A 72,089-nucleotide genomic window follows, 5' to 3' on the forward strand; every position below is an offset into this window, starting at 1 on the left:
GCGGGTAAGTGGCAAAGCCACTCACTTAAACGCCCATGGGAAGTAAAAGGGACAGATAAAAGCCCATGCCCGATTAAGTAAGTTTTGATTATGGAAGGGTCATATTGGGCAATGTTACAATTTACAATTTAAGTCTTAAGAGTAACTGGGAAATAGAATATACATAGATTAAATTTTATTATGACTTGTAATTGATATTATACAGTATCCTGAACTAAAATTAAACTGGAAAATAAAACTGAAAAAAGAAAAGAATAAAGCTATAAAATTACTTTTAAATTATTTGTAAAATACTTTTAATTAATAATACTTTACAAATATCTAGAAAATAAATTAGCAGTGCGTCACTATTAAATTTACTACATTTTATCTTTAATTTAGTATTAAATTAAATTGTATCTTGTATTAAAAATAAAATAGAACAAGACTAAAACCAAAAGTAAAATAGAAAATGTACACATTTAATACTTAACATATTTTAAATATTACCTTATACAGTATCCTGAACTAAACTTAAAAAAGAAAAAAATAAAACTGAAAAGAAAATAGAACTGTAAAACTAGTTTTAAATTATTTGTAAAAAAAAAATACTTTTAATATCTTGAGGATCAATTAGCAGTGTATCACTATTTAAATTTACTACTTATCTTTAATTTTGTATTGAAAATTAAATTGTATCTTGTATTAAAAACAAAATAGGAAAAGGACTAAAACCAAAAGGTGATTAAAAATGTACATATTTATATTAGACATTAATGGAGAGGGAGTATAGACTAGCTATAGAGTAAAAAGGTTTAATCAAAAAGAATAAAATAAATTATGTCCATTAACAAAAAAGATAAAATTAAGACTTACATAAAAAGTATAAAATTAAAACCATCTGAACGTAATGTAATAAATAAGCTAAATATTGAGGACGTCGATTTCTAAAAAAAAAGGAATGTCATAGGAATGTCCAAAGATGATACGCTAAAAAAGGAATGTCATAGGAATGTCCAAAGATGATACGAATTAATAATTAATGTTCCAGAAGGAAGTTAGTTTTTAATTTGAGAAGTTTGTTAATAGAGTTTTGTTATTGTTTATGTGGACAAATTGTGTTAAGCTGATATTTAGATGCAATATATCTGAAATAGTTTTATTTAACCAATAGGATCTGTAGCTGCAGTATCTTTTATTCTTATAGGATGGAAGCCAACTAAGAGCATCATATGCTAAGTTGTCTTCTTGGTTCCTAATTATGTGTGCAAAAAGTTGAATTCGCCTCTTCTTTAGTGTAACTGAAACAGGAGCATGTCTCGAGAGTCTCCATAAACAGTTGTTTGTAATAATTCTGGGATAAATATACCCATTTATAAGCCTTAGACATCTATTTATAAAGATCTGAAGTTTCTTAGTTTGTGTTTTATTTATGTCCCAAGTGTCACCACCATATAATAAAATGGGTATAATTATAGAATTAAACATTTGAAGTCTACTCTTTACAGATATTTCTCTGGCGTTCCATAGTTTAAAATATTTATAAAAAACGAATTTGGCATGCTTTAACCTCATTTCAACCTCATTTTTTATGTGGCCCTTATTATCTAGATTTACTACCAGATATTTGAATTCATGTACTAATTTTAATCCTAACAAATCAAAGGAACGATTTGGGTCGACATCTGCCGACGGGGAAGGCATAACAACGGTTTTATTTAAATTAATAGTTAATCCAGTTTTCTCACTATATGTCTTTAGTATATTCAAAATGTCGCAAGATTCTTCTAATGATTTGGTAGTGATAACAATATCGTCAGCATAAGAGATTATGCGATGTTTCAGGGAAAGATCATCCCTAGAGGATAGATTGAGTAAATTAAAAGCCCCTAAAGTGTCAGCGATGATTTTATTCATAATTATATTAAATAGGATTGGTGACAAGACACATCCTTGTTTAACGCCTTTACGTATTCTGAAGGAAGTAGATTGAACGTTATCGATTTTAAAAGAAGAAAAAAGAGAACAGTAACGATTTCTAAGGATTTTTATAATATTTATGTCAATCCCACTATCAGCCAGAATTTCCCATAATACTTCGTGTTTAATACTGTCGAAAGCTTTTCGGAAATCTACAAAGATAAACAGAAGTGGTAGTTTATACCTATAACTTTTTTGTTTAATGCAAGAATTGGTTGCAAGATATTCCGCCCCGGTCTGTATGCACAGATATTGTTGGATAGTAGATGTCTAATGGAATAAAGAATTCTATTTTTTATTAACACCATAAAAACTTTATATGCTATAGAGGTAAGTGCAATAGCTCTATAGTCATCAAAGACGAGTGGGTTTGGAGTTTTCGGGTAGTTACATATAAATGACAGGTTCCAATCTTTTGGAGTAAAGCCGGAAGTCCAGATTTTATTAAAAATGATTAATAGAAAGGTAGAGATATAATCAGGCGAAACTTTTAAATGTTCCGCTCTGATTCCATCTGGTCCGGCGGCTATATTAATTCTTAGTTTCATAATAGCCCTTTTTATCTCCGACGTGGTAAAATTTGACCTTGAGGAGAGAAGGTTATCATCCAGAGGCGGTACAGGGAGTTCGGAGTTAAACATTAAAGAGTAATGGTCAAGCCATAAATTTATTTGATCGTCTGGGTCACGAATAATATTGTTATTAACTTTCAGTTTGGGCAAAGGTTTGAAATTGGAGGGTTTTGAAAAATTTTTGATTTTTTATAGGCATCATAGAGTCTATTGCACCTCATATCAGCATCGATTTCCTTAGCTATATCAACGATAAATTTGCGCCTATCACTTCTTAGGAGTCTCTGGATAGTTTTCCATAACTCCTTGTCTTGATAACTCCTAGTCCTTAGTTCTAGAATTTTAGATTGTGTGATAGGGGACATCCATTCTTTAAGAGAAGGGCCACTGACTTTTGTATATTCTTTACATGTAGAAATTTTTATTAACAAGTAAAATTATCACATGTATAGTAAATCAAAAACTTTAAATATATATATATATCTAGTAAATCAATTTAAGGTAAATCAATTGATGGTTTGAGGCTTCGTATGTAGAAATAAAATAATATATTATTTAGTGAATGTTTTTGTATAAGTAAATAGTCATAGTTTAAAGCTTCAATTAACTTTGTAATGATATTAAATTATATTATGCAACATTCCGTAACTTTTTTTCAGTGTAATTATATTTTTATTAATAAATTATATATTTTACCTTTGATTAAGATTTGTAAATCATAATTATTTATATATTAATAAAAAATATAAATGATTTATAAAGTAACTTGTAAAACTAGTAACATCCAAAAAATGTAACTAGTTACCTTCTTATGATTGCAATAATTAAATTTCAAAAGTAACTTTTAACAACACTAGTACCCTGTTAATAACTTATTTTAGATTCTTGTATTTCATATGCTTATTAAATTATTATATTTATAACTATTATAATAGATACATAAAGTAAAAATCATTAAATATTATATACATAGGTATAGAATAGTTAAAATCTTTTAGAATTTATTTATTTTTAGTGAAATTATTGAAATTTTGATATTATTTACAAGTTTTATATTTTAATAGTTGAATACAATTTAAAGTATTTTAAATTTATATATTTTATAAATAATTAAATTTTATTTTATATATTAAAAATTAATAAGAAATTTTTTTAAATAATAAAAATACTTTTTTATTGACTTAAAATATTAATTTTTAAACATGGCGAATATATCATGTTAAAAATTATATGGTTTGTATTTATATTAACCCTTCACTACATAGGTGGAAAAAACTCCCGCGGTTACATAGGTGGGGTCTATTTTACCTTAAATTTTAAATAGCTATATCTCAGAAAATAATAAAATTTAAGACCTAAAATTTTACACACATATTGTAAAAATATTAGAGATAATAAATACAAAATTTCTAGATTTCCATTTACTTCTAAATAAAGTTATGGTATTTTTACTAAAGCTGCTCAAAAAAAAAATCTTTTTTTGGAACTTTCCTTAATCATATGATATGACCAAAAATAAATGAAAGGAAGCAAATTTGATTATATATTTTATTAATTCAATATTTTATAGTAATAATTAAATACATTTTATAATAAAACATTAGATATTAAATTTGATATTAAAGTTCATGCATCTTTTTTAAAAACATTCACGACATGTTACATACATATGATCTTTGCATATAAATTTTGAACAAATAAATGAGGATTTCTTGTCCCTAACCCTTAGACAAGAGGAGCACCTTCCTTTTTGTTTGGTTGTTATAGGTTTTAATTCTTCTATATTAAGCATATTCCCAATATTATCCCTTAGCAGTTTATAAACATGTGGGTTTTTGTACTAATATTATAAACTTTGATCTATTTATCTCCTTTAAATTATTGGACTTATAAATTATTAAAGAATTTATGCAAGATATATTCAACAAATTATAAAAAATTGCCATAGGCCATCTATTTGTTATTCTGGATATTTAGTGAAGGGTAGAAAGCATCATGCTTATACTTTTTTGGTACATATGATACTAATGTCATATTATCTTAGCAGGCAAATAAACTTGAACAAATATCTTTCTTTTTAAAATTATATGATGTTGGAAACTGCTTTTTATTTTTTCGTAAAGTTCCTACTATTGTTAATGAATGATAATTTAATAAATGTATAGCAAATTCATAACTGGTAAAGCAGTTATCTGTGGTGACATTCCTATTACTCTTAGAAATGGGCTGAATTAACCTTTAAACCACATCAAAAGGCTTATTTCTCAATTTATATGGTCCTTCAGGCTGATTGCCAGCATATAATTCTATTTTCAAAGTATAAAATGTCACTAGAATAATTCAAATTAAAAATCATATGTTAAATTTATGATTTTTTACTCCACCAAAAAAATAAATGATATAAAATTTTCAAATTTAAAGTCATATATATCAATCAAAAAATAGATATAATTATATTTTTTTCAATTATATTTATTAACCTGACATACATAAATATAATTAGTAACAAAAAAAAATTGGATTTTAAAAAAAAATTACGTCATTACATAGGTGGGGTATATTTTACCCCAAGCTCAACAAATAGCATATATCTCAAAAACTATCAAATCAATAATCATGAAATTTGTAATTTGTATTCCTTGTTACAAAATATTAAACTACTGAAAAAACCAGGTTGGAATATCTTCTAGGTTTTGTATTACAATTATTATAAAAGTTGTGGGATCGTATTTACCCCACCTTTGTAGTGAAGGGTTAAATATAATTTTTAAAAAAACTTATTTGTAAAATTTTGAACGAACATGAATGCATTCCTTTTTATGAAGGTGAAGATTGAACTTGAACACAATTGTTGTATATGTTTTTAAGTATTTTTTCATATGCAGGTTTTGTTATTACCACTCAGTAGGGTGTTATTGTTTTAAAAAATAGATGGTATCAGTAAACGTTGTCAGATTTTTCAACTAAATTGAGTAACTATAAAAAATGAGAAAAAAGGGAAAATTTTTATATAATTAGCATCAATAATGCGCATTTTAAAGTAATGTTTATAGCAGTCATGATAACAAATAAATATGTTAGAATCCTATAACATCTATAAAAAATTTTGATACTTATTTTAAAAAAATTTATTTTTGCAAAACCATCAATTAATTAAATAAGAATATTCATAATAAAAGTCAGCACAAGCAGCTCTAACCAGTCAAAGGAGATTTTTGGGCCAGCATAGAATTATCTTTAAAAGGACTTTAAATTAGTGGTGTTAAACAGCTTGTTTTGAGCCGATTTTTCAAAACAACTTATTCAATATTTTAGCAGAAAAATATTGCTTAAGCCTCGAGATTTTGATAATATATGTCTAAACCTTTGTTCTTTCTATGAGCAAATTCTTCAGGCTTGCATATTTCTGGATGAAATATTGAGTTAGCCGTTTTAAAAAATCGGCTCAAAACGAGTCGTTTAACAACACTACCTTAAATATATATTTTGTGCAAGTTGTCAACCAACATAATAATATTGTTTATAAAATAATTATGTCTAATTATCCACTTTATAAACGTTTTCAAAACTCCAGATCCTGGTCCAAAAATATTTTTGCCAAACCAGGCTGAACATTGCACTAATTCATATTTACTTCATTTTACCCTCGTATATTTTCTATAATATTTTATATTTTAAAATCATTTGCATAATATTTGTTTTATAAAACAACCAAATGAGCTTGAAAAGATATAAATAGTTATATATGTTACTTATATTTAATGAAGCAAAACTATCAATAATATGTTTTGTAGATATTGGATCTGATTGTTTTTTATTTTTGGATTTATTAGTAGTGTTCAGTGTTAAGCCCTTTAAAATTACATTAATTAAACCAAATTACATATTTTATCATACTTGTTTAACCTCTTCAATTTTTTTAATTTCATCAGGATGAAGTCCAGGAGGGTACTTTGAGTATTGTATATATTCTTTTTTACCTTTACATTCATATCTAATTTAAATATAATACATATAAATTAACTATTATGACTTTCAAAATAAGTATATATAATAAATTATATTACAATGGTACTACTTCTTGAGGAATGTATCCTTTTTTTACTTTAACTTCTTTTCGCCATGACCCGTCAGGCCTTTGCGTAGCTGGTAAAATAATATCACCTTCCCTAAACTATTATAAAGCCTTTAAATGTATAAACAACCTGAACCATCTATTAGCGTTCCTGGGTACTGCATCAATCGCATCAATAGAGGAATCCGTACCCTCCAAAGTACATTACTAAACAACACCTTAATGACATTACAATATGAGATTATTTATAAAAGAAAAATGCTTTTAATGAAAGTCCAAAGTACATTTTAACTAAACAAACCTTAATGACATTACAATTTGAGATTATTTATAAAAGAAAAACTCGTTTTAATGAAAGTATTTGTCACTTGGCAAAATTTTTTTTAAATTATAATAAATATACCACAGATAATCTCAAATAGGACCCCTAAACATTTTTGCTCAAAATTTTAGCTGGGTCACATATTCATGCTTAGTAACAGAATAGGGATATTCTAGCTTTAAAGATTAGGTTAAAATTAAATACTCTCTATAAAATTTCGGTATAACAGTTACTTTATTTTTTTTGAATATATATTTTCAATAATTTATTTGTTTCCTTGGCATAATTTTTATTTTTATTCATCAAATAATTGTGCTGATTTTATGTCGAAACACTTATTCGCAAAATTTTAATCCCGAATGAATTTTATAGCAAAACTTTTAATACACATTAGCTAATACTTTTCCGGAAATTGCGATTATTTTATACCTATCGTGAAAACTTTAAAGGGAATATATTACAGTGAAACTTTTACCGCGAATCAATACAGGGTTGCATGTGTTTTATTTGGTGATATAATAAAAACAAAAACTATTAAGTGGTATAATAATAAGTTTGAGGTGTTTAAAAAACAGAAATACCACATTTATTTATTAGGAAAAAAATTTAACAATTAATAAAAAATTTTCATAAACTTTTCAATTACAAAAAAATAATTTTTTAAATTTAAAATGTTTAATATTAATAATATTTTATCTAATAATACCAATAATAGTTTTAGAAATTCTTTTATATAATAATAATTCCTTTTTATCTAATTATTCCTTTTTCACATCATTTTCGCAATCTGCTATAATTCTACTATAATAAACCCTATAAACTCACCGGCAATTCAAAACCCAAAAAGAAAATATAATTGCTGGAATAAAGAGAAAATTGACATAGTAAACAAATTTTTGTCCCAGCCGGAAATGGAAAGAATGAAAATAAAGGACATTGCCAAACATATTGATATGTTAATAGCCTCGGTTAACAAATTAAGGCAATAAACTTTTCCAGAGTTTGGGGGGACATTGAAGCAATATCAAATTCAAAAAAGGGGTGCAAAAAAAAGACACATCCGAAATCGAAAGAAGGGTTATAAATATTTTAATGGATAACAACACCTCGACTATCAAAGATATCATAGAAAATTTGCCTCCAGGTTTCCCAAAAAATGAGGGGACCATCCGAAAATATATTAAAAAAATAGGATGGTCTAAAAAAAGGGCTGGAATCAGCGTTTACATGACAGGATTTTCACTGGATTCAAACCCCCTTAAAACCTTTGCCTACCCCCCTAATAATAATCCGCCGCCTTGGCAGCAGTGTCTCTATATTATTATTTTCTTTATAATTATATTGATACTCTTTTCAGAGAATTTATAAGGATAACTTAAATTAATCTATCTCTTCTACCAACTATCGATATTTTGTGAATATAAAGAACTTATTTTTTAGATAATAAATTCAATTATAACCTCCATTATTTATAATGATTTAATTATTATGGCATTATGAGCTTGCTGATTTGGGAAACAATATGTACGATTGTTTGCAATATATAGATTTGGTCAATAATTATATTATAATAATTCTATAATAAAAGTATTAATTTTTACAGCAATAAATTGTGTCCTATTTAATCTCAAAAATTAATAGATAATCCCCAAAAAAAATTATCCTTCTACCCTCATTAAAGCATCCTGCCCACTACCCCCACAAAAAAAATAGGATGCAAACTGTTCCTAATAGTAGCGTAGCTACGGAGGTGGTTTTCGGGTTTGGACCCCTCCTAGAGCAAAATTTTTTTTGAGATTATACGTTCAAAAGACTTAAAAGTGATTTTATATTAATAATATTTTTCTGGTTTTGATGTTTGTGGAAGGATATTATATTACTATTGAAATTATTCTGGATAGTTTTATTATAAAGTCATTGAAAATAATCTACTAAATTATTATAACATATTATTGATGCATTTAAAAAATATATTTATTATATATTATCGAAGATATGGTTATGATTTGTAAGGGCCGAAGGCCTGTTAAAGGGGGTCTGGGGGCGAAGCCCCCCATTTTTTATATGTATGGACCCCCTCTAAATAAAATTCCTAGCTAAGCCACTGGTTCCTACCCCTCCCGCTCATGTAGACGCTGGCTGGAATAGAGCCCGATCGACGAAATACATCAGGAGCAATTCGCATTCGCCAGGCTTATTGCCTTTAAAGGCTAAACATTCCTATGGAAAAAATGTTCTTCCTGGATGAAACAGGCATAAACCTACATGTTGTACCTGTGTATGCTTGGGCCCCCCTACAACGTCACACCAACTGTGATAGTTCAACCTTCCAAAGATACGAATGTTAGCATTTTATGTACAATAGGAATTGGTGGCCTTATAACCTATCGAATTATTAAAGAGCCAATTAATGGGTATCTTTTCCTTGATTATCTGAGAGAATTAGTAACAATTCTTCCAAATGATGCAATTATCATTATGAATAATGCCGCAATACACAAGTCTCATCTTATTGATAGCTATAAAAATCGAATTGAATATCTTCCGCCATATTCACCTCAATTAAATCCTATTGAAAACTTTTTCGGGGTCATGAAAAACAAATATAGGTCTATACCAAGGCCGAACAATAGAGATCAAATCATAAATAATGTTACTTCGATATTAAATCAGTACATTCCGGATTTTACAAACTTTTATAATCATATGCATGATTTTTTGGAACTTGGTTTTCGGGGACAACCAATCAATTAAAGGTAATATAAATTTATATAATATTTTAAATATATTTTTATCTTTTCTCTATTTATATTAAAATAAAGATGCCAATTTCGGAACACTCAAAACTAAACAAGAATGCAATTTTAAAATATAATATTAATTAAATCATTATGCATATTATTATTATTGTGTTTGTATTTGTAATTATAGATTATTATAATATATACAAAATAAAATATTCTTTGGTTGATAATTTTTATATTTCGTTCTTCTGAGCGATTTTCTATAGAAAAAAAAGAATGACATTTACATTTATCTGCAATATAAGTTAATTACTTTAAAGGTGGGTGGTGGCTGATTTTAAGTTTAAATTCTTTAGTGTAAGTCTTTATGATCAATATTGAGATTTAAGGTTTATAGAATCTGAAATAAAGATCATTAAATACATAGTATTATTTTTTGTTGATGATTTATACAATATTACCACTTATACTTCCAAATCTTCCAAAAAATTAATTTTCCAATTACGATATCCTAGAAACATTTCATAGGTAAATTCTTATGTTACTTTTTTTTTAAAAATTATTGTAAAAATTTGAAAAAATATTCACTTAAACTATTTTTTTCCTAATACATAAATGAGGTATTTATGTTTTTTAAAAACTTCATAATTAATTATTATGCCACTTAATAGTTTTTGTTTTTATTATATCACCAAATAAAACACATGCAACCCTATAATAAAGAAAATCGAAACCCAAATCACGAAGACAATATAGCGAAACTTTTCGCATAAAGATATTGTAACGAATTTAATATCATGAGGTCAATATCCGATTATAGAGTGTTGATACTAACTAAAAGCTTCAATATATTTGCATAATTATTTCTTCCAAAGATTTTTAGTGTTTTTATTATATCAATTTTTTAAACTTAATAAATTCTGATATGATTTATATCGTAAGTATAGCCATCACTGTTTAACCAGCATGTATTATTTGTGTGGCTATTTAATCTAAGATTATTACTCCTGCTGCTGAGAGCATTTGATTGCATATCTAGTGGTTTATATATCATTAAAAATGGAAGATAATCTTTCAGAAATTAATTAATATCTTACAATAATTTTCTCGATTATTTATCTAGCTTCATATTCTTATCTAAGAGGAAGCTCTAACCATCAGATAGTTTTATGATTTCGATTTGTCGTTTATATTCTCTTCTTCAAGAATTGTTGCTTTGGTAAGGCATATAAATTTTTCCTTATTAGTCCAATGTAAAAAACATTGTCTAAAAAATAGTAATAGAGAGTTGTATTAGTTTCATGACCATTTGTCAATGTACTCAAAGTTTACAAATTTCAATTAAAAAGTATAATATCATAAAAAAATTGAGTTAAGCCCCCTAAGATTGTAAGGGCTAGTGACGCTACTGGTCTAGTCTCTTAAGAGTATGGTCTGTATATCAGGAAACGTCGTTAAAACGCCTAAAAATTTATACCATGCATTAGAAAAGTTAAAAATGATAATATTATTATTATATAAAATGCAACTCGTGGTTTTAAGAGTGTCTATAAGGCATTTTTTTATTAATTTAATTTCTTTATACTCCATCAGCCAGACATATTGTTTGCATATAATATGCCTGGCTTATAATATTCGATAAATTAAAATTTAATTCATATAATTGTTTTAAAATACAATCATGCGCGTACGAAAATTGGTGTAGAGGGGGGCGGATTAAAATTTTTTTAAATAAAATCATTGTTATTTAAAAATACAGAGCATAATTTTTTTTAGGACTAATAATTATTTCTAATACAGAATTTTAAATTAATGTGAATTATAAAAAATAAATATATAAACCGGCATATAGAAAACTATAAAATAAATGTGAATTAAAAAAATATTAAACGGATATAACCGGCGGCATATGAAAAACTATAATATAAATGTGAATTATAAAATGTTAAGTAAATATAACCAGCATATAAATCAGAAATCACTATAAAATAAATGACCCAAAATAGAAATTTAAATTTGAGCCTTTAAAATTTATATATAAAGTATTAAATCTTGGAAATATAAATTATTACACAAGTTTCTTAGGAATAATTGTATTTTGTATGCAATAACTTAAAAAGTATTCATGAAAAAATATAATTAAAATATTAATTCGCTCATAAAATAATTAAGAAGCATATTATAAATTTATATGTAAAATCCAATCTTCATTGAGATTGGGTTTATTGTTCAATTATCTCATCTGTGCTTGGCGTCAAATGCCTACGAATATTCAAAAGGGCCAAACCATTCAATAAATTGTCAGAAGTTGTACTCCTTAGGTATGTTTTTATTCTTCTTAAAGAAGGGAATGTTCTCTCATTAGTTGTAGTACTAATGTGAAGTGTTGCTAATATATATAATTTATTATACATTGGGAAAATAATCTTAAAGATGTTTGAAATGATGCAAAGCATCCATGGCATTTTTTGGGACTATATCAATCATAGTTAATTTTTATATACTATAGTTGGTATTCAGCTAATAAGGCATCATAAGATACTTTAACATTTTCATGAAAAAATCTGATAAATATTTTATTTTTTTTCTATTACTATCTGAAAAAGGTTGGTAAGGCTTTAGTGGAAGAAATATCTGCAGACTGCTAAGTGCTGCCTGATGAATTAAAACCCGTTCTATTTGGGTTATAAATGTATCTAAGAAAGGGATAAAGACATTTATTTTATAATACTCTTCTACTGACCCTATATTAATGTTAGATCGATAAGCTTGCCTCGCTGTAAGCCGAGAAATAATCTCATATAGCTCTGCTTTTGACTCAAAAATAACATATAAAATATGAAATTCTTCAATAACATTAGCCCTAATTTTCCTGAGTTCTAATAATATGCTCTCCGCTATTCTCATCGTTTCAATCAAGTCAATGTTATGTTTTTAAAAATACATGATATATATTCTAATGAGAAAAAAAAGTTAGTATTGAAACCAATGATATGCTTGCTTCTGAGGATATATCTCCTTCAGGTGTGATTTTTCAGTAAGAGCATAATAATCAACTCTTCTAACTCTATAAAAGCTGTTTTGATGGCAAAGACTCCATCTCGTTGGACAAACTTTTTGCAATGTCTTTCTCCTTGTTGGACAAGGAGTTTCAGAAACAATTCTGTTTACAGAATCTCCTAATGCTTGAAATTTTACAAGACCACGAAAAAATTACCTTCATTATAATTATTATTGAAATTCAAGCTTCCTGAATCCAAATGACCATGTAATTCTGGGCCCTGCAATCCACAATATAGTATAGCCTCAATAGTTAGCTTGATCTCTATTTTCTTTTGCTATTTAAATCCTATTTTTGTCAATATGTGATAAAATGGGAATCTTATCCCCACAATTAATTTGAAGAAATAATGGGTTCATCGCGTTTATGATAAATTTGTTTTATTGTCAAAGATTTATCCAGCATCTTTGTACTTGTTGACTTAACTAACAGGACTCATAACTTGCAATAAGCTCCATTGTCTCGGTAGAGAATTCTAGCCACAACCATCTAGTAAAATAGCTGTTTTGAAATTTTAACTTTCAATTAGCATATAAAGTTTGTGAGAAATTTGAGGGGTAGAATATAAATCTATTATTAAATAAAATATTAATCTTAGGTATCTTTATAACCCTTAAGAAGCTTATGTTTTACTTCTAGGATAATTATGAAATGATATAAAATTATTTGTACTTTTTTGCTTTTTTGTAAGATGACTAGGATTTTCATGATCATAAATATGTTTAAAAAATTTCTTATGTCCATAATTATTATTTGACCCAAGAAAAACTTGAAATCGAAATTAATTGATAAAATAAATTAGTAAATAAATGTGATAAATAAATGTAATTAAATATATTTAAAACGAAAGAGAATGGATTAAATATTTTAAAATACAACTTAATATAAACAATAATATGAAAAATTTATCTGGCATCTGCATTTTTTGGCTTTGGGGGGGGGGGGGGGATTTGTCCCCCCTGCCCTCCCCGCTGCGTACGCCAATGAATACAATTAGTAATGCTTCAGCAGAAAGACATTGTAAATTAATGATTCCTATTAAATTTTCTTGTATTTCTTCATAAAAAATGTAATGAATAATTAAGATCAGAGGTTTTTACAAATTGTTTATTAATTTGTATAAATTAAGTAAATAATATTTTTCTAAAAATTTTGTTGTATTTTCACTTAGATTTAATCGTTAATTATGAATTAAAATTTAACAAAATAATTTTTTTAAATATGGGGCTAAAATTCAGGTGCCATATTTAAGGGCCAAATTTTTTTTTAAGGGGGGGGGGTATGGCTACTGTCTTGTGTCACTATCACCATGATACAGCAAAAGGATAATATGTTTTTAAAAGTAAAGACAATATGTAATGTAGACTATTTTATTTTAAAACATACTAACTGATGAAAAGAAGTAAAATTTCATTGTATTATAGAATTTAAAAGATGAATAATTTTATTAATTCTATACGCTTAATGGATATTTAATAATCTGTTTGTATAAATTTATCTATCATTCTATCACGTGGTATTCTGCCATTTTGGGCTATCTTGTTCCATTCTTTGAATTATTGCTCGAAATTGCTCTCTAAATGTCCAGTGTTGTAGAAACGTTAAATGAATTATTAGACGAATGGCTAGAAAAATCTAGAGCTCTTAATTATTCTCCAATTTCTATATTAGAAAAGTTAGTTAATCATTTTCTCTGTGTATCTTTATTCTATTTAGATTATGCGATTTAGTTGAAGAGCAAACTGAAATATTTTACAAAATTGACCCTGATCCGTTTGATGAGCGCCATCCATGTAAATATACTTATAGTTATTTTAAAAATAATTTTATTTAGCAAGAATTGATCCTGATGGAGGTTTAGGGATGGTGCTTAAAGCCATTCTTAAACATGATGATTTTATGAACACATTAGTTGATAATTACATGAATACAAGAAACTATTCGATTAAAGATGACAGTCATATAATATCTACCTCATGTCGACTTTTTCTTGATATATTACCAGGAATGGAAACCTCATTTGTACTATCTGAAGCAGTATATTTTGATTGCTAAAAAGTTTATCAAACTAATTTGTTATTTTTTTAAGGAAGGGCTACTATCACGATTATACAAATGGGCAGAAGAAGCTCCAGAACCATTGAGTTCTTATTCAGTTGGTATAATTGCATCAGCTATGGAAATTCCTGAATTAGCAGGGGAATCCAAAGAGAATAATGCACATCTTGTAATATTGATATTTATACTATAAATCACATGTTTTATATTAAGGTACCAATAATGATTAAAAGACTTAAAACATTATGTAATGAGTTTAAATCTAATCAAAATGAGATGCAGCTACCACCTTTAAAATGTGAGGCTATGCCTCAAAGAGCATTTTCAGAAATATTTAATTCCACATCCAATTTAGAAAATAGTCCAGAAAATTTGGAAACTACATTACAACCTAAAAAGCGTAAAAATAATTTGGGAATAGAAACACAAAAATCTCTAAAATCAAAACGTCTAAAGATGAAAAGAGATGACACTAGTTTTATTGTAATTTAAATCAATATTAATAGATTTATATCTTTATCACTTTTCTTATTAATTCGAAATTATTTCACAAATATCTGGATGCTTAAACAATATATGGATATTTTAATTATTATAAGATTTAGTTGCATATTATAAATTTTAAATGAATTGTTTGAGAAAGTTTATATTTTTTTAAATATGTTACTTACAGGACACCAATAGCAATTCAAATTGGGCAGAAATGCAACCTCATATTATAGGATCTTATAAAATGAGCCCACTGACCTCTCAAATGAAACAGAGACTAATACTCAAATATTTAACAGCTCTTGGTGGTTATCAAGAGGTCAGTTCCACAATAATTTTTTTATTTATAACTATATTTTATTAGTTTGACTAGGGGGTACCAATACCTCTTTTTGGAAACCAATCCATTTCTATATTCCTGATATTAAATTGATATCAGCTGATTACCGATCCAATATCATATCTAATTTTGTTTCTGTAAAGATACCAATAGTTTTAATTTTTGATATACTTTTTATTAGTATGACATCTATAATTTAACTATACTATAACATATGTTTAAATATATTTTCATGATAAGTTATAGTTTATATTCAATTCAATTCCAGTTCTAGAAGTATATAAAGTATTTTATTAATAAATCACTTATTTATAAAAATAAATAATAACATTAATCTATTTACATAATAAGTAATAAACAAATATATTATGAAATTTGAAATAAATATTTTCATTAATGTTTAAGATTAATATATTAAGATTCCTTTTTAGAAATACCAAAATTCCCAATTTATCAGAGGTCAGCCTGCAGTGATGCGGACTGTCAATATTACCAGCTTCACTAAAAACAGGTTTTTAAGAGATACTTGTGGTAGTTGCTATATATTAACGAGCAAGTTTAGATAGAGTTGCATATTTATGGCAATTCACAGCCCAATATTTCAAAGGATCAGCAGAGGTATTACAATGTTTTGAATACTGGTTCATTGAGATAGTTTTCAATCTCAAGGGAAAGGGAAATTTTTAATGGTAATGTTATTGTAGCTTTAACAGCATCAGCATAAGCTCTCTACAAACAATATACCAGTTGAATCTATTGCTGATGTTGATGGAATTTCTTCTATATATTTTGATTATCTTTTCTAAATTTTTTAAATTAAAAAAAAATATTTACTAAATAGATTTAATTCATTACCTAGGGTGGATGAATTAATTTTCTCACAGGCATTACTGTCAACACATTCTAGAAGTAGTTTTTGTCTATAATTTGTTTGAATTGAAAAAAAGATTGTTTTAAATTAGGAATTCAAAATTGTTGCTATGAAGTATATTTTATCATTATAAATATAGGAAAAACATTTAATAAGATCTTTATGCATAGCATCCTTCATAGTTTGGACACCTTTATTGTACTCACCATGACTAGCAAGCTCTTTTTTAAGTAATTCTACAAATGGAATTACTATGCTAATTGACACATTTTCTCCACTATAATCTTTAGTGATATGTTGAATTGGTAATAGGGCCAGATTTATTTTTGTTCAGAATGTTTATTAATTAATTATCATTATTAATAAAATAAACATAAAAATGGATATCGATTTTATTTATATAAATAAATATCTAAAATTTTTTAAAAAATTTATAACATCTTATTTTTGTTAAAAACGCCATTTTTTCGGTTCTGAAAATTTTATAATATTGGCCGATAACCGATATTTAAAAATGGGTAAAATATTGTCCCTAGGAGCTAAAGACCCACATATGTACCATTCATATGCCCAAGCCAAATATTTAAAATTATTCATCCTATCTTCCAAACTGGCCTAGATTTTTTTTTAAAAAATTGATCATTTTATAACTGGGCCAATTCTGATCCAGATTTTTAGTTTTTAAAATGTGATTATTCTAAATAATTTTAGCTATATTCTATAAATGGCTTTGAAGTCAAAATGGGAAATATGCAAAGCAAATGAATGCTGAATGATTCATCGCATCATTTTTTAAACTCTTAAATTTAAATTAGCAGTATAGCTAGGAGTTTTTTTATATAACATTTTATGACTTGGGGATAACCATGGCATCACCATTAACCAAATAAAATCAATACAATATCATCTTAACAATTCGTTATAGAATATGATTTATTCAAAAAAATTGGAAATTTAAATGAGTGTATATGATAAGTATCTATAAATCTCAAACTTAACTATATTTAAAAATATTGAAAATCACTTTGCACATGAATTTTATAATTTTAATTAGATATATTCAATATACAAAAAAAATACATAATCAAACACAATATAGCATGTACCTGCAATTTTCGAGTTTGATGCCTTGAACCTCTTATTCCATTACATAGATCTAGCTACACCAAACACTCAACACCCAGAATCGGAATTGATTGATGCATGCTTAACTTTCAAAGCTTTGCATTACTTAGCAAGCCTATTTGTTCACAAAAAATTTGCCTTAGCTTTTATAAACTCTGGGGGCCTTCAAAAATTGTTGGAAATAAGGCGACCTTCAATGGCTGCCACTGGAGTTAGCTTATGTTTGTATTATTTGGCTTATTATGAAGAGGCTATGGAGAGGGTAATTTTTAAACACCTTTATGTAATTGTTTTATTCAAATTTTTGAATTTAATGCTTTTCTAACTAATTTATTTTATTCTGAACTCGAAATTAACTGTAATGTTGATATATTATTTAGAATAACAATAATAATTTTGTTGCCCCTTTATACAAATTTATATTTGATCCTTTTAAAATAAAATATAGATATGCCAATTACCTTATGCTGTTCTGGAAAAGTTGATAGAGTAAATATATTATACAATAAAATGATGATTCATTTGTTTAGTATTATATTTTATTAAAGGAATTCCATTTTTTTCTATATGTCCAAAGTTGGTTTAGTTTTCATAAGCAATAATGAATTAATATTATAAATTTTTTGTTGGGCATTACCTACTACTGCTTATGAGAAGTAAATTAGATTTGAATGTTTTAACTAATATTTTTGAAAAATGATGTAGAAATTTTTGTGGGGTCTGTCAGCACAATTTTATTTCTATATATCTATATATATCTATATACATCTATCTACATTTCTATTTATTATTATTATTTTGACATTAATTAATTCTTAAACTTTATTTAAAAAATTTAATGAGAATTTTAACTTACAAGCTATCAAATTTCCCATTTTTGATGATGGGTGAATTAGAAATTTGATATTTATTTAATGTAGTATGAATAAGAAATGCCTCTTTATTTTGATCAGGTGATCTTATAATTTCCGCTATTTTGATAAAGTATGTTAGTTTACTGAAGTGTTGATTTTACTGGGGAGGGGGGGTATAATTATTTTGAATATATTTTAAATCATTATTTTTAAGATATCAATTTCATAATATCAAAAAATCTTCTTTACACACACAATAAAAAATATTTTTGAACTATATTATCTTTTAAGCATTTGTGTACGTGTTATTTATTAATTTTTAAATCTAGCTACGTGAAGGTTTTATATATATTATTTTCGATTTTCTATTGATTACACCCTCACTTAGCAAGTTTGAAATTTTTATAAATTTAATGAAGCTACCAAAGATTCGAGATATGTAATAAATAACCATTTTCAAGTAACATTAATTTTTAACACCCTAGGTCCTATAAACCCCACGAGAGTACTGAAGGATTAAAGACAAATTTTAAATAAATTTTATTAAAAATTTATATATATAGATATATATTATGGTTATTGGTTTGTTCTCATCAATCTGGTAGAACTCACGCAGTTCTGTTTTTCTCTGTATCATTCCCTTTCAAAATCATATTGGATATCTTCGATTGTCAAGATGGACTCAGGAAGTTGTATAATAACGTAAATAAAGGCTACATATAACCTTTGATTATTTACACTTACTTTCTTTTCTCTTTATATTACTTTTGAATGTGACATTCTATCTTATTTTATATGTAACATATTTGGGAACCCTCGTTTCGAAACTATTTATCCACTCTTTAAAATTTTTTGGATCATCATTAGCTAAGCACTCTGGATATTTTTGATGACGACAACAATGCATTTGTCAGCGATGACGATGTATTCGTTAAAAGGCAATCTTGCAGGTATAGTATAATGGCGCTTAAAAGATATCTCGAAGCTCAGCTTATCCTTATCACAACTAGGGGCTTGATCTGTAATAATATTAAAAAGTCACAAAGTACAGATCTAGATAGTTTTATGGTCGACAATGATGGCCCTCAAAGGGACAAATTGCACCTTTCATATAATCCTCAAGTGGTTCACAAAGAGCTAGGTGAAAGCAATGTCATTACTCAAAGTCTTAGTAGGCCTCGCGTTCATTGGGATACTAAAGTAAATTTAAATCTTAATGTATATATTAATCAATTTTTTTATTATAATATTTTGTCAATTAATATCATAGACCTGCAGTAGTACTAATTGCTGGATTTAAAAAAATTTATTTGGCCTGTGTGGTGATCTCTATATGCTTAGTGGTAAGACTTACGGACTTTTAGTTAAAAAAACAACGTACACAAATTTTCTTGTAATTTATTTCTTTCAATTTCAGTACAAAAAAAATATATTTTTTATAAACGCGAAGAATGAATACAATAATTAGTTTTTCTTTTCTTTTTTTACATAAACATTTTCAAAAAAATCAATAATACCAAATCAATAATATTTTTTTCTTTACACTTTTCATCAATAACCTAATTTCAACACAAAAATCAATTATTTTACATCATATCACAACATGTACCCCCTTCTAAGGATAAAATCCAGGGTACATGCAAATAAAAATTTCCGCACTACAAAAAAAACTATTATTCCGCTAAAATTTATTTATATAAAAAAAATATTCACACAACACAAAAAAAATCATGGGACCAGAGCGTTTATGAGGAACTCCTCTATAGAGTCGCTCATTTCCACCTCTGTTCCTCTATCGTTAAAATTATTATTTTTTTGACCCGTCATTTTAGAATTCCTAGTTCCATCCTGAATTTCCCTTTTACCCAAATTCTTCATCACCCCACATGGAACAGTTTCGGCTGCTGGAAGGAATTTATACATCAGACGCCGTTTCGCAAAATCTTCTGCTTCCCTAGCTATTAATCGTTAATCGTCTATTATCCTCCGCTTTTGCCCCCCAGCCCAACGATTGAGCCCATTGTTCAACAGATACGATGTGCTCACCCCGCTTGTGCACTCCCTAGCTTTATGTCAAAATTATTTTTAATTCATGGAGTCATTTTATATTAAGGCCCATAGAACTATTATTCAGGTGAATTCTTTGGATATAGCGAACCTATTGGCTGACCAATGGCTTAATTTATGGATTGATCAACAAACAGGAGAAGGAGCAACACAAACATTCTCGTATGGTCCTATTTCCTCACAAGGAAAGGTGGCGTTACATGCAAATTACGCGTCTGGGCCGGCTACTATTCCAATGCGGCAACTGGGGATGAGAGGAACCAACATAAACTGCTTCAATTGTGGTGGAGGGGGACATAAAGCTAGGGAGTGCGCAAGCGTGGTGAGCACATCGTACACGTTGAACAATGGGCTCAATCGTTGGGCTAGGGGGCAATAGAGGAGGTTAATAGACGATTCACGATTAATAGCTAGGGAAGCAGAAGATTTTGCGGAACGGCGTCTGATGTATAAATTCCTTCCAGCAGCCAAAACTGTTCCATGTGGGGTGATGAAGAATTTGGGTAAAAGGGAAATTCAGGATGAAACTAGGAATTCTAAAATGACGGGTCAAAAAAATAATAATTTTAACGATAGAGGAACTGAGGTGGAAATGAGCGACTCTATAGAGGAGTTCCTCATAAACGCTCCGGTCCCATGATTTTTTTTTGTGTTGTGTGAATATTTTTTTTATATTAATAATTATTTTCAACAAAAACTTCTTACCTTTCAAAACAATTTACAAAACTAGATAAAACGATAACACAACAATTTCTTCTTTATTTTTTTTACTACCAACAAACATAATAAAATAATATTATTATTATTTTTTCCTTTACATCTCTTTCTTTAACTTTAAAAATATTTTACATATTACCCTACCAGTTTTTTTTTCTTTTTTTTAACCTCTCCTTTTTTTTAAAAAAAATTTCTCTTTTACACCATACGCCGCCTAAATGCGTTCCCCCTTTTATTACAATTTTTCTTTTTTTTAACTCTCAGAAATTCTATTTTAACTTTTTATAACTTTTATTTTACCAACTTCTCTAATTAATTACCTCCTTTAACATTACCCTCAATTATTTATTCCCTTTTTTCCACAAAATTTCTCCTGAATTTGAATTAATTAAATAATTCACTAATAATAACAGAATGAGTTAATGCAATACACATTCTTTATTCACTCCAAAATTTCAAAACATAATAAGTTAGATACAATACATAGCTAATTCTTTATGATTGCCCTATGGCCACTTAACCCCATATATTTAACCTTATTTCCGACTTTTATACTTTCTACCAACTCTCAATTTATACATATTTACATTAACGGTCAACAAATTAAGATTGGCTGCCCTTAAAGAGTCCCCAATTCTCCAAAATGTCCTTCTACTTTTATTAAATTTTTCCTAATTGATCCTATATACATTTTACACATTTTTTTTTATATATATATTACTACTCTTTATACCCTTGCTCTTAACTGATTTCTATGTCTCGTGACCTCACTATGGTCTTCCAATCTAACTTTCAGTATTTTATTTCCCACATTCCCTATAACTATTCCCTTTTCCCATTTTTTATTCATTCCATACATCCGAACCCATACCAATTGATTAACAACAAATTTCAAAACAACATTATCTCCAATTTCTACATCCATATCTATTGGTCTCAAACTATCCAAAAAGAAATTAATTTTTCTCCTTATCATTTTCTCTGCTGGTGTTTTGCCATCTTTTCCAATCGCACTGTTGTAATATAATTGAGCTATCCACAATTCTCCTTTACTACACTTATAAAAGCTGATCCTCCTTCGGAAACCATAATACTGGGAATACCAAATCTCGAAAACAATTTCTTGCAATGTCTTATTATTATTCCCGCTGTTAAACCATGTACTTCTCAAACTCAATCCATTTCGAAAATGCATCTACACTCAGAATAAACTTTTTTCTTCCCATTCAAAAAAATCCAAATGCACTCTTATCGATGGTCCTTTAACTTTTGGCCAATTACTATCTTTTTCCTTCGAGGGCATATCGGACCAAGTATTGCAAACCTCACAACTTTTACTCAAATCATTAATTTCTTCAATCATTCCGGGCCACCATACATATTCTCTTCCCCATTGCTTCATTTTTTCTATTCCTTGATGCCCCGCATGTAACATATTTAAAACTATTTCCCTTAATCGTCGTGGTACTATAACTCTATTTCCCCTCATTATACAATCATCAATTATTACCAATTCAGTTTCTATATTTTTATATTTATTTCCCTTATCATTCCACACTCTTTCTGTTATAAATAATTTTATCAAACTTAATTCCCTATCTTTCAGAGTATATTCCTGTATTTCTTTCCAAGTCGTAGGACTACCTTACCATGATTCGGCCGACCCCCTTAGATTTTTTTAAAATTTAGTAAGCAAAGAAAGGTTAGTGTAGTTAAGAAATAGCCAAAATTTTAGCCTCGTAACATTTATATTTTTGGAGATATTAGGGTTCAAAGTGGCAAAAATGACGTATTTTTACCATTATCTGCCTTCATTCAATTAAGCATATCTTAAAAACTATCTAATTGTAAATAACAAATTTAATATCAAAATTACGTACAAAGATTCTAGATAAAAAAAAAATTTTTTTTTTTCAATTTCCGGCCATTTTATTAAATATATAAGGACTATAAACGATTTTTTAGAAATAATACGACCTTCAATTTTTAAAAAAATTTTAGTAGTCAACACTGAACTCTTCCTTTATATTTATAAAAAAAATTGGTCTGGGACGAGGCCATCTTCATTCTCAAAATCGATAAAAATGTTTAGAAAAGTGTATAAATATTGTCCGGAAAGGGGGCGTCTTTGTATAAAATTATATATTAATCAGTTTTTAATGATTTTTCTTGGACTATTTGATATAATTTAAGAGTATTCATCTTGTAAGTGAAAATAACAATAAATGGGGCTTTCATTCAATTATAGAAATTGCCTATCGATAAAAGAAATTCAATTTATTACTTTATTATAAAATTTTTTGTTAATATAACATATATTAATATTATAAAATATATTCAACCAAATTTATACTTCTTGAATATATGAATCTGAATCTTGTGTATTTCATATATGGCGCCCTAAATATTAAAAATAATTGATATAATATAAATTTAAAAATCTAATATATAACTCACTTTTAAAAGATTCTAATTTTTCGGTAGCGCATTTACTTTCTTGTGATGACAATGTGTAACTACGGCCAGTAGCAGTTAACGGTGAAACTAATGTTAAGATATGACATTTTGGCAAGTAAAGAGTGTCGTCTATACTTGGAAATGTAAAGGAATTAGAAGGTCCGGATGGGTGTAAAAACTTTATATATATTTCTTCCTCCTTTTGATTTTTCCCTAAAACTAAGGCTAACCACCAATTAGAATCATAAACATGTTATATACCCTGATATTTCTCCAAAAATGATACTTTCATCATTATATGATAAATATTCTATATTACTTTCTATTGAATTGGAATATATTTTACTTTTAAATTGATGTAGACCTGTAGGAATCACCGTGTGAATTTTCTGTGTTCCAGGTATAGGTCTCGTTTTTGAAAACCTTTCCCTGAGTAATATTTCTTCTTGATCATAATTTTCTTGGGTCATATATTGAAAATATATGCCATTAATATTTTCTTTAGCGAACTCGTACAATTCATATGATGTGGTTATTTGCTTTGAGTAAGGTCTTTGTAAACTAGCTCTAGCGGCTAATCTTTTAACAGTGCCACCAATCCCATCACAAACACTTTTCCCATGTGCTGTAGCAGAAAAATACCATTCCGCCTGTATCCCGAAATCTATCTCATGATGGCAAATATTAATAAAATTTTTACGATTTTTATACTGTGCAGCAGATCCATCGGAAAAATAAAAAATTTTACTTGGCATACAAATTTTATTAATTAAAAAATTTACCAATGTTTTTTGGAAATAATGTACTGCTATTGTATTGTGTTGCAAAGATTCGGATATCATTACATAATTTAGGCAACAAATATTGGCTAGATCCAATGATCGTTAATTTAAAATTTTGGTGGTAGCTGCAAACACAAACATTATGTGTACCACTACCTCCTACGAGTATATTATTTTTTGGGCGAATGCTTGCAAATTTCGAAAAACCGATTTTAACATCAGGCCTCATTTCTTTAAAAAATATATAAATTTCTTTCAAATTATCTAAAATTAATCTCTTTTGTATTGTATTCTTTTTTCCGTCTTCGGTCAAAATTGAAAGGCAATCTTTCTTGCCTGGCATGATTCTGCTTATTTCGTCCGTACAATAAAATTCTTGTACAATTTTAACTGTACATTCGTCTATAGTATTTCCAGGCTTGGGGTTAGGGGTTGATAAAAATCCCTTTTCCGCTATCAATAATTTAGCTTGTCTTGCCATGTATTTTGTTGTATTAAATTCATTCATTATTTTGGACACTGTCCAATTCTTTGGTAATATCGTCAAAATTTTATATTTATCAGTTTTAGAATTCTATATGATAAAACAAATTAATATATAAAAATATCACCGAATATCTAATAATTACAGGTGTACCGATTAGGGGGTTAATCCGATACGATATTGCAGATATTATATTGATATCGGCCAAATAACCGATATCACTAATCTGATTTTGCTCGCTCTACATATTATATATTTTATCATAACTTTAAACAAATAATTATAAATTTAAATTAACTTAGTATTTCAGGACTATTTATTCATGTAAAATTCTATATAAAATTTAGTAAAAATATGGTATAATCATTTTTTGTTCCAAAAACCCTATTTAGATGTAGAAAGTAGTATCCCATCTACTATTATGATCAATGTAACTGGTTAATTTTTGAAAAAATTATTTTTAGTTTTAAAACCAAAAATATCTTTATAAGACATTAATAATTATTATTCATTTAGTTTTTTATAAAATTTATCACTTCAATTATATAAGAATATTCTTTACTCAAAAAATCTATTTTCTTAAATATCAAAAAATCAAAAAAAATATATCGAAAAAAATAAAAAAATCGACCTATCCGATTCAAAATATCGGTAAATTCTTACTAATAATTTTTTTACCTTTGATATTATAAGAATAATTAGAATTTATTATAAGAATAATTAGAATTTATTATAAGAATAATTAGAATTTATTATAAGAATAATTAGAATTTATTATAAGAATAATTAGAATTTATTATAAGAATAATTAGAATTTATTATAGTTTTTTAAAGGAAATTAATTAAAAAATGAATTAATATAGTGAGCATGTGTTATTGAATGATTAATCAATTTTAAATTTTTCTTTATTTTATTGATTGAAACACTCATTTATTCTTATTTACAAGTAAAGCTATGCCGATTTTAGAAAATCCGATCCAATATTTATATTGTTTGGGTTATTGATGATAATACTTTTATTTTGTATATAATTTTATAATAATAATAAATTAATATTTGTAATATATTACTATCTTTTCCACGTCAATGGAAGAATTATAATTCTTCATATATTATTTTTTTTTGGTAAAAACAAAACAATAAATACAATATACATAATATGGAGACACAAAAAGAATATAATATCTTGACTCTAAAAAAATTTTTTTTTTTTTGCGACAATCACATTATTTTAAAAAATTGATCGATATTTGGTCGATCATATTTTATTAATATTCGTTAAATATATGTTATATGGGCAAATATATAATAATTATAAATTTATATTTATGAAATAAATTGTATTATTTATAATATTTTTCATCATCCAAAACAAACAAAGAAATCAATTTTTTATAAAACAAAAATATATTATTATAATATATAATAATACAATAAAAAAAAGAACGGAGATGGTGTGACGCAGGGAAACAAAAATGAAAAAGGGACGTAAGTGTTGTCTAGGATAGCTCTTTGGCTAGAAGACTACCATTGAAACTGATATAATTAGCTTTGAGAATCGCTATGGATAGTCGTTGACGAAGAAAAAAACCCTCTCGAGTGATCCTAAGTTGTTGAAAAATGCTAAGGCGAGTTTGCCGAAGGTGCCAAGAGTGGTTGATATGATTGGGATGAAGCAATGATCGTTCATTATTTCTGTGTATTTAGAAGTTTTAAGTTGTTCCTTCTGGTCAAGGTTGTTGATGGCGTGGTTGGATGGGGCCAAGGGGTCAATACAGGAATAGTCCCATACCAAAAGTTGGCCTCTCCTCCATGGGATTTGAGAGATCCCGTCAGGACGTTTACCGTCAGATCTAAAAAGACCCTGTGGTTCTAGAGTGGAAGGAATTTAGGCGGATTTCAGAGCATGTTGGATGATTGTGTTACATTGCTTGTGTCTGATGAATCGTCCATTGCATGAGCGACAATGTAAACTATGTCTATCCTTCGAGTCAACTGGCGAGTTGCACCTTGAGCAGATGTGAGGGTGAGTGATGGAACAATTTAGACGAATGCCGATGGCGTGGGTAAATTCATCGTTGGATATTTGAAGCTGAAGATTGGTAGATGGGATGGCCTCAAGAAACTCGTGTCCAGTACCATTAAGCAGGGAAGAGAATAGGGTTCGGTCGGTAGATTGCATGCTAGATAAGAGAGTTTCAACGCAGCGAGCAACCACTGGTGCATCCCAGTCTTTCTGTCTATGGGTTGTGGGGGGGGGATGAGAATCAGCATTGATCCTAGTTTTCCAAATATCCATAGCCACGATTAAGGAAAGGTCTTCTTTAGAATTATGGGCGGTGGTTATTGGCTTTGTCAAGAGACTACTCGATATGAAAGTTGTTATTGCTAAGTCATGTGGAGATCTGATGCCAAGACCACCAAATTTGGTTGGAAGAGTTGCTTGGGCCCAAGTGGTTTCGTTGAATCTGATATTTACTATTTTTTCGGTTTTTATTCCTTTTTCGTAAGTTTGGAGAGGAATAGGATATTTAAAAATTGGTGTTGACCGAAGTGCGTAAAGAATCCTTGGTATAAAAAAGAAATTTTTTTAGCAAAAAAAAGGACTTGTGTGATGGAAGAAGTGTAAAGATGTCCTCCAGTTTAAGGAGTATGTCAAGTGTGGAATGAAGAAAGGTGCTTATTGCCTCGTGTCCTCCTACAGGCGATCCTAGATGTGTTAATTCAACGCTTGATGTGAATTTGAAATCGTGAGTGTTGGGAGCATTAGAATTTAAATGTGAGAATTCAGATTTGCTCTGGTTAAGCGAAAGTCCAATGGTTGTGCCCATTTCTTTAATTATGTTGACTGCTTTGGCAATTTCACTACAGGGACCACTCAAGATTCCATCATCATTATACCAAGCGTGGAGCGATAGAGTACATGAAGAGTTTATTGATTTTATCATGTCATTGATTCCAAGACTAAAGAGAAGGGATCCGAGAGGGTCACCCTGTTGGATTCCCTCAACAGAAAATATCTTTTCTTTGTTGAATTGTAAGATTGTTGGTGATTGGTAGCAAGAGAAAAGAAATTTGGTGTAAGCGGGGAAATGGAAGCAAGTTGAATGTAGGAACGTGTTGCGCGAAAGATTTTTGTAAGCGTTAGGGAAATCAATTTTTACTAGGGATTCGTTTTTTGGGTTATTTTCAAGGGAATTCTTGTTAAGTGCACAGCAGCTTCACACCCACCTGGTATCCCTACACCAAGTTGGTAGGGGCTTAGAATGTGTGCGGCATCGTGTTTGATTCTAGATGCGATTAATTTAGCGCCCAATCTACGGTAAGTTGAACCAATGGCGATGGGCCGAATGTCCTTGTTTGGTTTTTGGAGTGCGATGAGTCTGGCACCGAAGAGTAAGGGGGTAATAAAGCTGGGTACGTCTCCATTTAGGATTTTGTTGACTAAGTTTGTGATTTTAGTGAGAATTGAAACCTGTGTACAGATCACAGGAGAGGTAATGTCCTGTAAAAAAATTGGTCTAATCCCATCTAGACCATGAGCCGAATCCTGATGAAAAGATAGGATTGCTTTCCTTACTTCTTCCTGTGTAAAGTCTGCTGCACAATGGGAGTAGGGTTGGGGCAATATTGGCATAAATGTTGTTGTGGGATGCTTTAATCGAAGCTTAATTAAGGTATCTAAATTGGATTCCGCCAGAGTGTCATTGGTTGAAATGAGTTTGAGGGCCCCTTTGATATTAAGACTGTCAATTTTCTTCGAAATCAATGAGGCTTTTTGTTGAAGTGGGGTTATTTTTTTTTGTTTTTGGGATGTCTGGAGATTTGGGACTCATGAAGATGAGTGTTGATGTTTAAACAGGCATCTTTTATTTGTTGAGTTATGGATTTTTGGAGTGATATGTCAGGTATTTTGAAAGTATTGTACCCGAAGTTTAGAAATTTTAACCATTCTTCTTCTTTGTTAAAATTTTGCAAAAGAGAAGATATGCAGTTGCTGAGAGATTTAGCTACTTGTATTCTCGCTCCTTTGGGTATTCTCGTTATGATACTTGGTTTTGTGGAGTTAAGAAAAATATCTGAGAATGAGGCACCAATTTCTTGGTTTAGGGGGGGGGGGTCTATGAGAGGGAGGGGAAGCGAGTAAGTGATCTGAGAAAGAGGCGTGAGTTTTGAATGCGGACACTTGTTAGAGATTGGTCCATGAACAAAAATTTTCCATCATTTGTTAAATGTATTGCTTTCAGGCAGGATGGGCAGATTTTGCGTTCATGGGGGATGGCCATAGGTATAAAAAAAAATGCTGCCAATAATAAAGCAAAAGCGCCTGTGAGAGGTCTGTTGATTGATGAGCAAAAATAGCGAAGGAATGATGAATATGTATGTCAGAAAAATCGAGCAACGAGCGAGAAAGATGCTCAATATGAGAGGTTTCAAATAAAAAAAGGATTAATTATTAAAATAATATATTTAGAAAAACAATTAATTTTTTTTAAAGTTCAAGTTTTTAGTATTAATTTTTATATTATTATTTTCTATAATTTCTATACTTGAATGAAAGCCCCATAAGTGAAGAAAATATTATAATTTATATTTACAAGATGAATAATCCTTAAAATTATATCAAATTGTTCAAGAAAAACCATTAAAAACTGATTTAAATATAAATTTATGCAAAGACGCCCCCTTTCGGGAAAATATTTATACACTTTTCTAAACATTTTTATCGATCTTTAGAATGAAGATGGCCTCGTCCCAGACCAATTTTTTTTATAAATATAAAGGAAGAGTTCAGTGTTGTCTACTAAATTTTTTAAAAAAATTGAAGGTCGTATTATTTCTAAAAAATCGTTTTAAGTCCTTATATATTTAATAAAATGGCCGGAAATTGAAAAAAAAATTTTTTTTTATCTAAAAGTAGAATCTTTGTACGTAATTTTGATATTAAATTTGTTATTTACAATTAGATAGTTTTTAAGATATGCTTAATTGAATGAAGGCAGATAATGGTAAAAATACGTCATTTTTGCCACTTTGAACCCTAATATCTCCAAAAATATAAATGTTACGAGGCTAAAATTTTGGCTATTTCTTAACTACACTAACCTTTCTTTGCTTACTAAATTTTAAAAAAATCGAATGGGGTCGGCCGAAAATCTCATTTTTTTTGCTCATTTGACATGGAATGACCCATTAATGCTTTTTCATCCATCTTATCCTCCATTATACAATTACTTTCTTCTCCCATACCTAATCTCGATAATACATCTGGTAAATGATTTTCTTTACCCTGTCGATATTTCAATTCTATATCAAAGCTACCTACTAACAATAGCCACCTCTGAAGCCTCAGCGACATCATCAGCTCCTTGTTATTTTTCTTAAACAAATGTATCAATGGTTTATGATCAGTATACATTACAAATCTCCTTCCAATCAAATATTCCCTACATTTCGTCAAACCAAAAATAACCGCCAACGCTTCTTGCTCTATTACCGAATATCTTGTTTCTACTTCTCTAAATACTCTCGAGAAAAATATTACCGGTCTTTCCATACCCTCTATCAAATGCAATAAAGCTCCTCCCACTCCTTTACTAGAAGCATCCACAGCCACAATCACTTCCAATTCACTATTAAAACCCACTAACACAGGTTCTTTACTAATTTGTAATTTCAACCATTCAAACGCTAATTCTTGTTCCTTTTGCCATTCAAAAGATACATTTTTCCGTAATAACTCATATACTCATATAAGGGAGCTGCTATCCTTGCAAAATCTTCAATAAATCTATGGTAATAATTTACCATTCCCATAAACGATTGAATTTCTGCCTTATTCATCGGCTTTCTCATATTCACAATACTTATCAAATTTTTCTCCAACGGTTTTACCTCTATTCCATTTATTTTATGTCTCAAATATATAACTTCGGTAACTCCCATAACACTTTTTTCGCTACTCGCACGCAATCCTTTAACTTTTATTCGTTCAAAAACCTCTTCCAACCTTCGATTATGTTGTTCTACCGTTATTCCTGTAATCAATACATCATCCATATAATAAAAAAACACTTCTAACCCTTGAAAAACCGCGGCCATTGTTCTTTAAAAAATCGGGGCCGAAACACTTAATCCAAATGGCAATCTACAAAACATAAGCAATCCTTTAAACGTCGTTATGGTTAACAATTTCCTCGTAGATTCTTTCATAGGTAACTGCAAATATGCACATGAAAAATCTATTTTTGAAAAATACTTCGCCCCTTTCAAATTCGCTAAAATTTCTTCAATTCTCGGTAACGGATACTTTACTTCCACAACCCACGGATTTAAAGTTACTCTAAAATCCGCACAAATTCTTAACTTGCCATTAGCCTTCCTTATTGGAACTAATGGAGTTGCCCATTCGCTATATCCAATGGGACAAATTTTATCTAATTCCCTTTCCATTTCTGCTCTCCACTCAAAAGGCACTCTACGAACAGCACAATATTGTGGAATATATCCTTTCAAACGTATATCTACTTCATAATCTATTAAACGTCTTAATTTTTCATCAAAAATTTCTTTATATTTATTTACCAAATCTCTAACCGACTCCTTTAAAATTCCTAAATCAAGACTTACATCAATTTCTTCTATTATTACCATCAATTTTTTTTCTCACCAATTTCACCTGAAAATTTTGTGATACAGGCAATTTTTCCCTCTCTAAATTCGAATCTTTATAAATTTCATCACTTCTTACATAACTATTCTCTAGTCCCGATTTCTCTAAAATCATCTTTTCGTTTATCTCAAAATTAAAATTCTCATCATTTCTTTCCGTAATATTATCCATTTCCACATCAACAGAAATATTACCAATATCCAAATCAATATTTTCCTCAATTCCTGAATCATCTATTATACCTATTTCATTTTTATTATTCACACAATTAGCTTCCTCCTGACCCAATTTTTCATTTATAATTATTTTATTTTCCTGAATCTCCTCAAAATTATTTACCAAATTTTTATTTTTATCCCACCTTGATATTTTATTCTCTAAATTTTCTTTTTTTGTATTATCACCAATTTCCTGATTATCAATCTTTATATTTTCAACTTTAATTTTCTCCAAAATCAAATTTTTTTAAAATTCATTTTCCATTTTTTTGATATCCATTTCTTTTACCGAAATCTCTGGTATTCTAATATTTTCATTATTTTTATTTTTCCCTTGAAACATATTCCAAAAATTATTTTCTAATCCAAACTTTGATATCTAAGACCATCCCATAATAGCACCAATTTTTTCTTTTAATACCCACAAATCCAAATATATTATTTCTTCATTTACCAAAACCGGTAAATTAACCCTTCCCACTACCATAACTTCAGATCCATTTAATTGTTTTATTCTCATTTTATCCTTAATTATAAATTTATCCGGCAATAATTCGTGAAATTCCTCGTATCCCAGAACCGAAATTGTTGCCCCGGTATCTAATAACATCCAAATTTCTTTATTTCCTATATTGATTTTAACCCTTGGACTGATCATAATTCCTACTATCTTTCAAATTAAAGATAGGTAAATTACATATTTGATTCCCTTGTGTTACATTTACTAACATATTTTTATAAACCCCATAATTTTCATTTTCAATCACTCCATTCTCCATTTTTATTTTATTATCATTTATTGAACTTGTAAACATTACTTTATTTATCTGATCCTCTGTATTTTTTGATGTAACTCCTCCTAATGTCTTTATTTTGCTATCATACAGTCATTCTACTGTACAATCCCTTGCATAATGCCCAATATTACGACATTTATAACAAGTTATATCTCTATTATTTCTTTTAAATGTATTTTTCTGTTCACTTTCTACGTATTCCACTGCTGGAAACGCTTTGGAAATACCTTGTTCATTTTTATAACATTTATCTTTAGTATGTCCCAAATTACCACAATTTTCACAAGAAATTACATTTTTTTGTTTCCCATTTACTAATTTATACGCCGGAACGTAACATTCTTCCGCATTATGTCCTTTATTTCCACATCTTTTACATATTTCGGTAATATTTCTGGATTTACTCTGGCATTCCATTCTCTACTTAAATGCCCATATTTTCCACAATTATAACATTCTTTTTGACTTTTATTATTATTAACATTAAATTCATGCCCTTGTGTAATTTTACTTTCTAATTCTTAAATTTTTTAAGCATTTCTTTCCTTTCCTCTTCTTTATTTTCCTTTTCTAAAATTTCTTTTTCAATTTTCTTTTTTTTAATATTTTCAATTTCTATTTCCTTTAATACTCTATTTTTTATCAAATTTATTATTCCAATTTCATTATTTCCAAATTTCGATTTTCCATTTTCACTTTTCTTTCTTCTTTTTCAGATTCTTTAACGAAATCTGGTCTATTAAAATTACCAGGGTTGGCAAGTCGGTCAATTGACCAGTCAAATTCAGTCAATTGACCGGTCAATTGACCGGAGGAGTATTTGACCTGTCAAATACGGTCAAATACTCTAAAAAATTTAAAGGAAAAATAAATTAAAAATATGTTTAAAAAAGGGAAAAAAGATGTAAATACATGTGATCAGAATGTTTGCTTATTTTTCGGGTCCACAATATCAAGAGGAGAACTCACTAGTAGTGTAATTAATGAAGTATGTGATATAATTCAAGAATTAGCTATTTTACAAGGTAGTGATGACCAAAATATTTTAAGTGATATAATTAATTTCAGAAGCAAAAACAGCATGTTTAATATAGCAAAATATGTGGAAAGTAGTAATTTCCAGAAACAATCAATTCCGACCTCAAGTTAATAGATTAAACTTTGTCTACCCTGCCCATTAAGAGACTAACAATTCCTAGTTCTACTTCTTCTTTAGAAAGAAATAGGTCGATTTGGGTTAATATTCTTATGAAAATAGAAATCGATTTAAGATCTAAGATATCAGGAAAATTGTTTAATAAATATTAAAGAAAATGATAATATTGAATATGAATCAGAACAAGACTCTGATACAGATAGCTACACGTTAGTTATTGAATGAATTTAAAAAATTAATATTATAGATTCATTTTACTATTATATTCAAAATAAAGTTAATATTAACTTTAAAAAAATATATTTGAATTTGACCACATTTGACCGTATTTGGCCGGTCAAATATCGGTCAATTGACCGAAACGTATTTGACCGGTCAAATGCACAACCCTGAAAATTACTTTCAAATTTTCTCTTTTCAGAATCGCTAAAAATATCCGTTTTCAATATTCTTTTTTTTTTCATCATCATTTTCCATTACATATATTTCCTTAAAAAAATTTTCCATTTTTTTTTGAAATTTTTCTATTTTTTCTTCTTCTATTTGTTTTAAACACCTTATCCTATTTGATTCTTTATTTACACTTTTTCTATACCATAAATAACCCGCAACCCATACAATTATTATTACAATTGTACTCGAATATATTTCTCCTTGTGCAAAATCTTTAAACTCAAAATAATTTTTAGTTGTAATTATTTTTCTATTCCACATTTTTTTTAAAATTTTTTTAAACTATTTTAACACTATTTATTTTCTCAATTTCAATTTTTATATTATAGCAAGCTTATTAATAATTTTATTAAAATTTTTTTACTATTTTAAAAGAAAAACAATAAATTATAACTATAATTATTAATATTATCAATAAACAATTCATAGAATTTATCTTAAAAAAATAATTTTACCTTTCTTTCCAATTTTTCCTTTTTTTTAAAAAATACTTTTTGGCCTTTTATGTATAAAATGGTAGTCAATGGTTTTTTTCGCTTAACCTATTTACAAAGTAGGTATCTTAAAATAGTCACGGCATCACTGTGGTGATCTCTATATGCTTAGTGGTAAGACTTACGGACTTTTAGTTAAGAAAAACAACGTACACAAATTTTCTTGTAAAAATGTTTTATTTCTTTCAATTTCAGTACAAAAAAAATATATTTTTTATAAACGCGAAGAATGAATACAATAATTAATTTTTCTTTTCTTTTTTTACATAAACTTTTTCAAAAATATCAATAATACCAAATCAATATATATTTTTCTCTACACTTTTCATCAATAACCTAATTTCAACACAAAAATCAATACATTTTTACATCATATCACAACAGCCTGTCCCAGATTAAAAATATTTTTTGGTCTGACCCAGAATTTTTAAAAAATGGAATTTTCGGCCTGGCCCAGATGTATAAAATTTTTCCGATAAAATGGTTTTGAAACGATATGGGAATTAACAGATGTGAATGAATGTGATATAATTTAATTATACATATTTATTTTATATAATATCTCGATTTAAAATATTCGGACCAGCCCTGCTTTATAAAATTTTCATCCAGGCCCGAGTATTTAAAAACATTCTTTTTAGGCCCAGTCTGGGTTTATTATTTTAAAAGGGCCATATTTTAAAACATGGGTCTGCAGGTCTCTGATTAGGATGCAAATATAAAAGCTAGGTTAGCTATGCTTTAACAGATGTTGTGTGTAGATTTAAATATTATTTTATTGGCCATTTATATATTAGATTAGCCTATTTAAAATATTGTCCAGTCAATATTAAAATAGATAATTCCAAAGCTTTTTTGTAGCAGACGGATGGCATTCTGTCTTCTAACTACAATGCAATTTCGATAAAATTATTTAAATTTAATTATACAGCCACTTAAACTCACCCCCGAGGTTATAGTATCAGCTATTAAAATTATATCCGAAACATACCATAATCTCAGTGAGTGGAACTGCATCCAGGAGCTGCTTAAATTGGGCGTGATTCCTTTGCTACTTAAACTTATTTTATTGGTAGGGGAATGGGCGTTTCATGGCAGGTACAATTACTTTCATATCTTTTATATTAGATTATATTATTTCATTCTTGTTAGAATATTTATTTGTCTTAAAAGCACCCAGAGACCTACATAGCCGGCCCGGGTATTTTAATATTTTAAATATACCCAGGCCAGATCTCAAAATATTTTTTCAAAAATATTGCGACAAGCCTAAAAAATTTTTTTAAAAAATCTGGCCGGGCCTAAAAATATAAAATCTGGGTTGGGCTGAAAAATAATCATGAAAAAAATTTGAGCCAGGCCAAAATTTAAAAAAAGTGCCAGACAAGGCTATGCCTATATTACTTCTGTAGGTCTCTGAAAGCACCCATACCCAGCCTTAATTTATGATAATCGATATTTTCATTTCTGTCACTTCTCAAATATATTTTTATATTATTATTATAGGAGTGAAATAGTTAGAAATGCTTTGGATATTTTAAAATACGCCACACTTCTTAATCCGATCACTCAGTCCCAGCTCTGCAAAACTCAGACTTTCCCATCTTGTAACACAAACATTTCTATAACTGCCCACCCCAGTGATAATCAAGACGCTACAACTGGTAAACAATATATTATATATATATATACTATGCTAAAATATTAGAAGCATGCAGGCTAGTCCTGATATATCTGCCGGATCTTTTATTATAGGTCCTTAAACATTTTTAAAGGCGTGTTTATCAGAACCCTACAATTCGGCCTAAAGCTCAGCTGAACCTGAGAATTTTTAAAAAAGTAGGACAAGCTTGGGCCTAAAAACGATTAAGAATTTCGAGCCAGACGAATAGGACTCTAATGTTAATTTTAGATTTTGTCTAGGTCTTTAGACATTCTTTTAAGTCTTAGGTAATATTGATCATCCAGAAAATCTCTTATTTATAGTCAGTAAAGGTCACTGATCCCATATTGTACAACATGGAAAGGAAACACTTTTCAAATTAAACTATCAGTTGGATGCAGTTTGATAATTAGTGTTACACTATCCAGTTCATTCAGAATTTAATTAACCTGGTTAAGTTTTTTTTAAATCAGTTTTCGCGTTTGACCTTCTTTTTCCTACCCTTGGCTTTACCTATGATAAATAAATTGTGAATAATATAATTAATTATTTTTTTGTCCCCAAAAGGTATATCTGTTCTTTTAGCATGTGCCGAAGCCTGCTTTGTCAACGACTCTGAGGTGCAGAAAAGTGCACTTAACGTTATTGGTAATTGTCTCGACGCCAAAATCTTTTCTAACCCCAACACTTCTAGCACCATTTTAATAGACGACATGGGTAAAGCGGATAAGGTTTTCAAATAAACATACATTTTATTTATAATGATTATTTTTTTTTGGGGGGGGGGGGGTGGAATACATGTTCATCATGCCTAATTTTATAAACTTCACACATCTAATGATATTTATTATAATATGAACAAAAGTTTATTTGAAAGCCCTGTCATTAATAAAAGCTTGCAAAGTAACAAATGCTACGAGAAAAATGGCTGGTTTTATGTATAGAATATTAGTTCTGGACTTTAGTTTATTTTATGGTCGGTTTTATTATTATTTATTGATTTTTTGAATTATTTTTTATGGTCCCCTAATTTATTTGATTTGGTATGTCTTTGGATAATTAATTATTATATTATAATGATATTTATACACATGTTTAAATTAGCCTTTTAATATTAACTTTTGACATGCCTCATTCAAGATAGTATTTTACAACGTGAATACTTATATTAATTTGAATTATTATTTTTTTATATAATGTCCAAAGGTGTTTTTCTAAAAAAGCTCGCACTTTTGTAAATGATAATATATTTACTATCCTTTGAGAAAAAATATGTATTAGTAGGGCAATCAGAATTGGAAGATGGACATTCAAAACAATGACGTTGTAAGTGAAATGAAGCGTTATCTCTGCTGCATCTTAATTTAATTAAAACACACATGAAAATAGTTTTCTATATCATCTAAATGTTTTTTTCTTGAGTTTTACTTAAATAATAATAACAACCAACCATAAAAAAATATATTAATACTATTATTTTTTGCTCAAAATTTTGAACAAAAAAACTTTTATAATCACAAAATTGAAGATTTTTTTTAAAAAAAATTGTGATTTCGATTATGAAAGATTTTTTATGAATCACATAATATTTTTTTTACCCAGATTTCGAACAAAATCACATTCTCAAAAAAATATTTTTATTTAAAAAACAATAATCTTTTATTTTTAAGAGTAATTCAAACTTTGCTAATTATACTTTTATTTTGCTATAGTCATTTGTATCCCACAAACGTAGATCAATAAAAAGCGCTGAGGATGTTTTCAACAAGATATGGAGATGTATTCGTAACAACAACGGTTTAATGGTTTGATTTCAATATTTTTTAAAAAAATATTTATATCTCGACAGAAAAAATAATAATTTACAAAATATATATTTATTTTTTGTTTTTTATCAATTAAAAATTTTTTTTTTAATTGTTCCATAATATTTTTATAAATGAATGAAAAAAGGTTTTGTTAAATTTGCTCACCATCCGAACACCTATCACGGACGCCGACGAAATTCGTTATCTAGCCTGCAAAGTTTAAAAAAATAAATAAATACATAATAGAACCCTCTTTTCGAAGTTCTGAATCTAGCCTGCCCAGAGTCTGGCAGGAGGGGTTGGTCTTGGACCTCTTCTAAGAACAGGTTGGTTCCTGACATTTTTACGAAACTTTAGAGAACCCACCAAGAGGTCTAATGCAGGACTTATTTTATGATATAAATTGGTTTAATGTTTATTATTTAATATCATTTACCCCCCCCCCTTCCTCGATTCATTTAGGCTCTTTGTGGCTTACTGAAAAGCGATACGGTTCTTCAGATCATGTCCAAGTTACCCCTTTTTAATAATGGACAATTTCAACAATTGATGAAGGAACCCATTCTTCAAGACAACCTTTCAATTCATCTTCAATTTTGTCAATATGCAAAGCAACTCATACAAACCATCAAGGGACAAAAGTATATTTCAAATAATATATGCATACCTAAAAAAAATGCGGATAATCAGGTTCATGTTTAAATCCTTGGTGATTATTATAAATAAAATTTATAAATTACCATAAATTATAACATACTCTAAAAAATAAAAAAATATTTGGGAACACAGACCAAATAGGAACAAATTTACCGACAAATTATTGAACCTGGGTTATTTTTGGATATGAGAAGATTTGTATCTTATCGGTCCTAATTAGATTGTATTTGTAAAACTTCATATTTATCATTTTAACACTGCTGTTGGGATGAAAACTTGTTAAAAAATTTAACCATGTTTATTTACAATTAACAAATTTATATCTAAAAAAAATACAGATCACCCTCAATAATGGCCCATCTATCTTTGGATCAAATGTACAGGGCCAACGTAGTCGCCCAAACCAAGATCAGGTTCAGTAAGAAAGAACTACTTCATCTCATTTACAATTACCTCATGGAACAAGGTTTTAAATCGGCCTCATCCGCTCTTTTCCAAGAAGCAAGGGATGTCTTGTTCTCCAGCAAAGAATCCTGTAAAACTCATTTATATGTATTTGTTTTATGATAGATTTTTAAATGGGATATTAGGAATAGAAAATATATACAATGTTTAAGCTTTCTTTTACTTTTTTAAAAAAAGTTAATCTCTCCTTATAACATTACAAGAAAATACTATATTTTTTTTAACCTTAAAATTTAAGATAACGACGACATATACACTTACAGTGGTAATTCTATCAATAGCACATTGACTCTATTAAACACTCCCATCGCCAATTCCTTCAAACACGATCATCAATCTACTTCCATATTCACGATTCGGGGGTTACCTTGTAAACACAGAGCTTTTCAAAATTATCCTGCCCTTAAACCTAGCTATAACGCATCTTCTCACAGTGAAAATAATGGTATGAATACTACAGAATCGCCTATTATTTCATCTACCAACTCTCTTCTGCTGGCTTCGCATTATAAGAAGAGTAAAAATGACAAAGTGTTTCAGAGTAATACCAATTTCAGAGATAAACATAATAATTTTGGGGAAATTTGTATCACTCCCATCAAAGGTGTCGGAAGCAAGCCTAATTCAATACAGAGTGGTGGTAGTAGAAAGGACATTAAATGCAAAAGCAAGTGTAAGAATAAAAAAAATAGCAGTGATAATAACGGTATTGATCATCGATTCCAAGAATTTAAAAATAATTACAGTACCCCAAATAGCGGTATAAACTTAATGAGAGAAATATCGCAGGTGGTAGATAGAAGCTTTGGTGGTACCTCACCTACCAAAAAGCTTAAAATGATTGTATCCAAGAATTCGCTTGTCTCGAATGACTCCTCTATATCCGGTGGAAATAAACCTCATAGTACTAGTAAATTTAAAAAGGGTAATGCCTCTAATAACAGTAACAATGCTATACACGAACCAATGAATCCGACAGATAGTCAAAACCTTAATATCCATAACAACCCACTTCATCATTCCATGTCATCGCCCCCGCCACTTGAGCTCAACTTTAGTACCTCTTTAAATACGATCAATTCTAATTTGAACCAATCGGAACCCAAAAAGCCTAATTGGCAAAGGAGTAACAGCGTTTTCTACCAGCAGAGTCCTGCTCTCAGGTTTTTTAATGTTTATTTTTAAGGCTGAGCCGATCCATATATTTTTCATTGATCTGATCCCATATTGGTTCAAAACCTATCCGATATCGAACCGATATTTATATTGATTTTTTATCACCCCCCTTTGAACCAAATGTAATTAAAAAATCTATATTTTCTTTGCAAAATTGAATTATGCATTTTATTTAATTTTAATATTTTTATTTCAAAAAAATATATATTTAATAATGTGTCCATTTTATTTATGAATTAGTAATATTTAATATATGAAATTATAATATATTAGATTTTTTAAATAAATATGAGAGCCTCTAGATTTTCTGGCAATAAGCTTCTACGATGTGGATTATCTATATCCCCTGTCATACTTAAGATAGACTCAGATCAAAAATTTACATGCAAGTTTTGACAAAGTTGGATATTTTCAGCATTAATTCTCCAATAGTCAATTGGATCTACATGGGATATAATATCAATTTTATTTGTATAAATCAGACATAAAATTAGCATTTTTAAAATAGTGAGTTTCATACAAACCCAACCTTTTTATGGGTTTGAAAAATAATAAGATGCCACCCAAACAAATGGGCCAATAATAATCCAACCAAGCAATACTAGATAAAATATGTTATTATACCTATAATACCTAAAAAAAATACGAATCGAATCTGCATTATTTTTTACGTATAATGTGAATAATAAAATGATTATTTGGAAAATTTTATTTAGCCATATTAAAAAAGATCGAATATTAATTTATTTTTTTAAAATTTAACTAGATAAAAGACAAACAAATTTTATTAGTAAGATAAAATAGAAGCATACATATATAGTATATTTATATATAATGTAGAAAAATCAATATAATATTCATATCAAGTAGAAGACCAATCTGACAACACCAATTTTTTATACACAAAGTTTTTCGGATTGTATCCTCTTTTAACGAAATTCTATATTTGGTAACCATATGCGCTCCAACAGAAAAGAGTCGCTCACATGGGGTTGAAGATCCTTGTATTGATAATATGTCTCTCTTTGGGCAATAAGAAATTCCTACTGAGATAATGGCGATCTTTAATCTAGTGATCTACTTCGGGCCTAATTTTTCAAGCCCAACCCGGCCTGAAATTTTTTAAATACAGAAATTAACTTTTATAATTACTCAAAATAAAAGACATATGTTATATGTCGTTTAGTTTCAATAAATAAAATCAAATATTTTTAAAAATAAAAAATTGATAAATTTAGATATATTTAAAAAAAATTTCCAAGGTCCTACCAGACCGGACCCAAATTTTTTTAAAATAGAATTATGGCCCGAACGGCCTAACTTTGCAGATCTCTACTTTAATCACAAACACTACATTATAAAATTTATAAATTATCCCCAAATTTATGAAGTATTTTTTATCTCATTATTAAAAGGCATGTTTTTAATTTTAGAATATACATTGTCATTTAATTATGGTTAATGTTATTAAACTAAAATATAATATATAATATAAGTCAAAGTAATAATTTTTTTAAAATATTTATAAACTTGAAATAGTATAGTGTAGTATTATTCATTAATTAACCATAGAATGATTAAATCAGATATTTCTCTTTTATTTAATGTTGAATAAATTAGAAATTTGCCTATCTTATGAGATGTGAACCAAAAATTTATTTTTATTTTGATGAGAGATGGTTACCAAATTTCCATTATTTAAAAAAACGTTAATAGAGTGTAAATGAACAAATAATTGTAGGGAAATAATAAATCGTCAAAAGCTATGCAATCTAAAATAAGGTATGCAAAACTCACATCTAGCAATATTTTACAAATAAAGTGGTAATAATTTTAGGCAAAAAGTCTTATGATTTCTCCCTCATCAAACGAAGGAGAAATATCTGGTTCGCCTGTCATTCTTGACGGGATAGCTACTAGTTTATTATAATTGTATATGTGTTATAAATTACATATAATAATAAATACTTTCTTCGTCCATCATAAAACAATTTTCGGAAGTTAATTTTGTATTATGAAGTTATTCGAATAAAAACAGACTTTTACAACAATTTTAGAAATATAAAATGTTTCTTCGTTATTCCACTAGGAAATTTTAGTAATAGGAAAATTTCAAATAATTCCTACTAATAATATATGATTATTTTCGAATATTTATTAATACTATAAATTATTTTATTTAATTATCTCTAATAATTCTATCGAATAAGTTATTCGATGAATAATATATTTTCTTTATTCGAGAACTTTCTAATCGAATAATTGTGTTATTCGTATTCGTAAGATACTAATCGAATAACAAATAATTCGTTTTAGGTATAATTATACCATCTAGATATAAAGATTATTTTAAATATTCCTTGATTTCTTTCAAGTATGGCAGGTCATCTACATTACTATCGATTTCAATTATTTTTGTTTCTAGTTTCTCTTTAATTTACAATTTAAATAAATTAAATAAATGGGGGGGAGGGGGTATTTTGCATTTCCATTGTTTTAAAACTAAATAAAAAATTATTTAGAATCTTTCAATATTTATAAAAATAAATTCAGAAAGTCATTTAAATATATTATAATAATGAAATAAACCATATAAATATATATATAACAAAAAAAAGTAAAAAGATCCGACCGGTGTTTTTTTACAAGTATCGGCCCGATCCGATATTATTAGAAAACGCTAAATATCGGTGCCGATCCTATATTTAATATCGGTACAGCCCTATTTATTTAAATATTTTAAAGGGTATTCTTTTGAAACGTTTAACTCCTGATTTTAGGTGTTTTTTCGCTATGCTACTTCTTAAATTCGTTTTTCTTGCAGATATATTTATATTATTATATCTCTACAAGGAAACTCCACAACATACAAAAACTGAGCGAAACTGCTGTGAAACTGGAAAATATCGTGACCGAATACCTAAGGGAACAACATTCGCATTGTCAAAACCCCATGGCAATATGTCCTCCTTTCTCTCTCCTGCTACCCCATCAATGCCCAATAGCGAGGAATAGAAGATGCGCGCCATTTAATATCGCCAGACGATATTCGCAAATTCCAGTTTTTATAATTTAAAAAAAATCCTATTTGAATAATCAAAATATTTAAAAAAATATAGAATATTTAAAGATGAGTACTCATTTGTCTAGTGTTGTTAAAGGGCTCGAAATTCAATATTTTATTCAGAAAAATATTATGCAAGACTTAAGATTTTTCTCATATATGGGCACAAAGGTTTGAGCTAGTGATCTGCATCGGGCCTAATTTTTATAGCCCGGCCCACCCGAAATTTTTTTTAAAATGGTTTTGCCAGCCCGAACCCGAAATTTTTTTAAAAAAGTTTAGCCGGCCAAAACCCGAGAATTTTTTAAAAAATTTAACCGGCCTGGCCCGAATTTATTTAAATATAGAAATTAATTTTTATAATTACTCAAAATAAAAGACATATATTATATGGCGTTTAGTTTCAAAAATAAAATCAAAAATTTTTATTTTACATAAAAAATTCAATATAAAATTGATAAATTTAGATATATTTAAAAAAAATCCCAAGGTCCGACACGACACGGCTCGATTTTTTTAAAAAATATTATGCCCGGCCCAAACCCGATTATTTTAAATATAATTAGGCCCAAACCTGGCCAGAAGCCCGTTCATGCCGGGTACGGGCCGGGCCTAATTTTGCAGAAGCTTAGGTAAATTTTTCCAGCAAAAATATTGAGTTAGCCGGCTGTTTAACAACACTAAATTGAGTTAGCCGGCTGTTTAACAACACTAAATTTTCCACTGATGTGGAATTAACAACTGGAAATTTATTAAAAATTTGTTCTAGGTTCTTAGATTTGATTATTTTAAAAAAATGGGTCTGTTCATTATTTCCGGTTCTTATATTTGATTCTCTTTAGGTTAGAAACTGCTGATATAGTATTGCAGCTTACATAGAAAAAAATCTAGGACTCCTTTATTTAAATCAATAAAATGGAGTCTATGAGAGGGGGAGCACACACTTATTACATTCTCTGCAAACATAAAAACGGTGCCCCCTAGTTTTTTATATTCGCTAAATTTTTGGTTAGTCCTTGTTGCTTTCGAAGACTTAGTCCATGTATCAATTATTTTTTTAGTGTTGTTAAACGACCTCGATTTGAGTCGATTTTTAAAAACGGCCCAATTAAGATTTCAGCCAAGATAATATTATGTGTCTGTAGATTTTGCTCAACGATGGCAGAAATTTTTGGACCTCTATTTGCAAAATATCGAAGCTTACATATTTTAGCTAAAATCTTAATCGGGTCGTTTATTAAAATCGACCCAAGTCGGTCATTTAACAAGACTATTTTTTTTTATAATTAATTATATATAGGGATAAAAATAAAATTACATTTTTTTTACTGTTTTTTTTAAAAAAAGAATTTATTATTATCACTATTCTTATTAAAAATATAATTTACTAATTATTTTTTATTTTTCTACCTATATTTTAAAATTAATTTTTAGGTGTTTCAAAATTTCCTTAAAATGATTTATATTTTTTTTTGATCTCTCTTTATTTTACATTCCTTATAACGAAATTAGACCTATCCATTGTACGGAGGTTTAGACGGGAAATTGCTCAACAAAAAATTCGTTTATGGTAGAATGCGAGGTGTCAAAGTTATCAGAGATGCAGAAGACGACTCCTTGTTTACTTGTTGCACCTTTCAAAAAGTTTATTATCCATTTTATTATTTTTTTTAAAAGAATGGAAATTGATTTTTTTTAAAAAAATTATAATTTATAAATCTAACTTGATTTCGTCCTAATAATATGTTTATCCATTATACTTGTGCCTATTTAAAAATTGTTTAAATCATAACCCCGAATAAAAATTGATATAAAGAATTTTTTAAAATTTGAATAAACGATCAAAAAATTATAAGTTTATAAATGTACGAATATGAGTATCAAATTATTCAATTCATTTTTTCTGGAAAACTTGGTTTGAGATAAGTATTAGGACTATAGTTGTGAGGGGAGGTAAAAATTGGCCTAAATTTGCAATAGATAATCCGTTAGCGAGTTAATTTATTTTTGTTTTTAAATTTTTAGCTCTATTTTTTTAAAAAAAGAAACGGCTTATATGATAATTTTCTGGAATTCACCATATGTTAGTGGGCCAAGAATCATTTAAAACGGCTAAAAAATAGAGCAAATATTCAGCTATAAATTAGGACAAATAAACACATTTTCTATCTTTTTTTATATTTAGTATTTTAACAGTCTTTAAATTTAAAAAATTAATAACAAAACAGAACAATCTAAACACCTTATTCATCGGAACCGAGACGGGTGACTTGAAATGCTATAACCTTGACACCGGTCTGGAAGAATGCACATACAGTCTGTCCACCTCTGCTGATAATTCCGACTCAGATCCTGACCCTGGGGATCCTGTACTTTGGTGCAAAATTTGGCCCCAATTGTTCAATCAAAATAGTAGCAGCTACAATGCCGCTTCACCTGCCAAGTAATGTTTAATAGTTTACTTACGATCAAGCGTATTTATTTAAATCATTTGATTTTTTTAGATTTAATTGGGATTTAAAAAAATTTTAATCAGATAAAAAAGGTTGGATTTTATATTACCAAAGCTTTAAACTTAGGGATTTACAAATAAGATTAAATATTTATGAAGAAACCCAAAAAAGATGGAAAACATAATTTACCATAAAGTGATAAATATCAGCCTCAAAAGATCTTCTAAAGATACTAATTTAAATCATAAAATGCTTGGATTTATTGCAATAAAATTATCGAACTTATTAGATAAACTATAATTGTAACACCTGGTGCTAATAATCAATAAATAATGTTATCGCCTTCCATATTTAATAATGTCTCGAATCTTGAGTGGTGAAGATCTTAAAATAAGATCTTTGCTGTTGATAATATAAAAATTATTATAATCTTCAATTGACACTTTATGTAGCAATTTCCTCTCCTGCAGAAGAAATAATTTTTTTCTCGTTTGACCTAATCTAATCCAAATCAGTCCTCTAGGAAAAGCTTGAAATATATATTTGAGTATTGTTTATTTATTTTATTTTTTTAGTAAGTGTTACATATATAAAATCAAAAAAAAAATTGATAAAATAAAATTAATATTCTAACAATTTTACAATTTTTACTTAATTAAACTGCTTAAATAATATTCAAAAAGTATTTGTAGCAAAATGTCAAGGCAAAGTTAATTAATAAATATGATGTTTTAAGTTGAAATAGAAGAATTTGAATCATATTTATATTCTCCTACTTACTATTTTGTATAATGAGATTTCTCTACTTATTGATTTTACATAATAAACTTTTTATTCATTTTGGAATTTTATTTATTGCATTAATTAACTATGAAATAAATTTTTCGGCTACTAAATTTGTCACCCATCTTAAGTAAAATATAGAATTATAGAAAAGAATGTTTTAGGCGACCATCGAATTTATCTACAAATTTCATAAAAATATGAATATTTTCTATTTAAAAACAACAACTAACTTTCACGAATTTTAAGTGTATTTTAATTTTTGTATTCTCCAAAAGCTAATAATCTCATTAAAAATATTTGTAAAGTTTATGGGGTGAATGTAGTGTTGTTAAAAAGCCCAATTTAGTGATTTTTAGAAAAAGCTAAATCAAATTTTAGCCAAAATAATATTACCTAAGCCTCGAAATTTCGCTAATAGAATCAACCTTTCTGTTATAGTTGAGCAAATTAAGCTTGAGTAACTTTTGGCCAAAATCTTGAGTTAACTATTTTTAAAATTGGCTAAATCGAGCCGTTTAGCAATACTAGCTGAATGGACTCGTTAGATATTTTAAAATCCTTTTCTTGTTGCAAATAATATAACAAAAAATAGTGTGAAATTTTAAACTATTTTTTAAAACATTACAACAAAAAATGTATTTGTTCCTTTCATTAATATATTATTATGAAATTCCTGTGTGGGTAAACCTGTATATCACCATAAAGTAAGCAAAAAACAATAAAAAATATCGAATCGGGTTTTTAAGAAATATCGGTGCCTATCCGTTATATAATATAGGCATAACCCTGCAAAAGGGGTGTCATTGCTGCTTTTCTGAATAGATATATCTATTAAATAAGAACTAAAATTAAGACACACTACGACCTAGCCATAAACATTAAAAGTTCGATTGTTTTGCTTTATTACTTTTTTAAATAAAAACGTTTTTTATGCAAGGTCATTTGAAATTATAATTTTTTATAACAGCAATCATGGAGGACAAGTGGTTTTAACTCACACGTATCGCAGTTGGCAACACACTTCCTACCTTTGGGTTCTGACGGACCCTTCTACTACTAATACCAATTCGATCGCCGCCACCACTCATTTTCTCAAGCCTAAGCACCGGTTCCAAGATTTGGAATATCCAGTGTTCAATAATATGGGTTCTAAACCTTACAGAATTCTAGGGACAGATAGTGATAAAGCATTGGTGGGTAACTTAACTTGTCATATTTTTTTTTGCTTTTGAAAGAATTAGAATAATATGGTTGAAAGAACAAGAGGAGCTATAAGAGTATAATATTGTTTTTTATGGGGAATTTAAAACAGTGTTCAGCGGGTATAAGTTTCTCCATTATTTATTTTCTTATCGATTTTTGATATCGTAAATATAGTTTAACCAGGTTTTGAATAAATTAAACAATGAAAATGCTATTATTAGGTTTATCAATATTTTTTGGATGGCTAAATGTTGGCTAATTCGGCCTCAATCTACAGGCTGGTGCTGGAAAAAATAATTTAGCATTGAGGCGTTTTAATCAGATAAATAATTTTTAAATTTGAGCTGCTATATTTAAAGAAAAAACCCCTAGGCCAAAGTGATAGTTTTTGGCTAAGGTTTACCCAATTAGAATAATTGTGTTAAAAATAATAGGGTGTATAAAGAAGTAAGAGAAATTTATTAAATAAATCCTAAATTTTTAGTGTTCTGGCTAAAAATATAGTAATTACACAACCATACGTAATTATACAGACTATAGTTAACTCAAGGTTTAAAGATTGTAATAAATTTATTATCATTGTATATAGTCCAATCAAACATTAATTTATGATTAAAAATGAACATCTATAATAAGGGAAAGTCAATTTTACCAATGAGAAACAAAGTATTTATATATAAAATTAATTAATTCATTCATTTTTCCGACTTTTTAAAACAACTTAGCTCTACGACATAGAAACGGGTCTCAAGTTGACAACCTTTTACGAAGCTTCCCTTTCGAATTCTTACACCAAAAACCGGGCCGTATTTTCTCCGAACGACGAGCGGATTCTTTCTGATGGCATATTGTGGGATGCCGAGACTGGTCACTGGATTCACAAATTCGATAAGCTTAACCCTAATATATCGGGCCTTTTTCATCCAAACGGTTACGAAGTCGTCATTAATAGCGAAATTGTGAGTTCACTAAACTTTCTAATTAGGTGGGCCAGTTCGCCCTCTCTACCCGGAAATCCCCCTTTCTTCATTTTCCACAATCTTATTGATGAAACCCATTCCTTCACTCAGTATGCCTTTGTTGATCTCCGTTCTGACTTCCACCCCCTTCTTTCAACACAATGGCACCTCTCTACCCAAACCTCTTTCAACACCATGGCGCCTCTCTACCCAAACCTCTTTCACTTTCTTTTTTCTCCCCAAAACCATATTCTTTCTTTTTTTTAACCCCAGGATCCTTTAACACTGGAGGTACGATGCAATCGATCATTAAAATATTATGGAAGTGGTGCAACCCTTTTAGTCAAAATAAATAAATTGTATCTATCATAGAATTGAATAATTTTGTATTTTAGTCATAATGGTGGTCTCAGTCAGCATCATTTACCTAATGTATCTAGAGAGTTTCCTCTTTAACACATCAATTTTTGTAAAATCATTTCTCACTAATTAAAGGGTATTATTTCTTGTAATTTGGAAATAAAAGGGGAATTAAAACATATTCAATCGAATTTAATAATTGGAGTTGTTTTATATTTTTTCTGTTGAAATATTAATCGAAAGTTTTCCATTATATTGGTCAATAAAAATGTGGTTTATCAAACAAAATGGCGAATAAATTAATATCCGTTATAATATATTTTGTTATAAATTCATAAAATAGTAAAGATTACTATCGGGTACCTACCACTGTCCTAAATATAAAAGATCGGACCATTGATCTTAACTAATAAAATACTATTAAGTAGATTATTATGAATTAAGATCTCTGCTTAAGAATGAGATTTACATTGATAATTAGGAATAATTTGATTTTATAAAATTTTCTCATTATTATTTTTAATAGATAAATTTTATAAATGGCATTTTTAAAAAAAAATAGTTTCCACTTCACTTAGAATTTTAACAGTTTAATAAATAAGCTTGTTTTTTACATTGAAATTAATAACTTGAGATTTTGTATCCTTTTTAACATACCAATTTTGATAATCTACCTTTTATATAGTGGGATTTAAGAACTTACAAACTATTGAAAACAATACCATCCTTGGACCAATGCAGGCTAACCTTTAACCCTACTAACGAAATTATTTACGGAAGTAATGTCAAAATTTTTTCACCTGTTTTTTAAAATAATTTGTATAAAATAATTATGAATTTAGATTAATTTTTTTGACTTTTCAATTATGATGGTGGGCTTAATTATCATTTTCTAAGTTTACATAATTAATTTTTGATGAATTAATTAGAATGCAGGCTGAGAAGGTATTTTAACTTTTTTTAATAATTAAAAATTCAACCTATAAGTTGTCAATTCACATTGCGTGACTGTGACTTGATATTAATATTGGATATCGTATTAGGATGATATCGATGGGGATTCACAATTTCTCAATTTTAAATCATTTATTTGGTCATTATTATTTTTTTTAAAAAATGATTTAACTGGAATTGTATTCCAGTGTAGTCAATGATTTATATATTACTAGATTGGCGATTCATTTATGAAATGCATTTAAAAATTTCCATACATAGGAGTCAGGTCTAGCGCCATTTCGTGGTTTGCGCGTTAATCAAATGACATTAATGTGCATTTATATCTGACTCCTATATAGGAACAATTTTAATTAATGAATTACCAATCTAGTAGTTTATATGTATATATATAAACATCATTGGGTATAGTGTAACCCACACTGAATTTCGAACAATGTTTGTCATGAACTCTTTATTTTTATATAGATTTAAGTTCTTAGCTAAAAATTATGAAATTTATTAGGTAAGTACTCTAGTCATAGCGGTATTATTTCCTCTTAAATTTGATTTTTAAATTGCCTTCAGTAAAATGATTTTAAAAATTGAAGAATTCCAAATACCCGCGGATTCTGTTATTGTTAGTTACTACCAAAGGCAGTATTGAACGAATTGGTATTTTTATATATTTTTTTGTTTGGATCGATACATATGGTTATAATATATATATTTTTTTTAAAAAAATCATCTTTTTCGGAGAGCGCCTCTGGTAGTGTTGTTAAACGGCTTTCATTTGAGCCGATTCTTTAAAATGGCTAACTCAATGTTTTATTCAGAAAAATATTGCGCATGCCTGAAGATTTTGCTTAAGGATGGCACAAAGGTTTAGACATCTATTAGAAAAATCTCGAAGTTTAGGCAATATTTATTATTTAAAATATTGAAGCTCAAAACGAGCCGTTTAACAATGATGTGGGCCTAGGTGCAAGGATTACTATTACGATATTTCCGTGTTCATTCAACAAGGACCATGTTTTATTTTGCTTAAGTCAGCTAGGTAATAGGGGGATGATATATAGAAAATAGAAGGCTATCGCATGATTATATTTTTTAATATATATATAGTATATAATAATGGATTTTATTACATTTTTTAATATAATTAGTTGTTGTTTATAAAATTGCTATATGTTGAGTTGGCAGTAACTTGCATTACCATACCGGTTGCATACCCTAATGACTTGTTTAATCTTATCAAATAATTAATAAATTATACTTTGTTTTAAAATTTAAGAGTTTAACAAAAAATACAAATTGGATACTTCAGAGTTTAATGATGTATTTTTTTTTTAAAAAACTGGAGACTCACTAGTATATGCCGATCCACAAATTTTATACCTATCCTATATTTTCAGATATTATAAAAAACCGATCCCGATAACATTCCGATATTTATATTGATTTTTATATCTTTTACCCAATGTCATGAAAATATCTATGTTATTTAACTTTAACGAATGATTAAGCGTATTTTGGGTTTTTTTTGCAATGTTTACAGGTGAATGTAGTGTTTTGCTAAATGTTCCATTCCATTTAACCGATTTTTGAAATTTGCCAAATAATGATTTTAACTAAAATATTAATATGTGAGCTTTAAATTTCAAATATAAATCCAAACCTTTCTGCCATCAGAAGGCAAAAATAAGCTTGAGTAATTTAATTTTGGTCAAAATCTTGAGTTAACCTTTTTTAAATGTTGCATAGCCGAATGTGACTCGTAGATATTTTAAAGTCCTTTTCTTATTGCAGATAATATAACAAAAAATAGTGTAAAATTTTTAACCATTTATTTTAAGCATTGGAACAAATATTCATAAATTTATTATTATAATTATTAATAAAATAAAAAATGAAATAATTATATATATAAATTCATAAAATAACCCAAAACAATAAAAATATTGGATCAGTTTTTTAAATAATATCGGCCCAATTCGATATTTAATATCAGCACAGCCCTAATCACTACCAATTCATGATATCAGGCAATCCTTCATTAAAGAAATATTTTTCCAATTTTTATTCAATAATTCTTTTAATGTTAATTATGAAATGATTTACCAAAATAAATAGTGAGATATCTCGACATCATGGATGAGGATAGGCTTAATTCTGATCAAGGTATACTGTCCGCTTCTCGTTATGACACTTCAATCAAAATTTTGGATTCTAATACCGATAACAATAATCAAATCGCTACGGTGGACATACGTCGTCTCATGTATGATATGTGCCCTGAATCTAGCGATAGATATTTAGCTATAGTTGAAGGGGACTCTCTTTTCAGGGATACGAATATTGGGTAAGAAGTAACCCCCATCCCTCATCATTTTTTTATCATTAATTACTTTATAGATTTATGATGAAGGTTTAAACTGTTTGTTAATTTTTTTTATCTCTCTAGAGGTTTGATAATTTGTAAATAATCAATCATCACAATTCTTTTTTTTTAAAAATATGTAAAGAAACATAAATACCGGATCTGGTCTTGGTCCGGGTGCAGGTAACATTAACAATAATCCGACAAATCCTGCTTCTAACACCTTTCATCACTTGAATCCTACCTCTAACAATGTTTTCGGTGCTCTGCTCAATGACGATTTCGAAGATCGACGCGTATGCCGGATATACGAAATAGGACGATCTAAAGATCCGCTTCTCAGAGAGGTTCTAAACCTTTATTTCCTTCTTTTTATTTTGAGAAAGAGAAGATAATCGTGAGGGCTTTAATAAACCCCTCGTTGATGATAGCGTTTATAATATATTTTTTATAATTATGATTCCAATCTATGAGAAATATTATGTTACATTTTTATAAAACAGCTGATATTGATTAAAATTGAAAATATCAGCGATACTGACTGATAACGATATTCTTTGATAGAATAAATGTATATTATAGGGAAGTGGCAAGAAAGCTCTTAGAAATTCGAATTTTATTAAAAGGTTAGATAATGACTTAAGATCTCTCTTTGAAAAATGACTCATAGCTAAGTTATTTATCCTAAAACTACTGACGCCTCGAGACAGTTATTTTTCAAAAAGCTTATCTATTTTTTGGTAATCCTAACTTAGATATAGACAAGAAAGAAAATAGAGTTGAAACCGCCCTCACTTTAGCAAACATTTATGCCTACTAATGATTGAAATTAGAGGTTGTGTGCCTTAAAATTACGCGTGACACGATGGGTCACGACGTGAGTGCGAATAAATTTTAAATTATTACGCGTGACAGGCCTTCCCATAATATTTGCATGGAATTATTGGGCGTGAACATAAATTTCCCTTGATTTAAGATTTTAATGTTTAAAAATGTTTTTTACGAATATAAATTTGCAATTTCCTAATTGTAATATATATATATTTTCTAATCTAATTTAGTTATTTTTAAAAAAAAATAATTTTTGAAAACAAAAAAAAACTGCAATTTTATAAATAACATTTTTTCCCCCTTTATATAAAATTTCAATTGAATGAAGAATAATAAATCTTCCCACTCTCGTTCAAAAATAGAAATTCGGTAATAAATAAATTTAATTTAAATATGTTTTATTTTCAATTATCTATACTAAAATTTTTATCAATAAACAAAGAATGCTCGGATAATTTGAGCTCAGATTCTCGTCACACAATAAATGAAGTATATCTATGGAAACAAAAATTAGTAAAATTTACATTCTGAAGATGGGACAATATTTATTCTAAAGGAAAGAATTAATATGCAGCCACTACATAAAGTAGGCTTAATTCCAGATCCGAATTTCAATAGTCTTAAGTTTTTAATAGACGATGAAAAGGAAATAGAACAACCTTAAAAATGCATAATGTTATAATTAGATAATATAAGTCAATGCCAACTATCATTGAAATATTTAGAGAATTTCTAGATGATTCTGATGTAGCATCAATATCTAAGGATAAAAGTAGATTTATTCATAAAACAAATAACAAGGACAATATTTTGAATTATTGGAAGCAAAAGAATTTTTTTTTTGAGACAATTAGCTATTAAAATTTTGTCAGCCCTGGCAAGTTAAGCTTCTAGTGAAAGATTATTTTCTATAACCAATCGCTTATTAAAGGTGAACACAATTGAATAAATAAACATGGACATTATTCCTTTTCTAAATAAAAATTTTGATTTATAAATTATAATTTGTATTAATATGAAATTAGAGAAATGAAAAAATATGATAGAATATATTCAAAAAGGCAATAAAATTTATAAAAAATTAATAACACCCTGAATTTTCGGGCGTGATCAAAATATTGTCTTTAGTGGGTCGAGTCAAATTTTTTTTAGTTGTAAGCGTGAATATTGCCACCGTGATAAGACGGGCTGTGAATAGGCCCACGCCCACTTCTAATGGAAATTACAAGTGATTGATCTCTCTTATCGATTTATGATATATACAAATTTTATATGCATATTTTCCCCAAATTTTTAAAGGTGGAAGAGGAGGAAACGGAAGCAGAGCCAGATATAGAATCGGGAATGTCAAGCGAGGAAGATGAATACGGAGATTTCACGATGACGGAATTATCAAATTCCGACTCTGATTCTGGTAAATTAATGATAAATTTTTTTTTAAATTAAAAGTATTATTTCTATAACGGTCCTGAAATATGTACGAGATTTGCCACTTTTATATTTATTAACTTTAAATTCTTGTTCTGCTTCTACAAAAATGATATAATGATGATATTTATTTAATTAAAAAAATCCTTCTAAATTTCTATTTTAATTAATAGTAATAAAAATATTTGGTAAATGGATATTATTTTATTTCTTGGAATATAAGTTCACAAATAATGTCACATGTATTAATAAGGTAGTTTATAAGTAACTTAAAAAAGCATTCTATTATAGTGTATGATGTAAAAGTTAACCGTGGCCAGTCATACCCCCTCCTCTTCAAAAAAATTAAGGATCGATTTTAGAAACTAAACGGAGTTGATTTATTCTTATCGGTCCGATGTGACCTTTACTAAAAAAAAAGCAAGAAAATAAGAGTATATATCTTTTTGTTAGCAAATCATATGGAAGAAATATGAATATTTCTTAGACATATTTTTTAAAAAAATTGATAACATCATACAGACTCGACTGATTCTTCGTCTAGTTCTTCGTCTCACATACCAACCGTTGATTCTTCTTCCGCACGCGAAAATGCTGTTAATATTGAAGCTACTGCTCACGCGCGTTCTCCAGGCAGCAGCTCGAGGCGAAGACGAACGCGCTTGCGCAGACGTGAGCGAAGACCGCGAAGTAATATGACGACTACTACATCGGCCAGCAGTACCCTCTACAACATGGCAGACGCGGTTTACCCAGAACAGGGTTCAATACTGTTTTTATTTTAAATTTTAAATGTACCCAATGCATATTATAATCATTAGAAATATAAAGATGCACAAATCCCATTGAAGTTTAAACGAAAAGCCCTTCAATGGTGTTTATTATACAACTAATGACAGTGACTACAACTGATTTCAATGTATGTACACTTATGAATTTTCAGTTGTAATTAATTAATGTTAATTGAAGATCCATGACGTCTGTTGCCAATCTAATAATTTTATTTATCGCTTTATCAAAAGGATCTAACTGGGCAATAGTCTCGAATAAGTTTATATATACAGTCAACTGAGTTTTATAATGTTCTATTCCAATTTTTTTCCATTTAAAAATTTTTTTGCATTATTCCATAATAATAACATACTTTAAAAAAATGTCCGACAATAATAATTAAAAAAACAATAATCATCTTCTAGAAAATATATTGAAAAAACGTCGATATATGTCAATTACAAATTGACAAATACAACACGCTCCCTTTTTTTAAAGAAATCAACCTGGGGTGAAGAAATACAATTTACGTACATGTATCCAATCTAAAAATTATTATTTTTAATTTTCTTTTTCTGTTCCAGGAAGCTCCATATTCTTTTTCTCGACCATATATAATTGTCATTGTGTTGATTATCATTAAATCTTAACGGTTAGTGGATCATAGCTTGATTGTTCCATGGCATCTTGGTCAGTCATGATCATTCTATCTTAGGCTTGGTGTCATTAACCCAGCATCATTATAGTTGACTGGACAGAATATTTCCAATAAATAAGTTAGTCAAATGTTTTCTTTAAAAAAAAAATTATATCCAAATGTATTCCTTAATCTTTCCTTTTAACATTATCCCAGATACACTTCTTCCTAGTCAGTTGTAATCTTAAATTTCAGATATTAAACACAAAATTTCTGATCTTCCACATGAGACCTTTTATTATAAGATGGACTACTTTCCCCCTTTCCTTGGATCTAAAATAATATCAAAATCTATTTATATAACCTCCAAAAAATTTTAAAATTAAGAATATTCTAATATTACATAATGGCTCTTTCCATTATTCCTTTTTATATATAAATTCACATTTACACATATTAAATCAAAATATTTTTGTTAATTTACCTTGCCTATATACAATATCAGAGTTTGTAGTGTCCTACTATAGCTAATAGCACGCTCCTTTTTTGAAAGTAGACTCAGCTACTTTTTATAAATAAATGTAACTATAAACATGAAAATTTAAATATAATTTATTATTTAATTTTGAAATTTATATTTTTAATTTGTATTATAAACCTAAATCATCTGGTGTAAATTATTGCGTTGTGCCTTATTCTATTCTTTGGCAAATCACTTATTCACATTATTGAGTTTAAACAAATAACTTTATGGACTTTACTAATTACAAAAAAATCCAAATTAAACTTATTTTTTTTAAATTTTATTTTAAAAAATTTTCAGAAAAGCAAAAGAAAAAAAATACAAGAATTTTTTACAAAAATTCTTTCAAAATATAAAAAAAACCTGACTCATTCTGAGTCTTATATTTTAACTTCACATCAAAGCGTCTGAGTTGCAAACCAAATTGATACACGTAATAAAAATACAATGAATTTACAAATAATCAAAATATATACCAATACAATAATAATTTAAAAAAACGCCCATTACGACATCTCCACCCTTCCCCACTCCAAAGTTCCTCATTAGAGGGGTAAGGGTCTTTACTCTCTGATCCCTATGTTCTGAACAACTCATCCAATTCTTGTGCGGCTACCCCCAACTCCAAAAACTCTTCATGAGTAAAGCTTGCCATCCCGGAACTTCTAAGATCAAAGGAGCCTCTGTCGCGATGTTGCCGGCATCCCCAACGTTTCTGGTCTTCTCGGCGTCGGCTATACTTCCACAATTGCTTCCCCCCTTTCCATATTTATTTGCCTCCTCCGAGGCACATTCATCTGCGGCAATCCCTTCTCACATGTTCCTCCACGCTGCACTGGAAACATTGCACCTTGTTTGTCTCCCATCTCGTCGGCGGCATCAACCTCCTGGCTCTGGGGCTCTGTAATGTAAAATGTGCCCAAAAATTATATGTTTCAAAATCTTCAAGTTCCAATTTAAAACGACATTTGATTCTAATATTAATTATTTAATATAATATAATATAATATAACTAAATAAAATCATTAAATTTGAAGAAAAAATGCATTTGGGTTACTTGACGCCAACAAAAATTAAAAAAAAAATTAGTTGCCTAAAATATGATCAAACATTGATAGACGAAGTATTAAATGGGATGAATAAAAAGTATTAATCCTATCGATATCAAATTAATAATACATATATTTTATTTTTTTTTAAGATCTGAACATATATATTAAGATCAATAAGTTCTTTCTCCAATTATACATCCAGTATTCAGGCTTTAATGGCCATGGATATAACTTCCACAGAACGAACCTATAAAAAATAAACTTATGGCGTTATTGAAAAAATGCATTGAGAAAACCCTAGAAATGATAATGCAAGAACTACTAATTTCGAGATATGGCGAAGAAGTAGAGGATGGATTGGATGAGGATAACTTAGCTCAATTTTTTGAAGCAAAGGACAAAACAATAAATGTTTTTAATAAATTCCCCACGTTAAAAGAGTTGTTTATTAAGTATAATATCGCAATCCCCTGATCTGCCCCTGTAGAGCGTGTTTTTAGTATAGCTAATACCGTAGTAACTGCCAAGCTTTCCTGTCTATCAGATGAAAATTTTTAAAACAATTGATAAGAAAAATTTTTTATAAATAAAAATGTCTTTTTATTCGCTATATTATATTGTATTTATAATTATATCATCAAGATAAAACTATATTATTATTAACCTGGCTAATATATTGTGTTAAAAAATATAAGACATATACTTATATGAAATTAAATTTTAAAAAAAATTTATCGAACGAACGTGAACGCGTTCCTTTTTTTGAAAGTGAACGTGAACGCGTTCGATAAATGTCAATGAACGTTGGACGCGATCGATTTTTTTAGAAATGTTTACAGCAATATTTCAGTATATATATATGCAATTATTACTAAAATATATATCACTAGTTCCTATATTAAAACACAATATATTATAGTTAATAGAAATGCATTCATTTTAAAATGGAAACTTGAAGGTATAATATATGGCGACGAGTTTTTAAAAAAATCTTCTAATTTAAAATTAAAAATTCTTTGGACTAAAGTAAAAATAATATTAAAAATACTCCAGAATAAGGAGACAAAAAAAACGTTTTTTTTAAAAATTATATTATATTCGTGGAATATTCTGAAATCAATATAATACTCATATTTCATATTTAGAGAATGTGCTTATTGTGTTTTTAAAAATAAGACATAATATTTAACTTTTATTTTACTGATTAAAAAAACAAAATTTATTTAATTTATTATTTTTTTAAATTTATATTTCTTATCGCCTTATAGGGAACAATAATAATACAACTAATCAAGTTGGAACCTCGATTGATAATCCTGTTAATACTACAATCATCACTTCCACTTCCGAAAGTAATAACAATCACGCTTATTTAATTGAAAATATATAAATAAATATTTTGTTAGTTTTTTTAAGTAAATTTAATATACCAAATGTTTATTTGATCGCTTACTCAATATTTATCTGTTTAACTCGTTAATCTAAAAATCATATAATCTTTTCCCAAGATTTGCAGTAGTATTTCATTTTCAAAAAGAAAATTTTTTTTTCATTCCTAAATAAATTAAAGACCTTACAACCACTATCAACTCATTAAACCAAAATGATTCTTCCACTACTACAAGCAGAACCCCTAGAACTAGGAATTCTACCAATACCTCCACAAGCACCGCATCAAATAGAGGAAACAGACGGAGGAGAAGGGGCGACAGTGGTACCATTATAATTGCGACTACGGCCGACCTTATCCCTTCTTCTGGCAATTATTTTTTTTTTGAAATTTTTTATAAAATAAGTATTCTCACATTTTTTTATTGTAAGATTTAGAACTATGTTTGGAGATTGGTTGGACATTTTATTTCGCTCATGGGTTTCTAATTAATTTTTAAACGAGTTCCTTTATTATTTTTTATCATAAATATTTCATATCCTTTTATACAATTGAAAACAGCGAATAGAAACACAACATCCAGTCAAGCCCGACGAAGATCTAACAGGCTACTGAATTGTAACAACAGCAGGTACGGTAGGCGTACGCCAAGGCGTAACGAAAATTCGTCCGTATACTTTAACGAGTACGAAGTGGTAGAGGAAGGAAACGAAGATGAAGAAGACGAAAGTTGAAGGATATATAGAGAGAAGAAAAAATAGTTCATGTTCAAAAATTTATAAATTTGAATGAGATTATTGATTTTTTTTTGTAACACGTTAGAAGATAAGGAAATCTAATTGTGCCCAAGTTTTTTTTAATCCTTTTGAAATTCTCAATTTATCTAATCTTACATTTAAGTTATTATTTAAGGCGAAATAACCTTATTTCAAACTTATTTTGATTTGAAGTGAGTCGTAGCTCTTCAAATTTATAACTTTAGTGTTTTTATTCCAGTTCTATATCTAATCTAATTTTATTATTTTATGGACAAAAAAATATGACTAGTCAAATAACCAAAATATGATTTTTTTCTGAAAAAAAAAATTTTGACGATAAATGTGTAGATAATCATTTTGTATAAAATATCTAAAAATAATTAAATCCGCTAACACAACACCATGCATTTTTTTGATTATTCTTGTTCGATTATAAATGATGGTTTACAATTTTGATTCTTGAATAATTAGACTAATGTTATAGGTCAAATTAATCCTTAAAAATTCGTAATATGTAAATTTAATTTATTATTTTTGGATATTCGATTCAACTGGACCCAGAATAAATGTAATGTATAATTGATTAATATTTGATATGTATAAAGTGCCTACTAATAGCGTTACCTTATCTTTTATTTTTACAAAAAATCAGGTAGTTTACTATTTGAAAAGTAACGATTTACCTTTTATGTTGTATATTTTAGTATTATTTTTTGTGTATGTCTAATATTTATTTAAAAAGCAATCGAGTTTTTAAAGCGAAATAAACGTATATCTTAATTCATTCCATTCTCAGCTGTGCTTTTAATTTTATTAGTCTATTGTGGGATAATATTTTGTGAGTTATCCACATCATTACCTTAAAGGCTAAATGAATAAAAGAACAGCACTTAATTTTTTTAAATAAAATAATAAACTATGGAAAATTAGTGCCAATTCCAAGATAAGAAAAAAACGTTTTTTTGTAATAAAGATATTTCTACGACTAAAATGATGAACTACCAAAATCCCTTTAGAGAAAAGAACTTTAACAATTTCCAAATATTAAATAAATCCTGTTTAATCGATGAAATAAAAAGAAAACATTTTAAAAAATTTCCATATGATAACAATTGCGGCTCCTTAAAAAAAATCATGCCTTACTAATCATTACTAATTTTCAAAAGTATTAAATCCAATAATAAAATATTATTACCAAGGACCCTTGAACCTTCCTCGAAGCCTTGATCCTCCTATTTCCATCAAATTGTATCTCTTTATCCAGTCATTTTTCGCTCCACATGCTAACCACTTCAGTCAATTTCTTCTCATTACCACTAATCACTTCTATTACCATCCTTGCTCGCAATTCCTTGCTTCTCTATCTCAACGATACCCCCACATATATCTAACCATTTTCTACAATCTGGCTTCGTGAGGCACTTATTGCACATGTTTCACCACCATAAACTATGCAACTTTTCATAGCTTACATATACTTTTCCTTTCAACCTCATAGAGAGGCTTTATTTGTTGCATTAGACGACATTTCTGAATCTATCAAGCATATCTGACCCTTGCAACAACAGCAGAATCAACACCACTATCTGAATTTAGCACATCACTCAACTAAAAAAACTTTTACCAGTGTTGATACATTACTGATATCCAAACCACTATTTTATAATTATTATGGGACCTTCGTATGTTCTACAAATAAAAGTCACCTTTGTTATCATCGTATTCCCTTTTCCCAATTATATTTTTCACTCACCCTCTGACATCTGGTATATTGGAATCCTTCTAGAACATGGTTAATTGCTGGATTACTTTACCTTCAGAATGTCCCCATCAATCATCAACTCTGTTCTATATTCATTTTAAAACTGCTTCTATAACGACCTTTCATCCAATAATTTTATCCCCCTGCCCCTCTCGCTTACTTCCACGCTGTTTGTCATATAGCTCTTACGTTAGTCCTTCATGCATCTCTAGCCATGTCCATTACTAAGATAAATAATAAACTGTCACAGTTAGTGAGGATTTGAAAGTTAAATAGATTGGTCACGATTTATATTTTTCTATTAAGCACCTATTCTCGGTGAAGTGCTGCCTTAATTTCAAATCTTTACTATCCATCGAGACTGCTGTTTGTGCTCTCACATACCTTGACATCACTGCCGTAGATAGTAATTCTTCACCTGATTTTCTCAAGGCGCAACTAGTTACCTCACGTATTATCCTATTAAACCTCTTATCCAGGTCAACCAGCACATAACATACTTTTTTTCCCTTTGCAAGATATTTTTCTATACTTGTCTCTACGTAAATTGCATCTTAACCGTTTCTCTAACACTTTCAAATACCTTAATAGCATGTTTTAAGAGTAATTTCTATAACACACGCAAACTAAAAGTTCACATTTCCCTCTGTATTCTGGAATAATTACACTTTTTTGTCAATCCTCAGTAAATTTATTTTGTGTAATAGATTTCATAAGCTCTAAGTCGTTCAATTCTCAAAGTCTTCAGAACCACTGAACATGTAACAGCCGTCAAACTTTCTTATTTTCCAGACCTGCCCAGGACAATCTACTTTTACGAAGTTGCCTTCATTATCCCATTTATTTTCTCCATTCAACATTTGCAAATCGGTTAATGATGCTTACTATTTTAAAGTATTACCTATAAATTTTGTTTTTGTTTATTTTTCAATTGGATCGGCACTACCAAATATATTTAGACAGGGCCGTAGCCACGGGGGGGGGCCCAAAAAATTTTTTGGCCCCCAAACCTGGCCCCCAGAAAAAATCTTTGGCCCTCAAAAGTGGCCCCTAGAAAAAATCTTTGGCCCCCAAAAGATTTTCTGGCCTCCCCCCCAAATTTGAAAATTTTTTTTAGAATTGATTATTTTTATATTTTTAAAAAAAATTTTAATAATTTATTCTACAAACATGTCTAGTTTGTAAATTTTTTTCTATCCTGTTTTATTTTTTACCCAATATTAAATTATCATTCATTCATTTTTTTTCATTTGTTTTTGTTGTGTATAACATTCTCTATAGGTATCACATTTATATTATAATATATAACCAGTTATTTTATTTTACAGCGTTTATTTTAAAATTATGAAGAAACAATCAGTTTTTAACTCTTATTTTAAGTTAAAGTAAAACAAATGTCAAGCAACATCACCTCTATAAACTACTAGTAATACATCATCAGAAATTTCAGAAACTGATTCTTCTCATAGTTAGTATAAACTTATATTATTATTTCATGACTTAAATGATATTGATATAGGGCAATACCTTATATTATTATTTCATATATATTTATTTTATATAAGATAAGAGACAGACATTTATTACTAATATTATAACTTTTGTATAATAATTTTAATTATTAAAATAAATATATTCACTCATATTTCAAGATATGAATGAAGCTAATAATCTAGAAAATGATCCTCACTACACTCAGGAGGAGGAAGATGGTAAATAGTTTAAAATTTAACCCAAATTTTTCTATTTATATATTTTTGACAATATCAATAGGAGTAGGAGATTATGGTGTTTCATTATTACATTTTGATTTTAAAACAAATAAAGACTAAGAAGAGACTCAATCATCTTCATCTAGCAGCTCAGTCTCTCATTGTCAAGAGGCAACTAGTAATTGATTTATAAATATAAAAATATTATATTTTTTGTTAATCTTTAAAGATATAATGTTTATGACCTTTTTCTAGTTTTTAATACTGAATATCTATAATTTTACTGATCAACTTTACTGATAATCTTCATCAGGGTTGGGCACTACAGTATAACAAATACTTGTATCTTAAATACAAGATAAATTTTGTGTTTGTTCATTTTCAGCATGCACTTCCTTCGCCCATCCTGATGACCATTATTATTTATGACCCTTTCCCTCATTACAATTTATTAATTATAATATTTTTAGTGTCAAAAAAGTCCTCTAATGGTTCAATTCAAATCCCAGGTGACCTTGACCAGAATAAATCAAATCAAATTAAACAATTACGCGAAAAAAGATATCCATGGAAGGCAAAGATCATTTCAAAAATCATGGTATAGAGGCCGAGACTGGTTGGAGTATAGTGTAGAAGCTGACGCTGCCTTTTGTTTTCCATGTAGGAAATACTTGTGTAATCCAAGTGATGAATTTGGACAAACGGGGTTCAGAAATTGGAAAAATGCGTTAGCTGCCAAGAAGGGACTGCTAAAACACGAGAGCTCAAAAGCTCATTTATTCAATTACAATATGGCATGATAAAAATTAAAATATAAACAAAGGTACAGAAATAACTAAAATGTTGGGAGGTGATCAAATTAATCGTAATCAATATTATATTAAATCAATATTTGATTTGATGCTATTTCTTAGCATACAAGAGCTACATTTCCCTGGGACTGGTTCTATTACGGATGCTGCAAAAGATGAAAACATAATTTATTCTTCTGGGCTATTTATAGCAATGTTTTCCCTCCACCATCCAAAAAGACCCTGAATTAAATAAAATTATGAAATTTATACCCCAAAATGCCCAGTATACATCACCACAGATTCAAAACGAAATAATATCCATTATGGCAGATATGGTGCTTGAACATATTTCAGACAAATATAATAAAAGCGAGATGCCTTTTTTTGTCTTAAGGCTGATGAGACAAAAGATGCTTCATGTTGTGAAAACCTGAGCATAATAATTCGCTATATTTTTTCTGAAGAAATCCAAGAAAATTTAATAGGAATCATTAATTTAGAGTGTCTTTCTGCTGAAAGCATTACAGATTGCATTTTAAAGCAACTTAATGATCTAAATATTAATTCAGCTAATATAATAAGCCAGGCATATGATGGTGCAAACGTTATGTCGGGCCGAAATGGAGGAATGCAAACACTTCTTCAAAAAAAAATTAATAAAAATATTCCTTTTATACATTGCTACAACCAGTTGCATCTTGTGGTTCAAAATTGGTATAATAATATTGTTATTATTTCAATTTTTTTAATTTATCAAATGCATTGTATAATTTTTTCAGGCGTTTTAACGTATCCTGTAAATATACAGGCCACACCCATAAGAGACTTTTAGACCAGAGGTGGACTGGTCATTTGGAAACTTCTCGCATTATTTATGAGAATTTTGAGGCTATTGGTGAAGTATTATTTTACTTTTCTAATAGAACTCTTAATTCAGAGGTTTCAATTCATGATACAGTCGAAGCCTCTGGTCTTTTATCTCAATGTATTAATATAAATTACATTATATTAGCCATCATAATTTATGAAATATTAATTACAATAGATCCATTAAATAAGTATCTACAATCAGTAGGTATTAATCTAGTGGATGCTAAAAATTGTATTGATTCTAATATCAATATTTAAAAAATAAAAGAAGTGATAATTCTTTTGCTTTGATTATGATTAAGGCTGAAAAACTTTTATCAAAATTTAATCTTACTCCCCAAAAATCATCACGGGTACGTAAAACGCCTAAAAATTTTCAAGATTTTTTAGTTGATAGCAAACTAGAATTCGATTGTGAAAAAGACTCCAATTGGAGTTCTTTAAAAAGGATATATTATGAAATTATAGATAACTTTGTGGATCGTTTTTTAGACCGATTTACAGAAGATGATTTTAATCTTTTTTCATCTTTTAATACATTGTCTCCCCTTGACCCTGATTATTTTTTATCAGATAAAATGGCCCCATTAAAATCCCTCTTAAACTTAAATATGGAAACACTGCATCATGAAATGAAGATATCAAAAGGATTGCTAGCTTCGGAAGCTAAAGAAAATATCTTACATATTATGTATAAAAAAAATATAATCATGCATTTATAGAATTATATAAATGCTACTCAGCAGCGATAATCATTGGGATATCAACGGCTTCTTGTGAGGCCTCGTTCTCTACATTAATGAGAGTTTTATAGAGCAGTAGAGAGTCTATGAAGGATAAACGTAAACATAATTTAGTATTTATGGCGTATGAAAAAAGAATAACGCAGAATTTATCTTTTAGTTTATTTATATTAAAATTTAAAAATAAAAATCGCCGTATTCTATTATAGTAATATTTTGTTTTGTATATGCATATTATAGTATTATTTTGTTTTGTATATTCATATTATAGTATTATTTTGTTATTCAATTTTTAATAAAAATAGGAAAAAATTTCTATGAATGCGTAATTATTTGTTTGATTATAAAAAAATAGTTCCCCCCCCCCCAAGTAAGCACTTGGCCCCCCTGAAAATTCCTGGCTACGGCCCTGAATATATATTTGAAAAATCGTGATTTTTGGAAAGCGTCTATGGCTTAGTCGGAAGAGCGTTGCTTACCAATCCGATGATTAAGGGTTCGAATTCAAGCAATGATCATATTTTTTTTCTTTATCTAGCTTGTTGGTTCCGTTCTTGGGGGATGATAAAATAAGAGACCGGACTCGACCACGTGATTCCATTATAATATATGTTAAATAAAAGGGTCTTATTACATTTTAATTTTGGTATTAGGCAGTATGTATCAAATAGAAATTGTAAAATCACGATTTGCTCGGTATTGCCTTTGGTAGTAAGCATCATTAATCCAAATCTTCCAAGCGTTCTTGATCTTATTACTATCGATCGCCATTTTTACACATTTTTAAGATACTCAATATCCACTATATTTTATTTGCCATCTGTTTTGCAATCCGGAAAATATTTTTCCTTTCTTAAGCACTCCATGTCCTTTGCAAACCCCCGACTTTTATCTTACATTTTCGTTATTAATTTTTTGGTATTTCGCTGTGCCTCCATGTATATCTCTTTATCACAATCCTCTACTATACATCATTTGTAACACCTCGTTTTTCGTCCACCGTTAACTTAGAATTCCATCACCTAGCTTCCTTATGTCTAGACGGCGCTTTTGCCCACGTCCGTTATTAAAATCAATTTTAATTAGGATTCAGTCATTCGGGTTGCTTTCGAGTGGATGCAAATTTTTTGTGTGGCTATTCAGCTACTCGTTGATTCTGATATAGAATTGATGAAGTGCTGAAATGGTGACTGCGGAGTTCTTGATTTTGAAGATATGAATTTCGCGACGATTGAGCTAATTACGTATCCAATTGCATTGGTCGAACTTACTTATTTGACTTTTCGAAAGCTATTTATTTAGAACTAAATAGGGATGGTCTGTTGGATTCAGAAAATACCCATGATGAGAAATTTTACTATAAGATTGGAACATGGCTGACATGAAAGGAGATTCTGGAGAAAGTATGAACGGAGCATATCACAGCCTGACGAGGAGTCGCGATAAAAGAATAAAATACCCTTAAGTAGACCTGTGCGCCGTCGGCAATTTTATTCACGCCTAAACAGTTGCCATTTTTTTATGATGGCAGCACGGCGTGTATAATTTTTAGAATGCTGTTAATTTATATTTAGATATTAAATTATTATTTAAATTTGAATATTAACATTAATAAAATTAACATATGAATTGTATTCTATTACTATATACAATAGAATAATGTATATCATTTTCATTCATTCCTACATCATATTTCATTTCCACAAACAATACATATTAATTATTTTTATGGACTTACACGTTTTAAACCACCCTATATATAATGAAATAACAACTCCCCATCAAGTTATGTCTGAAGGTACTTTGGAAATCTTATTTTGAAGAATGAAAATAAGAAAAGCACAATAATTCCTTATTTATTGTGAACCTTATCCATTTTATTGATATTCTCATTATAATAATTTGAGAAATTATAGCCCTCAGATATCGAATAGCTGATTTGGAATGTGAAATTGAAGAGCATCGTAAATGTCTTCCGTCACAGGTCATATCTTGGATATTGATGAATCTGATCCATACCTTGATGACCATTTTGATATGTCTGATGAATCGGATAATAGAAATGCCATTGCACCAACCAATTTAATTAATACAAAAACTTTAAATTAAATTGCCCTATCTGCTGGCACAGCATATTAATTATGCTAGAGAGTGTTCACAGTGTAAACAAAATTCCTATAAATAATGTTCTAAATAAAATAGGAAAACAATCTTTAAAACTCTTTAATAATGAATGAGATATGATTGACGAGCTCTACGCAGTATTGAAACCCCGAGAGTCGGTAGAATTTATTTCCTCCCAAAAGGGATCGATAATAAACTTAGGGTTATTATTTCGCAGTGAAATAGAAACACTACAAAGCAATAGATCTGATTGCTTAGTTATTATTTGCTTAAAGAAAATATGAAAAAAAGCTTGACCATAGGTTTCTCATTACTGAATTTTAAGTTATTTTATATTTTTATTAATAAAATTATATTTTAAACATTAGATATTAGCGACTCTATTTGATCCCACATTTCAAAATCTTAAAATTGTGTTAGAAAAGAGCGCCAAAATAAATTATAAAAAAATGTATTTGATTTAGAAATTAAAAATTTTTTGAAATAAATACTGCGCCGCCGCCGACAATTTAGTAGGCGGCGGCGAAATCGGCTCGCCGCCAAACGCCGATGAAAAAATTAAAAAATAACGTCGCCATCGATTGAGACATCGGCGCACAGGTCTACCCTTAAGAAACTCAGTTGCGTAAATCAGTTAGGTGTGTTTTGAAAAAAAATGGAAGTTATTTTGCCTTTTATTAGTATGGATGAATAATTATTGTATTTGCAATTATGCTATATTATAAGTAGGACATACTTATCTGTACATTGCAGACCAAGGAGCTAATATGATTAAAGCATTTAAAAATCATGAACGATTGAATTGTATGTATAATCTTTTAAATACAGTATTAAGGAATACCTTTGGTAATTAAAATATTGAATCTCAAGGTTAAGAGATATAGCAATGTTTTGTTAACTAAAAGTTTAGTTACTTATATTGATATATCATTATAACATGTTCATTATTACATTTTATAGTCTCTATATTAACTATTATATCTTCTATTCATATAAATCCTGCTTATTGTTTTTATATAATAGCAATAATTTTTAAATTCGATTGTATTTTAACATTTTTTACAAATAAAATGCAATTTAGTATATATTTTGATTGAATTGTAGCTGTCAAATGAAGGTTATTCTTACTTGAACGCCTTTATTTAACAGCAATAAATGGTGTCATGTAAAGTTATTTTATTTTTTTATTCAACACGCTTGTTTTTTTTTCTTTAACAAACAAATATTAAAAAAAAGTTGTTTATTATTTTTTTTAGTAAAATTTTTTTTACGTATTTTAATAAATTTTTTTACGTATTTTTTTTATCTAATGGAAAAAATAGTAATTTTAAAATTGATGCTTATTTAATATATTTTTATTTAATAGAAATTAAGATATAATTTAGAACTAAAAGATTTTTCTACTTTAAAACAGTTTGTGAGTAATTATGAGAAGAATACCTTATCAAATTATTATATTTAAAACATTTATATTCCAATTGTTAAAATTTTTTATAGATGTTGAGGAATTTAACAATATTCCCAAACAATAGGGTCAATTAATGGGATTAATTGAATGTCTTATTTAATCATGAATTAGGTTTTTATTATAATCTTTTTATACAATTAAAAATGTAATATTTCATTATATAAATTAACCTTCATGCAATTTTGTCATATAATGTTAATAAAGTAAAACAACCTATATATCCTGGTACACCAGACTTGTTATGCTTTTCATATTTATATAGATGCATGGCCTAAGCTTAATGTTCTAAGATTTATAAATACAATTTTTTATTTTAATCGTAAGGTGAATGTAATATCAAAATTTACTAAATAATATTTATTCAGTTTAATATTTTATATATAAAAAAATATTTTTGTTAGCTTATTAAGACATGGTGATAGATTTCTTAATCAAATCCCAAATATGCTATTATTTTTTTACATAACATAAAAATAAATTGGCTGAAAGATACTAAAATAAATTGCAAGGGACTTGTGAAAAACATGAACATCAATGTCTACAGCTTATTCTTATGTCATTGAAAATTTAGGAAAGGCTTCAAATTTTGATCTCTTCAATAAATTGTTTCAAATAATTCTTAATATTATAACTTTGCTAATTATGTTACTCCTAATATTTCTATTTATAGGTATTTCACAATCTGTTTTATACTTTTTTTAAATCATTCAAACCTAAAAATTTACTTTATTTTAATATTTATTATATTGTGTAATTCTTATAATATTTTTAATGGTGATCAGGCATTGCAAAAAACTATTCTATGAATCCTCCTATGAATATATCTTTAACAATATAATTTAACATAAAGAATTATTTTTATTGTTTTTTTTGTCGAAAATATTGATAACACAAGAATCTATTTTATATTTTTTATTCTATATTTTAGAAATATATTGAAAATATATATAGAAATAAAATTTGTAAGAATACAATAATATATTATAATTCTATATATAAATATAATTAAAATTATGTAATATTATAATTGTAAATATATATACAGAAATAAAATTTGATATATTAGAATACAATATAAATTATAAATAGCTTTTTATTAGGTTTTTGAAATCTTGATTGTATTGTTTTCTGGAAGCTCTATTAGATTGTATTTGGTTCCTATATATTTTTAAATTTAATATAAACATTCTAAATATATAATTATTTGTTTTATTTATGGTTTCCTAAAAAAATTTTGAAAGATTTTGAAGAGAATATCCAGTGTAGTCTAAAGTTTTGGTTGCTATAATTTTTGTTATATAAAATAAAGGAAAAATGTTTACTATTTGGTAGCTTAATTTGAGTGACTAATATATTTTTTGAAATATTTTGAGATGAAGAGAATTCGAATGCTATTTTTATTTTATATTTAATAAAAATTAAAACACAAAATATACTAGCTGGAATAGTTTTGATTAAGGGCCTAAATTTTTTGGTATATTTTGAAAATGATATTGGGAATATAAGTTTGTTGCTATTTTTTTGTTAAGTAAAATGTTTACTCTCTGGTATCTTAACTTGTATGCCTAACATATTTTTTGAAATAATTTGAGATGAAGATAATTTGACTGCTAATGTATTTTAATAAACAATAAACATTTAATTTTTAGTGATACCATATAGATGAGTGTTTTCTGTATTGGAATGTGGTAGGTTAATCGTTTCCGTCATATTTTGATTAGCTTGGGAAAAATCTTTTTTAAAATACATGTATATTATAATATCATTTTCAAAAATTGCTAACTGTGAAATATTTTATAATTTTTAAATAATACTCTTTTTTTGATTTTTTTAGGCCTTTTGTGTATTGATCCTCGTTTGTATTTTATTAACATTTTAATATTTTTCATTATATTCTTATCCCATTCTTGTAAAACTAATGAATTTTTATCTGAAATTAATCCTTTTTGAGAAGAATAATGAGCTGATGATTATTCTTCTCATAATTACTCACAACCTGTTTTAAAGTAGAAAAATCTTTTAGTTCTAAATTATATCTTAATTCCTATTAAATAAAAATATATTAAATAAGCATCAATTTTAAAATTACCATTTTTTTCTATTTATTAAAAAAAATTTATTAAAAAAAATAATAACTTTTTTTTAATATTTGTTTGTAAAACAAGCGTGTTGAATAAAAAAATAAAATAACTTTATATGACACCATTTATTGCTGTTAAATAAAGGCGTTCTTGTTACTTGCCACTATGGTTGCATTTAAAAAAGTTATAAAAAAGTAAAATTTTCATTTTTTAAAGAATGCATGTTGTTTTTTATTTCACCATTACAATATTTTATTTATTTTTAAAAAAATTTTTTTTATTTTATTTATTTTTAAAAAATTATTTTTTATTTTATTTACTACAAATGTTGGAAATCAATCGTAATAATTTGGTATTAGACCCTGCTATAATCGAATTATGCCCAACTAGAATTGAATTCGATTCTACTGGAATTGAATTATGCCCTACTGGAAATTATAAAATTGTTACTACTCTTGCAGGTAAAAAT

The 72,089-nt window shown here is 28.2% G+C and overlaps 2 protein-coding genes across 2 annotated transcripts in view; one reads left to right on the forward strand and one right to left on the reverse strand.

The window, feature by feature from the left end:
• The window catches only part of LOC135931950 (partner of Y14 and mago-like), a 15,738-nt gene extending 8,910 nt beyond the window's left edge, over nucleotides 1–6,828 (reverse strand). The window contains exons 1-4 of the mRNA XM_065469269.1: nucleotides 6,737–6,828; nucleotides 6,599–6,695; nucleotides 6,429–6,525; nucleotides 6,284–6,383 (exon numbers count right to left, since the gene is read on the reverse strand). Coding sequence (XP_065325341.1) covers nucleotides 6,284–6,383; nucleotides 6,429–6,525; nucleotides 6,599–6,695; nucleotides 6,737–6,779 — 337 coding nt within the window. The 5' untranslated portion in view covers nucleotides 6,780–6,828. The remainder of the gene's footprint in view (nucleotides 1–6,283; nucleotides 6,384–6,428; nucleotides 6,526–6,598; nucleotides 6,696–6,736) is intronic.
• Nucleotides 6,829–14,294: 7,466 nt separating this feature from the next.
• LOC135922409 (DDB1- and CUL4-associated factor 1-like) lies at nucleotides 14,295–60,361 on the forward strand. The gene is made up of 31 exons (XM_065456788.1): nucleotides 14,295–14,408; nucleotides 14,450–14,526; nucleotides 14,568–14,770; nucleotides 14,823–14,960; nucleotides 15,005–15,274; nucleotides 15,465–15,599; nucleotides 17,591–17,878; nucleotides 18,065–18,105; nucleotides 19,034–19,172; nucleotides 19,338–19,670; nucleotides 35,701–35,867; nucleotides 36,276–36,433; nucleotides 37,000–37,163; nucleotides 38,145–38,237; nucleotides 38,386–38,457; nucleotides 38,703–38,881; nucleotides 39,236–39,432; nucleotides 39,601–40,525; nucleotides 43,392–43,599; nucleotides 45,115–45,246; nucleotides 45,831–46,045; nucleotides 47,809–48,034; nucleotides 48,770–49,003; nucleotides 50,049–50,142; nucleotides 52,430–52,658; nucleotides 52,822–53,023; nucleotides 54,807–54,921; nucleotides 55,458–55,697; nucleotides 59,187–59,270; nucleotides 59,489–59,677; nucleotides 59,870–60,361. Exons 1-31 carry the CDS (start codon nucleotides 14,314–14,316, stop codon nucleotides 60,040–60,042), a joined length of 6,015 nt encoding a protein of 2,004 aa, XP_065312860.1. The 5' UTR covers nucleotides 14,295–14,313; the 3' UTR covers nucleotides 60,043–60,361.
• Nucleotides 60,362–72,089: the final 11,728 nt, after the last annotated feature.

This window comes from Gordionus sp. m RMFG-2023, chromosome 1, assembly GCF_954871325.1.
Source record: "Gordionus sp. m RMFG-2023 chromosome 1, tfGorSpeb1-WG-v2, whole genome shotgun sequence".
Taxonomy (NCBI): domain Eukaryota; kingdom Metazoa; phylum Nematomorpha; class Gordioida; order Chordodea; family Parachordodidae; genus Gordionus; species Gordionus sp. m RMFG-2023.

What these genes read in the sequence shown, in the direction of transcription:
- LOC135922409 (XM_065456788.1), top strand. Translation starts at nt 14,314, where the DNA reads ATGTCCAGTGTTGTAGAAACGTTAAATGAATTATTAGACGAATGGCTA. An exon ending in TTCGTTATCTAGCCTGCAAA is followed by an intron (nt 38,458 to 38,702) that starts GTTTAAAAAAAT and finishes CGATTCATTTAG; the next exon opens with GCTCTTTGTGGCTTACTGAA. An exon ending in TTCAGGGATACGAATATTGG is followed by an intron (nt 52,659 to 52,821) that starts GTAAGAAGTAAC and finishes AAATATGTAAAG; the next exon opens with AAACATAAATACCGGATCTG.